This window comes from Echiichthys vipera, assembly GCF_963691815.1.
Source record: "Echiichthys vipera genome assembly, chromosome: 21".
In the NCBI taxonomy this organism is placed as follows: Eukaryota; Metazoa; Chordata; class Actinopteri; order Perciformes; family Trachinidae; genus Echiichthys; species Echiichthys vipera.
This window is the reverse complement of record NC_139846.1, coordinates 2,808,691-2,866,200: the sequence shown is the minus strand read 5'-3', so window position 1 is coordinate 2,866,200 and position 57,510 is coordinate 2,808,691. Positions and strand designations below refer to the sequence as shown.

General features: G+C 41.8%; 1 protein-coding gene across 1 annotated transcript; it reads right to left on the bottom strand.

The window, feature by feature from the left end:
* Positions 1-10,017: 10,017 nt before the first annotated feature.
* LOC310963119 (rho guanine nucleotide exchange factor 4-like) lies at positions 10,018-53,021 on the bottom strand. Its single transcript, XM_083935795.1, has 10 exons — positions 52,935-53,021; positions 34,872-35,051; positions 34,520-34,720; positions 26,683-26,862; positions 26,127-26,359; positions 24,870-24,999; positions 24,493-24,624; positions 22,538-22,781; positions 20,179-20,256; positions 10,018-10,252 (listed from the first exon to the last, which is right to left on the bottom strand). The coding sequence occupies exons 2-10, from the start codon at positions 34,995-34,997 to the stop codon at positions 10,095-10,097; spliced, it is 1,482 nt and encodes a 493-aa protein (XP_083791921.1). The 5' UTR covers positions 34,998-35,051; positions 52,935-53,021; the 3' UTR covers positions 10,018-10,094.
* Positions 53,022-57,510: the final 4,489 nt, after the last annotated feature.

The window sequence follows — 57,510 nt, the reverse complement described above, 5'->3', positions numbered from 1 at the left end:
TAAGTTACAGTAAAGTACAGTAAAGTGTAGCAGTCTTTCTTACTGAAGTAAGTTACAGTACAACTAAATAAAGTGATGTAGTGATGATATAAAGTGACAAAGTGACATTTGCTCAGGACACAGTGTCTCCACTGTTCCTTACCTGACCGGGAGGATGAATTATACAGATTGATGGCCACCGTAAGAAAAGACTTCCTGCGGCGTTCAGTGTTACACCGGGGGAGGATGAGTCTGTGGCTGAAGGTGCTTCTGCTGGAGGTCAGCAGCTGGTGGAGAGGGTGAGTGTTGTTGTCCAGGATGCTGTGCAGTTCAGACAGCATCCTCCTCTCAGACACCGCCACCAAAGAGTCCAGTCTGACCCCCATGACGGAGCCAGCCTTCCTTATGATCTTACTGATCCTCTTGGCGTCTGCAGCCCTCAGTCTGCTGCCCCAGCACAACACAGCAAAGAAGATGGCACTGGCTACCACCGACTGGTAGAACATCCTCAGGAAATAGAGACGACTCTGGCCCTTCTTGTAAACAGCCTCAGTGTTCTTGGACCAGTCCAGTTTGTTATCCAGGTATACTCCAAGGTATTTGTAATCCGGGACAACATCCACAGTCACGCCGTTGATGGAGATGGGTGTGGGGGCAGATTTACTTTACAAGTAATCCGTAATCCAGGAAACCAGGGGAGGGTCCACCTGCATCGCCATCAGCTTACTTCCCAGCAGAGCAGGCCGGATGGTATTGAACGCACTGGTCTGTCCAGGTGGGATCACGTGTGAAAACTCCCTCGGCAGATAGTATGGCCGCAGACTCACGGCAAGCAGCTCAATGTCCGGGCTGCACACACGCTCCTTTACAGTTACGTGACCAGGATGACACCACTTGATGTTAATAAGAATAGAAAGTCCCCCACCTTTCCTCTTGCCACTCTCACGGGTGTAAACAATGGAGCCGCCTGATTGTTGCCTCCAGACAGAGACGCGGTCGGCAAAAATAGTCCCAAGAATGAGACAAACGGACAAAAAACATGTAAGAAATTTCACAAACATAGTTGGCTAAGGTTAGCAAGAAGACTTACAGGAAAAAAGCACTAATAAAAAGACAGTAAATAAGATAAAATAGCTAAAAAGTGCGGAAAAGAGAGAGAGCAACTGTTGGCTGCCGCTCGACACAGCGCCGGAACCTGAAGAGATCATACAAGCCTGTGGTTCAGCAGCAACCAGTGACAGTAAGAACTGTGAAGAAAATGGTCTCCTGAGGCCATGAAGTAACTGCCGGGTGTCCTAAAAGCCAGTGACTGGGATGCACTTGACAAACCACACATTGATGGCATCAGTGATTGCGTCTCTGATTACATTGGGTTCTGCATAGACAACACCATCCCCAGCAAAGAGGTCCGCTATTACCCAAATAACAAACCCTGGGTTACCAGTGCAGGTCAGGGGACCGTGCAGAGCTGAAGCGTGTTCAGAGAGAACTTCACACAGCATCAGGGAGAGTAAGGAAAACTACAGGAGAAAACTGGAATCCAAACTGGAGAACAATAACACCAGGGATGTATGGAGGGGGATGAGTGAGATCAGAGAGGAAAGGAGGAGGAAGGAGGAGGAACAGCTGAGGGAAATGAACAACGTGCAAACAAGTTTAACCTGTTTTTCAACAGGTTTGACCTCAGCTCCCCCAGCAGCCCCCTTGCTGCTCCTCCGAGCAACTACCTCTGGTCACAACCCCCCCACAGCTCCACACCAACCCCACAACCCCACACCAACCAGGTTCCACCTGACGGGCTGGCCACAGTATGTGAGATTACAAACTGTGTGTCTGACCGTCTGATCAGCAACATCGGCGGATTGTAAAGACGTCTCTTCTTTCAGGTGTCTTCCCACAGGCGCTGAAAACTGCTGTTATCAAGCCTCTTTTAAAAAAGAAGAATTTAGACACTTCACTAATGAACAAATATAGACCAATATCAAACCTCCCATTCCTCAGCAAAATCATTCAAAAAGCTTTTTTTAAGTACAAACAGGAAGTTGCTGTAACTTAAGCATTCATTATCCAATCTTCACGAAATTTCTGGTTTATGAGGGTCAGGTCCTGAACAGAACCACATCTCAATATTGACTCGTAGTCAGAGCGCCCCTTATTGGTGACAGGAAATATGTGACTTTTTAATGGTGTCATACTCTTACAAAGTTCTTTGATCTGATAGGGGTGACACCCACGGGCATGGAAAAATGCCTCTATAGCGCATAATGAATATTTAAAATACCCCTCCCCATTGTGCTTTTTTTGGACTAGGAGCATGAAAATCACCTGTATAAGTCTACCAGATGAAGAAAAATGTCTCCGGCCCCAATGGTCGACTCCAAACAGGAAGTCGGCCATTTTTATTTTTATGTGTCATTATGTGCGTGTGATTACTACATGTTCTTAATGCCCCACGATATTTGTGGGTGGTCGCACTGGTTGATGTAAAATGGCGAAATAGCGCCCCCTAAAAGACTATCAAAATCCCTGTAAGTCAGGTCACTTTGTCCCACGTGTACCAAAATCGGTACATATTATACCTAAATATGCAAAAAAAAGCCTCCATCATGACCTCAACTCAACTGGAAGCCAACCATTTTGTTTTGAATTTATTCTGATCAAAACAAACTCCTCCCACAGATTTCGCCTGATCAACTTAAAATTTGCTACAGGTCATCTACAGACCGAGTTGAGCTAAAGTTGTGCACTGCACATCGGTAGGTCAATGGGCGTGGCTGCTAGGGATACACAAACTTTTCTTGCTCCCCATCTACATATGAGTGGCTCTCATACCCACATACTTGATCCAATCAAACATGCTAGACATGATGATGACTATGCTGAATTTGCCCGATGTATTAATATCCCACTTTACTCATAGTGCCCCCAAGTGGTAACAGGAAGTGAGCTAAAATTTCTTAAAAATACATACTTGACCCCATCAACTTCATTCCACTTCTATGACATGCAGAACAAGTTGTTGAAGCTACATATTTAATGCTGTAAAGCTACGAGTAATGGCGTGTGTGGTGACACAATTCCTCGCCAAGAAAATACGTTTGACTTTTTAATGTCTTTAATGAACTCATATAACCATGAAAATTAGGATTGAGGCTGAGGATAACTACCTCAACGCCTCTATATTTCACAAAGCAGGTTCAAAAAACTCTGAGTCTAACCCTGAACTCTGAGTTGATCTACTCTGAGATAGGAAACTCTGAGTTTTCAGTTCCAGAACAGCTGATTTGCGTTAAGTTGATCAACTCAGAGTAGTTTGACCTGGAGTTAAGCGCGTGCACCACAAGTAAAAAAAGACAGCATCAATGGAGCCCTGATTCGACGAGTCACCATGGCAACGGGGAAGCGAAGGGATACGCTACAACTGGAATTGGAAATATTAATGGGCTCATACGGTGAGTTTGAGCAGGTTTACACCGCTGCTGCAGCAAAAGAGAGGGAGACGGTGCGGGAGAACATTGCGGCTCGGGTCAGTGCACAAGTTTAAATGTAGTCCTGTTGCAATCACAGTAATATCACAGGGAGAGCTGCTTGAGTGGGAGCCTATTAGTTTATTTCATTTAAGTGCAACCCCGCGGGGGAGAAGCGCACTTGGCAGCAGTTTAAGATGAAACATAAAAACATACAGGTATTCAAACAGGTAAAACATCGGCACAATCTCATGGTGATGCCTCATTTTGAGCATGTTTTACATGGTAAAGTAAATATTACCGTAAGTGGCTGTTTTTTAAGCAACATATAAATGTTGTATAAAAAAACTCCCATTTGCAAAAAAACGCAGCGCTACACACAATATCTGCTGGGATATGAGAGCATGACTGGTTGTTAATGTTGGAATTGTAAGGAGGGGTGAGATGGACTGTGACATGAAACGGTGTTGTGCCGTATTCAGCCCCCTCGCATTATAGGTGATATTCTGGATCAGAAGGCTATATAGGAGTAGTTTATATACCGGTAACCCAACTAAAAGCACACACTTTTGAACCTATGAATTGCAAGAAAAGCTGGGATTATATTTAGGAAACGCTAAGTCGAGTACAGTCAACTTGCTCAAAAGATCCATTTCATTCATTTTGTAATTATGGCTGCAGTATATTAAGGACGTCTATGCGCGGTCTGATAATCATCTCCCGACGAATATTTAATTCTCTTTGCGGTAATGCGTCACCTTCATCCACGGGGTCGTTATCAAAAGGACATGCCTTGGTAGTGTAAATATTCACCACCTAATATAACTTCCAATGTAGGCCTACTGAATGATTTTTATACGTTGTATACAAAAACTCCCGTTTGCAAAACAACGCAGCGCAACACAGAATATCTGCTGTGATATGAAACGGTACCTATCTATAATCAATAGTGGAAATAGTCGCCACCTAATATAACTTCTAATGTCTGATTTTTGCAGTGATTTTCTGAAAAAACAGACGTAACTATACTACGCCAAAACTCGCGTGCTGACTGAATGAAGAAATCAAACACCGTGTGTGGCTGAAAGAGGGCGGAGACAGAGAGAAACTCAAGGTTTGCTGGTCCCGACCAGGTTAGTTTCAGAGAGCATGTTACCATGATAACTGACCGAGAGGTTAAGTTACCTCTCTTTGTGAAACAGGCTAGAGTTACCCCTCTGTCTCTGGTTTGAGTTACCTCCCTTTGTGAAACGGAAAACTCAGAGTTTCCCTCATTTCAGGGTTAACAGACTCAGAGTTTTCACTAAACCTGCTTTGTGAAACAGGCCCCAGAACACATGTGGTGACAGCCCCCTGGTGGATGAACCATCAACTTATCATATCTCCTTCATGCTTTGTCTGATTCGCTCCAAAATTCATGTGTGATGAGGGACCACCCCTGAACGCACCCATCCACAACTGCCATTTTGTTTTTTTTATTTAATTTAATTTAATTTAATTTTTGGAACCAAAGTGAATATCCGTCAAATATCCAACTTAAAACTGACTTCAGCATGGTACAAAACCAATGATAACCGGTACTGTGCGTCTACCTCACTGTTGCTGTTGCTGTAAGCCCTGTGTCCGGACAGCTTGATAAACTTGTCTGGTAGTAGAGAAGCGTACGTCTCAGATTTTTACCCGTATCGTATACTGCTGTCGTGTTAGAAATAAATAATTTAAAAATCGCAGGCTATTGGGACTAAAGCCCCGAACTCTGCAGTAGCATGATTAGGGTCCCTACACAACAACAAAAAACAAAGCACCAACAACATAGTTAGTTTACCTGGAGTTTATTAAAAAAGACTGATTTACAATTTTACAAGCCTTAGCAGCCGGCTAAATCCATACAGCAGTCCATACAAGCACCTCAGCCTACCGAATGCAATGGAGTTCAGTTCAAGGAGGAAAGTTTTGAGCTAAACTCCATTGCATATGCTTCTAAGGCCCTTATGACTATTTTTTAGTACATTTGTACGTTTTTTATTTTATGTCTGTAGGATGTGTGCATTTGTCAGTTGTATATTTGTCTGAGTCACGCTTATGTATTTTTTTATTTGTACCTTTATTGCTCCTGAGGTCCAGATCAATATTGTAATTAACAAACTGTTCTTAATGTTTCATCTGGAAAAATAAAGGCCAAATAAATAAATAACAGTGAAGATGAAAACCTTCCCTTGGATAGAACACTTCTCACATTTCTCCTTTGCTGAGATGAACCTTCCACCTGACAGGTTTGGCATATCAAGATGCTGATTAGACGGCATGATTATTGCACAGATGTGCATGGTCACAATAAAAGGCCACTCTAAAATGTGCAGTTTTATCACACAGCACTATGCCACAGATGTTTTGAGGGAGTATGCAATTGGCATTCTGACTGTAGGAATGTCCAGTAGCTGTTCCCTGTGAACTGGATGTTCATTTCTCTACCATAAGCTGTCTCTAAAGTCATTTCCAAGAATTTGGCTACATCCGACCAGCCTCGCAACCACAGACCACATGTAACCACGCCAGCCCAGGACCTCGATATCCAGCATCTTCACCTCGTCTTGACTTGACTGCAGTTCATCATCGCCACCATCTTGAGTGGGCAAATGCTCAACTTCGATTTGTGTGGAAAAATATTTCAAAAGTCCAAATGAAGCTTCAAGAAGTACTTTCTTTATTTTCTGAGTGCACTAGATGGAGCTCTGTGTTCAACAAAGGCTTGAAAACACACTGAAACACGGTTCATTGAGATTTCTCTTTTAACCAAGAGCTCCATTTAGTGGGCTCAACAAATACAACTAGTGCTTCATGAAGCTTCATTTGGACATCACTAGCATTTTCTTCACAGATGAATCCTGGTTTTCACTGTACAGGGCAGATGGCAGACTGTGTATGGTATCATGTGAGTGAGAAGTATGTTGATGTCTGTGTTGTGGATAGAGTGGCCCATGGTGGTGGTAGGGTTATGGTATGGGCAGGCACATGTTACGAATGCAGGTGGATTTTATTGATATCATTTTTAATGCACAGAGATAATGTGACAAGATCCTGAGGCCTATTGTTGTGCCATTCATCCACTACCATCACCTCATGAAAATGCACGGCCCCATGTTAAAGGATGTGTACAAAATTCCTGGAATCTGAAAACATCCCATCCCCATGGATGGGTGTATATGACAGTGTGTACCACTTCCTGCCAATATCCAGCAACTTCCACAGCCATTGAAGAGTGGACCAACTTTAAGGCTACAATCAACAACCTGATCAGCACTTTGTGAAGGAGATGTGTTGAACTTGTTTGGAATAGAAGTCAAGAGCACAATCAAAGTATATATGTGGTGATTTCAAAAACTAATTGCTACTTTGTTTTTATTGAAAAGGGCACACTAAACAAAACTGAGGCAGATGTTTAGGTAAACACTTTTTCCTCTTAATACATCATTGGGTCGAGGAACCGTTCTGCTGTATTAAGCACATGAAATTGATATTGATCATCTACTCAGGCAGAATTCCCAAAATGTCACAATGTTCCTCCGGTATTTTTGTAAGATGTTATAGTTTTGTGTTGGAATGCGGATATTTTATGTGCCTTCGCCAGGTTGAATGATTGACATGTGGCTCACATTTGTAATTTCAGCTGAGCCAAACTTACTAACCACAGGTCTTTGTAGTAACAGTGGTCATTGTTGTGAGACTGAGACTGAGACTGAAAGATGGACGGCTTGACAGCTCCCTGAAAATGAAGCTAAACCAGGATCTGGATCGCTCCCTGGTGGCTGACTGCAGAGCAGTTTTTTCAACGGGTATTGATTTTCATTACTTTTCATCCATCCATAATCTCTAACTGCTTATCCCAGTCAGGGTTGGGGGGGCTGGACTCATGTCACCCAGTTGATCAATTCTTATAATATTAGTTTAATCTTACGTCTGCAACAAAGTGGTCCAGCCAAAAAAACATGGAAGTCTGCCACTGAGCGAGTGTGTTTCAAACATGGTGTGAATCCTATATGTGTAGGGTGACACAGTTTGATGCATATGTTATTAGAGTAGCGTAGCTGCTTTAAGGATTAGCTCAGTACCAAGTTTGGGCAAAGCGACTGTGTGACAGTGGATTTATCAAAACAGACCGGTGTTGGTGTTAGGAGTAGAGACGATATTAGCAGCAGCAGCAGCACTACTAATGGCTATGCTGTGGAGTGTGCATGGTTTGTATGTGTGCACTAGAGACCGACAATTTTCCGGGAGTCCCCTGGGTCACAGGGCTTCCGCGGGACTCCTGTGATTGGGGACTGACTTTCATTATTGATCCTGTGATCGGGAGGGAACGGGAGTCAAAGTCAATGGGAATGGGTGGGAGCAGGAACACAATAATATAAATAAAGGCTGTTGTTGATTTACTTTTTTCCCATCGGGTCCTTCTTCCTGGTCGTTGCCATGGAGCTGTCCTTGTTATCGTATGCAGCCAATCACTGACCAGCGTAATGACGTATACTGACAACGCACTTTGCAGTAGGTCGATGCAAGACAATCAAATATACTGGAAGTTAACTGTATTGTACTGGTTTTACTGCATCATGAGGACATCTAAAAAAACAGTTGACCAGAACATCGAGAAAAAATAGCGGTTGGGAATGGGAATCAATGTTGAGATTTTTTTCGGGACTGGGAGGAAACGGGATCGAAAATCCAATCCTGTGTCAATACCTTTGATCAAGAAAAAGAAATATAAAAACATATATAACCTTTTTTTAGACACAAAATTAGCCAAACATATCCATTAGTTTTTAACGTTGTGTAACATTTTCAACTTTTCAAAAATTAAATCTAATTAAAAAAAATCAACAAAATTATCATTATCAAAATTTTTCAGTATTTGACCGTTTTTGATACTTTTCAGTCAAAAGGTATTGAACTTTAAAACCCTGATATATGAATGTTTTGTGCTTTGGGTCTAGAAAAGCAGTTCTAATAAAAATATATTATTATTAATAATATTCAGTGCCATTACAGGCAGTAGTGCATTCTTTCAGTCGCAGGGCAGAAAGTACAGTTGTCAAGGTGGCATATCTGAGTTTGCATCTCATCACAGACCTGAAATCAGTAACTGACTTTTTATCAACCACAAGCACAGCGTTCCCCCAGCCATATGCAAATATAATACAGTACAGAGTTTCAAGAGTCTGCTAATTGACCTTTATACTACACAGAAAATAGTAGAAGATATGGCTGCTGTAAAGGGAAAACACTAAAAATAATTCTACAATTGAACTGCATGCTAATTAAAATTGTCAGCATAATTTTAAATAATAAAGGTTTTGTAGTTTAGGAGCTGGCATGGTCTTTTGAACCTCACATATTTTACACAGCTGATTTAACTTGAAAGTTAAAGGTGCAGCTGAGATAATGACAGGGCAACATCACAATAGGCTGACACCAGCAGTGTAAGACTCAATAATAACCATCCCAACTGACGGTCAGATTAGTCATCTTGGGAATGTTTAATATTCCATATTGTCAGAAGCTAAAACATTTGAACATAAAGGTGAAGGAGCACATTTCACTGAATGCACTTACAGAGTGAGATCACTAGGCTGCATTGATCTGAAATGACATTATACTGGAGAGCAGACACACAGAGCAGGAACACTGGCTATCAGAAGGAACGGGAGATAAAAGAGCATCAGTGTGTGTGTGTGTGTGTGTGTGTGTGTGTGTGTGTGTGTGTGTGTGTGTGTGTGTGTGTGTGATGCTATCAGCCTCATAGCACAATGAAACCTCAGTTCCTGAATCTGGTTAAATATAGCAGGGTTCTTCAGAGATAAAAAAATATTCTTCACAGTATGTTTTCATCACATCCATGCATGTCATTGTAAGTCACTCATGACAGACTTCGAATGGCATTTTCAAAAAGAAAAAAAACAGGTTGTTTACTTTCATTGGTAGGTATAAGAGGAGCCAAGGATCAGACTCACGGAATGTGTGTTGTCGCTGTTTGTGGGTTGCTTTGAATAAAAAGCTCCAAATCTGTGATGAGTTAAATCTTTTTCTTTCATTTGATGACTTTGATCAAGTGTGGCCTCTCTATTTTCCCTTCTTTCATATACGGACACAGAATAGGAAAGACAAAAACACAAAAACAGATCGACTGGCACTGTGAACTCTTGGCATCTGTAAATCATAAAATAATTCAACAATGGAAATAAATGACTCAACTTCAAATTCTTTAGGCATCACAATCATAAGTCCCACGCTTACTCCCAGCAGTACAGTAGTAGTATTAGTACTAATCGGTGGCTGATTGAAGGTATAGTAGTAGTAGTAGTAGTAGTAGTAGTAGTAGTAGTAGTAGTAGTAAGAGTCCACTCTCCCTGTTTGACTCTGTCTCCAGGAGACCATTCCAAGTCTGATTGTTAACCAACCTATAAAGTGCTTTCAAAAAATTATCTCCTCATCATCTTCATCATCATCTATGCAATAAATCAGTGTCTCATTAGGGCAATGTTACAAGCAGGAAAGAAAAGAGATAATTAAAAAGGGTCTATTCAGGCACAAGCAGAGAGCTCTTCTCTTTCTATTTTGTTCCTTCTCTCCACAGCTTTTCCTTTCACACTTTCTTTTTTACTTCTTGAAGGGTGTCAATCTGCCGATGTTGTGCCAGAAGGTGGAGGTTTTACGCTTGGGCTCAGCCAGCATGAAGACCTGCTGCTTGGGCAAAGCAGTAGGGAGAGAGGGGTGTTTCTGTCGCATCAGGAAGTCATAGTAGGGTCTGGTCACTGCTGTGCAGAGATAAACAGAACATATGAATACATCTAGCATTCTTATGAGATATCAATCATAGCTGGGAAAAGCAACAGGAAGCATGCATGCATTGTATATTCCAGATCTGTATTCTTTTTTTAAACTTAAAACTTGTATTGATAGATAGATAGATAGATAGATAGATAGATAGATAGATAGATAGATAGATAGATAGATAGATAGATAGATAGATAGATAGATAGATAGATAGATAGATAGATGGATAGATAGATAGATAGATAGATAGATAATTACTTTATTCATTCAGGGAAATTATTTTGTTGCAGCAATCTGGTAAAACCGAATATGATACAATACAATATAATAAAAAATAAGATAAAATAAAAATATCTGGGTATAAGAAATAAGTAGAAACACAGAACGGAACATGGACACTTAGATATAAGCACAAGATAAAGCAAGATAAATTAATAAATGAATAGTAAGGTGCAGTGGCAGGATGATGGTAAAATAAAATACCAATGTACTGTATTTGTATGTACATGCAATATATGATATAATATATATGTATGGGATATGTAGTATGGGTATAATATACATACTGATAATAAAAAATACTATACTATGAATATGTGGAAAGAGAATGTGCAATAATGCAATGTGCAAGAATTGATGGATCTGATTTAGTCCAGGTGGGTGATTGAGGCTCTGACGGAGGTATATGAATTGAAAATTCTTGGGTGGGTAGGAAGGTGGGTAGGAACTGTCACGTTCCTTAGAGCAGCGGGGTTGGTTCAGTCTGTTGCTAAATCTGCTCTTCAGCTTGTCCAGTGTCTTGTAGAGGGGGTGAGAGGGATTGTCCATGATTGCTAGAAGTTTTGCCAGCATCCTGTCTTCCACCACCTCATCCAGGGTGACAAGCTTGGAGCCAACAGCAGACACTGCCTTCCTAATCAGTTTGTTCAGTCTGTCAGCATCCTTTGCCTTGATGCCGGCACCCCAGGACACCGCAGCAAAGAAGATGGTGCTTGCAACCACAGACTGATAGAACATCTTCAGCATCTTGTTGCAGACATTAAAGGACCTAAGCCTTCTCAGGAAGTAAAGCCGGCTCAGGCCCTTGTAGATGGCCTGTGTGTTGGTGGACCAGTCCAGTTTATTGACCAGTGTGACACCCAGGTACTTATAAGAGTCCACTAAGTCTACATCCTTCCCACTGATGCTGACTGGAGAGGGCAGGGGCTTGTTCCTCCTAAAGTCCACCATCATCTCCCTCGTCTTCTCCACGTTCAGCTGCAGGTGGTTCTCCCCACACCACTTCACAAAGCGGTCAGCCAGGGCCCTGTACTCTGCCCCCCCCTGCTTTTAACCAATCTTAAAGAGCAGTGGGGAACTGAAAAGCACCAGGGAGCAATTAGGGTTTAAGTGTCTTGCCTAAAGTGTAATTACGGCGCAAAAATCATCCCAGGGTCTTTTCCGGCAAATCCATTCATCAAATAAGCCATTGAGACAATTTATTTTCATGTAACAACTATTGGTGTCATGTAACAACTATTAAAGCTATGGTCTATTAATAACATCATTTATACAGCGATTATGGTCCTGTAGTCCTGTTTACACAATATGAATAAAAATCCATTCAGTCTAAAAGCCGTAGGCTTGCATTGAAATTGCTGTGACAAAGGACGACCTCTGGCGGTGGGTAAAGGGGCCGTCACAGACAGGAGCCGCATTACACACCGCACGCAGCCAGTGGAGGAATACAGCCGGAGTCGCAGTGTGAAAAAGTTTGGTGCCTGTGAGAGTGCCGTAGCCTGGGACAGTTGAGGAAGTTGTCCGTGTTTATGCTGTTCCTTTGTTTCTGTTTAGCAATTATGACTGTCTGCGTGCTAACAACGTGTAAGTAGACATGTTTGTATTCATCTTTTATGTCTACTTTAATGTACTGAACAAGTTGCCGCCCGTTCCTAAACAAGATGGCGACGCGGAGCGTCAATGAAAGAGCTTGTTATTGATATGTGTTATGATAGACGTGTTGCTTCACAAGCCTTAAGTGTAATAGTTGTTGGTTCACTGTTGAATGTGAGCAACTGTCTATGTTATGTGATTGACAATACGGTTGTTGCATGTCACTTATTTGTAGTATGGACAGATATGCCATGGCTTTCAGTTATAATGTTACTCTTAGGTTTTTGTATTCCATTTTTCAGTCATTGTAGCAATGTTTTTTATTTATTTGTTTCTCCTTTGTTTTGTTAGCTGATTTTTGTATATAGTCATACTAATCTCATCTCATCTCATCTTCAACCGCTTATGCAGGGTCAGGTCGTGGGGGCAGCAGCTTTAGCAGGGGACCCCAAACTTCCCTTTCCCGGGCCACATTTAACAGCTCTAACTTGGGGATCCAGAGGCGTTCCCAGGTCAGTGTGGAGATATAATTTCTCCACCTAGTCCTGGGTCTTCCCCGAGGCCTCCTCCCAGCTGGACGTGCCTGGAACACCTTTCTAGGGAGGCGCCCAGGGGGCATCCTTACTAGATGCCCGAACCACCTCAACTGGCTCCTTTCAATGCAAAGGAGCAGGGCCCTACTCCGAGTTCCTCACGGATTGCTAAAATTCTAACCCTATCTCTAAGGGAGACTCCAGTCACCCTCCACATGGTGCGGTAGTGTGATACCCCTGTAATTGGCACACACCCTCTGGTCGCCCTTTTTAAACAGAGGAACCACCACCCCGGTCTGCCACTCCCTTGTGTCAACCAAGACAGCCTCTCCAAACCCAGCATTTCAGCATTTCTGGACGAATCTCATCAATCCCTGGGGCTTTGCCACTGTGGAGTTGTTTGACTACCTCAGTGACTTCCGCCAGAGATATTGACAATGATTCCCCATCAGCCTCCAGCTCTGCCTCTAAAAAAGAGGGCGTGTTTGTCTGATTAAGGAGTCTCAAAGTGCTCCTTCGACCACCCGATTACCTCATCGGCTGAGGTCACCAGCGCCCCGTCCTTACTGTGAACAGCTTGGACGGTTCCCCGTTTCCCCCTCCTGAGATGTCGAATGGTCTTCCAGAAACACCTTGTGGCCGCCCGAAAGTCCTTCTCCATGACTTCTCTGAACTCCTCCCACACCCGCTGCTTTGCCTCTGACACAGCAGAGGCTGCAGCCCTTCTGGCCTGTCGGTACCTTGCAACTGCCTCCGGAGTCTTCTTTGATAACATATCCCGGAAGGCCTCCTTCTTCAGTCGTCAGCTTCCCTGACCACCGGTGTCCACCACGGTGTTCGAGGGTTACTGCCCCTTGAGGCACCTAAGACCTTGAGGCCATAGCTCACCGCTGCAGCTTCAGCAATGGAAGCTTTGAACATTGCCCACTCCGGTACAATGGCCCCAACCTCCACAGGGATGCCAGAAAAGCTCAGCCGGAGGTGTGAGTCCCCCCATCCTCTGACTCAACTCATCACCATCAGCTCTGCCCCTCTCTTCACTCGAGTATCCAAAATATACGGCCTCAGATCAGATGATACAATCACAAAATCGATCATCACCCTTTGGCCTAGGATGCTCTGGTACCACGTACACTTATGAACATCCTTATGTTTGAACATGGTGTTAGTTATAGACAATCCGTGACTAGCACAGAAGTCTAATAACTGACGACCACTCGGATTTAGATCAGGGAGGTCGTTCCTCCCAATTACGCCTCTCCCGGTGTCTCCATCATTGCCCACGTGGGCGTTGAAGTCTCCCAGTAGAACTATGGAGTATAGTCAATATATATATATATGTATATATAGTATATTAATATATTAATATATATACTATATATGACTATATAGTCATACCGATTATTTTGATGTTGTTTTGTTACAGAATCACCTACCTATCTACAATAAATAATTAAAAGGAATATCTTGTCTGCACAGTGCATTCTGACAGATGCCCCCTGGTGGCCACAACTTTGCATCACCAGTACAGCCCATATTAACCAACAGAACAGGAGCAACCTGGTCTGCGATGCTCCCTTTGGCTCGTACCCTCCATCCAATCCTTTCCTCTCCCCTCGTCTCCCCTCATCTCCCCTCATCTCACCTGCTCCTTGTCATCCCTCCTCGTCCCCTCCCACTCCCCCTCCCTCTCTGTAAACTCTGAGTGGCTAGTGATTAGCTTAGCAGCTCAGCTACCGGAGCTTCTGTTACTATGAAGAAGGAAAAGAGCAGCAAGCAGCCTCTGCTTGAAAAAGCAGAAATGTGACCTACATAGGAACCAAAGATGAATCATCATCGGGGATTCCTCTGACGGGGGAGAAGGCAACGCTAGGATTTGGGACTGAAAACAGATGCTGAGAGAGCAGACTTTTTGTTGGACAGGTAATTTTTGCATTTTATTGTGGTAGCTGTTACATAAGTAGCCCCCATTAGTCTGTACCAATACTTATGACTGTGAACATCACTGGTCTGATAAACAGCTATGTTAACACATGCTAGCATACGTTAGCCATGTGTTTTTAGCAAGCCGACTTCTGGCTCTGCGTGTCGTTAGGAGCAGGGTAGAGGATACGAGCTTGGGGTCAGGAATGGTGTAACACTGAAGGTAGGGGGGGGGTGCTTTTTTCAAATCTGTCTCAGAGGCTCAACTGATTTTCAAAATGTAGACCAGAGCTTCAACGGAGATATTCCGGGAGTCGCTAACAGTCGCTAACAGCTGTTAACAGCCGGCTGTGGCGAACACTGATTAAATCGGGACATTAAGGTGAAAGCATTAAAATTGGCTTTTTTAACCACTAATATACTGCTCAAAATAACACCAAACCTCTGCAGTAGCATGATAAGAGTCCGTACACATAAAACGAAGCACCAACAGGGTGACAATTTTCATGGATGACATCCTAATTTTCAGGACCTCAATTGAGCTACACGATGCCCAACTGAAGAAGGTGTTGCAGCATGTTGAGTTGGCAGGGTTGAAACTTAACAAGGAGAAATGCTCTCTTAGGCAGAGCCAGCTACGTTTCCGGGGTCATCTTATCAACAAGTCAGGACTATACCCTGACAATGTGGAGGCCATACACCATTTGCCACTGCCTGAAAATGTGCAGAAGCTAAAATGAGTCCTCGGCATGGTGAATTACCTGGGGAGGTTCGTCCCAGCCCTTGCATCGGTGGGAAAACTGTTGTATAAGCTGCTAAAGAGCAAGAACATCTGGACCTGGGGACACTCACAGCAGTCAGCTTTTGAGGACCTTAAACGAATGCTGACTAAAGCACCTGATGTCACAAGGCCTACAGCGCCAGACTAGGAGCTGTGCTGCTTCAGCTCCACGGAGAAGAGTGGAAGCCAGCAGCCTACTTCTCCTTCTGCTCCACAAGCTGAAACATTCTATGCCCAGATAGAGAAGGAGTGTCAGGCTGGTGTGTGGGCCTGTGAAAAGTTTGATAAGTATCTGTGTGGCCTAGCTGAATTCAGGCTTGAGACTGATCATAAGCCATTGGTGACACTCATCAACAGCCAGAACCTCGATAATGTTCCCTTGAGATGTCAGTGTCTCCTAGTGCAGCTTATGAGGTACAAACCAGTAGCTGTACATGTGCCAGGAAAAATTTGTGGAAGAAAACATGATTGAGAAGGTAAATAACAGGACGAGGTCACAGTGCTCTGGGGACATAGGCCTGATAAGCACACATTCTGTTTAGAAAACAATATAACTGTATTTGGGCATGATGACGTCTGGACACAATGTAGACTCTACTGATTGTAAATGTATGGGTGTGTATTGGAAAGACCTGATGGGGCGTGTAAATGTTGTCAGCACAAGAACATCTGTATAAGAGGGGAAGTTCTGTTAAGAGACACTTGGAATTTAGGAATTTGGATTTGGGGATCTTGGAACTCTGTGAGTGTGTAAAACTTGATTCAATAAATTCCCCTCGATGGCTGTGAGACGCAGTGATGATCCTGCCACAAAAACAACTATCTAGTAATATAAAATTATTACTCACGGTGCCTTGAGGCATCTATCATCCATTACAAGTGTTCAAGTTATTCAGAGACTCAGAGCAATCTTTGCAAGGTTTGGGATCCCGGATGAGGTGGTGAGTGACAATGGTCCTCAATTCTCCAGTGCAGAATTTCAGAAGCTGCCAAGACAGCTAGACTTTAAGCACATCACGTCTAGTCCTCACCATCCTCCAAGAAATGGTCATGCAGTACAGACTGCGAGAATTATTCCTCCTCATGTTCTACAGATCAACTCCCTGTGCCACCACAGGAGTCAGTCCAGCAGAACTATTAATGGAGAAAAAGATCAGATCAACACTCCCCTTCTTAGAGAAGAATCTTCGACCTAAATGGCCCAACAGAAAGACTGTTAAACAGAAAGATGCTGGTGAGAAGACAAAACAAGCTTTCTACTATAATCACAGACATGGAGCAAGACCTCTTCCACCACTATGACCTGGAGGCACAGTCCTCACCAAGTTGGATCAGGAAAAGGCCTGGGTGACACCAGCAGTTGTTTCAAAAGAGTGTGTGACTCCAAGGTCATCATCAACACACCACAAGGAGCAGTGTTGAAGTGGAACCACTGCCATCTCTGGGCAGATCTGTCTTCATAGCCTGCCCAAGACACCCTGCTCTCATCAGCTGAGATTACAGGATTGATTTCCCAGCCAGCAACAGTTATCACTCCAGAGACTGTTTCTTCTAGTCCAAAGGAAGTCACAACCCTCACACACACCCCTGCACAAACATCAGGACAGTATCAAACCAGAGCTGGATGACTGTGCAGACCAGTCAGCAGGCTCGTCCTGTAGACAGACACTGATGTGTCAACCATATGGCCTTTGGGGGGATTGGGGAACAGGAGAGGGAGAAAGAAAGAACGAAATATGTATGTTAACTGAAAATCATCTTGTGATTGTGAAAGTGCCTTGATAAAGTTTGATGTAATAATATTTGATTAGTAATTTAAAGTTGAGTTAAGTAAATAGCATTTCAAGTTTGATATGTATGATTATTATTATTATTATTATTATTATTATTATTATTATCATTATTATTATTACAATTTATGACATCTTGTGTGGATTACCTTAGATAGAAGGGAAATGTTTTCAGGGTAAATGTGTTTATTATAGAAATAGAATTTGTGACATGCTAAGGATACATGTTATGTTTGAATATGAAATATTTTCTGGCTATTACTGTTTTTGTTTTTTATAGATCAAATTGCACTATGTTATTGATAATAACTTAAAAGCGGGGAGGTGTCATACGTAGTTCATGTAATGGAACAAATGTTGCCACAGCAACTGTAACACACAGTCACAGTCAAACTGTGAAGTAAATCCTGTGTGCTTGCAGAGCCCTCTCTGTGCGCTTCTAATGGCAACTGATCCAACCCCGCTGCCCTAAGGAATGTTACAGGAATCGTTCCTACCCATGGCAATAAGACTTTTCAATTCATATACCTCTGTCAGAGCCTCAATCACCCACCTGGACTAAATCAGATCTGTAAATTCTTGCACATTGCATTCTTGCAGATTCTCTGTCCACATATTCATAGTTTAGTATTTTTGATATCAGTATGTATATTATACCCATACTACATATCCCATACATATCATATCATATATTATATTGTATATTGCATGTACATATACCGTACATATACATTCATTTATTCATTTATCTTGCTTTATCTCGTGCTTATGTCTAAGTGCCCATGTTCCGTTCTGTGTTTCTACTTATTTCTTATACCCAGATATTTTTATTTTTATTTCATCTTATTTTTATTCTATTGAATTGTATCATATTCAGTATCTATCTATCTATCTATCTATCTATCTATCTAGAGATACATTTTTCATTCCACTGCGCACAATGAAAAATGCTTCATTCATATTTGAACAGCACTGCCTAGTTTCATACTGGGATCGGACTTCGGAGCAGTCATTGATACTGGGTCAGAGATTTCTCGGCTCTGATATTTGGTTTTTCATTGGGAGCAGTGGAATCCAGCAGATGCCAGGAGCAGCACACAGAGAGAGCTAGAGCGATGGGAGTTTTTCACAGATCAACTGTCACATTGTGCTGTCAGGATATAGTGACAGTTTAAGCAAATATGAAAAACAAATATTATATTTTACAGAAAATTACTGACTTAAGCTAGGCCTACCAGAAAAGGGCAGGATCATTTCCCTTTAGCCTGATAATCAGATTGAATTGCCATCTCGTTGTCACTTCATTATTCAGGCTTATTCTGTTGAAAATCGCCATTTTCAATTTGTTCCAGACAAACAGATTTACGAGTTGTTGACTCACAACAACTTCTATAGCTCAGTCTCATCCTAGCCTAGGAAGATGATGTCTCCATACAATCAGTGGACACAAATTTTGTTTTCAATTGCTGTGTGTGTGTAATATGTAAACAACAGAAATACTATAAACATACTATATTAATTCTACCAGGGATTAATATAGTATGTCTTCTTCTGTCCTATTTCAGTGAGAAAAAGTGTGAAGCTTTATTCACGGTTACTCACTACCAATCAAAGAACAGAAAAGTAGAAGCAAATGGAATGTTGACATGTATTTGTATTGGAGATTCCTCTGTTAAGAGAGAATGTGTAGGAATCCTGTGAAGGAGGATGAGTATTGGTCACCCTTGTCAAACCTTTGCTGTGATTCCTGAAGTGATTGTGAGATGCTTGAAGAATACAGGTCATGTTGACATCCAATTTCAATCAAACAAAAGTGCTGCTGTATGCATTATAGATCTGTGCTTATGTATCATTCATAGTGAGGTGACCCAAGTCCAAGCCAAGGGAGAAAGGAAGACCTCTTCGGACTGATATTACACTGAGATTTAAGATGAACTGAGGGCTACTATATTCTCTGACAAAAGGAAAATAAACTATGGACAAGAAGATGTAAAGTCTACACTGATACAAACACTACTCTGAGACTACTACACTCCTGCTCCTACACTACTAAATTTAATGTGTGATTGTTAATAGGGTAGAGCGAGTCCAGCATTATCTGTATATGTTTCTGTTTACCATATGAATTATCCATATCCGTAGTGAGCAGGGCCTAACCCGGAAGGGGATGGGATTTTACCCGGAAGCGAGTCGGGTTGTCTTGAAATGAGCAGGGCTTTAACCAGTATGTTATTTTAAGCATGCAATTGATATGGGTTGATCAGAAATTGTTATAAATATTGTTGATTGAGTCCTTACCCCAAGTGAAGGAGTTCAAGTACCTCGGGATCATGTTCACGAGTGAGGGGACGATGGAGCGTGAGTTTGGCCGGAGAATCGGAGCAGCGGGGGCGGTGTTGCAGTCGCTCTACCGCACCGTTGTGACGAAAAGAGAGCTGAGCCGGAAGGCAAAGCTCTCGATCTACCAGTCAATCTTCTTTCCTACCCTCACCTATGGTCATGAAAGTTGGGTCATGACCGAAAGAACCAGGTCGCGGGTACAAGCGGCCGAAATGGGTTTTCTCAGGAGGGTGGCTGGAGTCTCCCTTAGAGATAGGGTGAGAAGTTCAGCCATCCGTGAGGAACTCGGAGTAGAGCCGCTGCTCCTTAGCGTTGAAAGGAGCCAGTTGAGGTGGTTCGGGCATCTAGTAAGGATGCCCCCTGGGCGCCTCCCTAGGGAGGTGTTCCAGGCACGTCCAGCTGGGAGGAGGCCTCGGGGAAGACCCAGGACTAGGTGGAGAGATTATATCTCCACACTGGCCTGGGAACGCCTCGGGATCCCCCCCAGTTAGAGCTGGTTAATGTGGCCCGGGAAAGGGAAGTTTGGGGTCCCCTGCTAAAGCTGCTGCCCCCGCGACCCGACCCCGGATAAGCGGATGAAGATGAGATTAGATGAGATGAGATTGTTGATTAGAAAACTATTTACAGGACAGCATTAGCATTTAGATCAATGGCTATAAACACGATACCTTTGGGTTTCCCAGGCGAATGGCTTTTGCAGGCATTGAGCATGGCCTGTTTCTTCTGGACCTCTGTGAGACAGAATCCTGAAAGGTAAAAAGGAAAAAGTATCACTATGAAGTCATGTCAATTCTATTTATACAGCCCAATATCACTCATCACACATTTGCTTCAAGGGGCTTGATAAGCTGTGCAGCATGTCACCTCTGTCCTCTGTCTGTACTGCAAAGCTTTTCTCAATAACTTGTTCACAAAAGGTGGGTCCAACAGCCTGTCCATATTCTACCTATAACAACAAGAATTTAATAGTTGGAAGTGTGCAGGACTCAACATCAGTCCAAAGCACTAATTCCTCTTAATTCCTAATATCAGCGTGAAGTAGCCAGATCATTTAAAAGTAGTGATGGTCAACCCAGATAATTTTAAGGACTCGGGTTAGTTTGAGTCACTCAATATGATCTGGATTGTGCGAGTCACTTGAGTCAAATTCACAAGATCGCTAATGAAACTTGTTCCTAGTCCACTGATTCCAACTACTGACATTAATAAAAATAAAAATTCTGTTGGTTCTATTGATTTATGTATATATTTGATTCCCCCTGGCTCTGCCTGGCTCTGCTTTTATGTTTTTATATACACTTATTATTTTTTTTCATATTGTTATTGTTTTGTATCGTAAATATTTAATAAAGATTTATTTTAAAAAGACAAATAAAAATGTAACGAGTGTCTGACCAAATCATCTCTCCGTGGAGCTGTAGGGGAATATTATCTTCAACCGTGCACAAGTTTGTGATTGAGTGAGTTTCACTGATCCACTCACAGTGACAGGGCCGTGCAGGAGCAGAGTCAGCTGTGCAATGAGTCTCTGTCTCCAGCGGGCGGCTCTCACCACTCGAGTAATAGGCTACAATAACGTTAATTTGATAAATTTAAGGAATGGATTTTAAACATTTTATTTGTAGTAGCCTTCTACCCAAAGCACAGTTAAATATTGCTATAAAACAGTTCCATTAGTGGTGGGCTAATAATTTGAGGAAGTGTGGCTCCTATCTCCGGGTGCAGCAGGCTCTTGGAGACTCAGACTCTGTCAATCAGCTGATTCACCGTCTCCTGTATGATTCGGGGATGTACCCGGCTGTATCCTGATCTGTGATTCAGACTGCCTGTGGCTCACTCAGCCCACCAGGTGACGTTTGATGATACAAATTAACATGTTGCTGCATGTTATATTGGAAGCATATATAGAGTTCTATGTTGTTGTTGGATTGTAAACATTTCAAGATGTTTGTGTTTGATGCAATTTCTCATTTAACAGCAGAAAATTTGGAGAAATTTGAATGGTCACTAAAGATCCATGATTCTTGAGTCATTTTAGGGGGCCAGGTGAAAGAGCCGGATGAGTTAACCAATCATTACTATTGAACAGCTCAGGACAAAACCCTGGCTGACATTCTGCTTGTCTATTTTTTGGATCAGCGTCATAGAAATCAATTTACTGCTGGAAGTGCAACAGTTCCTGATGACAATAGTTTTGTGAGGAAGTGAGGATATTTAAGTATTCCTGCTGATATAGTGGAGGGACAAGCAACAAGGATAAAGTGGATCACATGTTTATGGAAACAGCTCCGTGGTTTGCAGAGAAGGAGACTTGGCTGAGAGGTTCTGGACACATTGGAACTGTTTCACCAACCATTCTTAAGAACAGATTTCTTCCTAAAACCCACCTATGCAGTTGTCATGAAAATTCAGACATTCACCAATGTTTTCTTATTATGATTAGTTCTTAGGTAAGAACAAAATATACATACACTTTTATATACATTACAGACGGTTATTGCATTTTTATATTTTTTACCATTCATAATATGTATATATATATATATATATATATATATATATATATATATATATTTTTTTTTTTTAAAGATTATTTTTTGGGCATTTATTTATTTTGTTATATAGTACAGATAGGAAATGGGGTGAGAGAGAGGGGGGAGACATTCAGCAAAGGGCTGCAGGTTGGCTAAATGGCTACGGGCAACACATAGGGCTGGGTCTTGTTCATATGACTTATTTTCCACTACTGTCACTACCAAACGTGACAGCTCTTGCTGCTTTTCCTCTAGAAGTACCTCCAGTAGGATTAATCATTGTAACTGAGGTATGACCAATTGAGTGGCTTAAGAACACACCATGAATCTGTCTTTTCTAAGGACATTTGTTAAGAACAAATTTAAGGAAAAACTTAGCAAGACATTTGTGAATGACGCCCAATGTCAGAAGATCACAGCTTTGTGTATTATTTGAATAAAAAGGCAAACTTCAAGAGCAGTTCTTTTACCATGAACTGTGCACATATCTGACCTGTCTCATGGTCATGCTGGACCTGAATCCTCTCGTCACCAAAGGCTCGAAGCCAGCGCTCTTTCTGCTCTGGCTTCTTGGCACACAGGAGGTGGACTTTATCACCAGCTAGCGACCGCAGCTTTAGGGCGTTCTTCACGCTGATGTTGAAATCCTTCTCCTTCCCATCCTCCACGTCTACCACCTCCATGTTGTCCATGTCCATCCGACCCTTGTAGTACAGCATGTCCCGCCGCAAGAGGTCCTGCAATGTTAAGGATGGCAAACACAGCCAAGAATTAAGTAATCCAGCAAGAACTTTTGTGTTTCATGCCAGAGGTATGTACAGAGGACTAATGGTAAAGGCAATAAAGCCTAAACATTTGGTGAATAAAGCATAGTGTACTGGAGAAGAGTTCTTTTGATTTTGATGAAATTATAGGGTAATACAAAATATGTAGTTTTGACTCACAGTCATGGCTGGATTACTAAAATGACAAAGTGGCCAACTGGCCTTGGGCCCCAAGACCCTCTGGGGCCAGAAGGTCCAAGGTTAAAGGGTTAGGTCAAATATAGATTTAAGGTCTAATTTCATTTTATATTGTAGTGATAATAAGGACACAACTAATACATATAAATGTAATGTAATTATTGTTGAGGTGAGATCCTACTGACAGAGTCAGCTACTGGAACTGAGGGACAGAATCCTCAATTTATGACGGCCCTAGATAGGCTCACAACAACACTGAATGACTCCCTGACCGCCCTTTCACGGGAGAATCAAGTTTGTAACAATGTACATGGGGTCGGCCTAATTCATTCACATGCATGTGGCTCTGAGTCCAGTTCAGTAAACAGGCTATGGGTCCGTCTCTTCTCTCTCACGCAGCAGCATTGTTGTTGTTGTTGATGTGACATTGCGGGGTCAGAGGTCTGAGGTGGGGCGATGACAGCATCGTTTAACAAAGTATGAGGTTTCTCCATTCAGACGACAACGCCATGGGGGGGCGTTGTCAAATCTTCCCACTCTGGAAACTGGTTTCAAAAGATCCCGTTTTCAGGCTCCAATAACGCTGGATGGTCGACTAAACCAGACTAAAGTTATGCGGTTATAGGAAAACTCATCTTCTTAAGGGTTTTTTCTGTGACCTGCAGATTCATATATTCTGAATTCAAAAGATATTTTGAAGTGTACTACAAAGCAGATAGTTATTATTGTGGTTAGCTTATGTTTGTCCATCATTTTACCCATTTTAGCACTTACCAACACAGGTGTGCAAATGGGAAATTGTGTTAATTGTTAAAAGGAAGACTTTTTTACTGAGAAGTATTCAGAATTCAGCTGGGACTACATGCTGGGGACTACCAAGCCTGGGAGGGGTCACATGTGTCCAGGTGTGCAGATCTGATGTTAGGATTGGGGGATAAACTTTTTTTTGCCCATATGTAACTCATACCATGCCATCATAAATCACAACTTGGTAGAGTCTCACCATAACATTAAAAAAGTACTGCACATGGAATCAATTATGTTTATCTTTCTTGTTTATTTGTCCTAAACAGCCAACAGAGTATCACTGCTTACTTAACTGTTATATTAGTAAATCATCATTTTAAGGGTCTTTAAGAGTCATCTAATGTCTACTCACCCCCAGTTCTTCTCACCGTCTTCCTTTTCTCCCAGTGTATGGGACTACTTTATGCATGATTCACTGATATGGATGAATATCAAATATGAAGCCCTTTTTTTAAACCCTGCTGGTTATCAGCATATGTGTAAGAAACTCCCCGTTAATTGTGTTTTAGTGGAGGAGAGCAGAGATAAATGTGGAGTCAGAAATATATATTTGTCAAACATTATTTTTTTGATGTTATCTCACATTTCTGACATGTCCCACCTGTCCCCCCCAGGATCATTACTGCATACTGTCATCAGCATAAAATAGTATAAAATACAGTGTGAAATTCTGAGGCACCTTTTTGCAGTACACCATCTGATGATCAAAGAGGAAGAACATCCTCTGCTGACTCTTGGCCTGAGGCTGGGACAGCTTACTCAACTCCCCTGAAAATATGAGATCAGAGCTCCGGCTGAGGACGTCTTCTCCCTGCACGCACGCACGCAGGCACAGACACACAGACACACAGACAGACACATACACACACAGACACACACACACACACACACACACACACACACACACACACACACACACACACACACACACACACACACACACACACACACACACACACACACACACACACACACACAAACAAACACACACAGGTGTTAGTACAATGTGCCTTTTGTATTGGACAATGTGCAGTGAGAGACCATTTCAGAACACACCTCCCAGTCCTCTATGGAGCTCTGCCAATGGGCGATCTTGTCGATGTTCTCAAGACGTCGTTTCCTCTCGTTGATCAGCCTGGCCACATTCTTCATGGCGTTTAAGGCCGCCTCCACATCTGTGTAGTCCCTGAAATTAGGAGAGTGGCATGCAGTTAGTGTAAACGGATCAGTCTGGTGATCCAAGATTTTTCTTATAGTCAAAAAATTCCATGAAAAGATCAAAACCAACAATATATATAACTAACATGTATTCTGTGTGCGTATCTAAAGTCTAATATATCTTTTTTCTCCGTGCCATAGACTGGTTTATCCACAGTCAGGATAAACTAGTCAAAGAGGATTAACAGATTAACAGACGTTTGTGACTGAGAGTTTTGGAGTTTTCATGTAATTTGTTGACAGTAAGAATATATAAAATTTATATATAAATTATTATTATTTATCTTACAAATAAGTTAATGGAGAAGACAATCCTACCAACAAGGAGCCACTGTTATGTGAAGCATTAGTTGTATTTGTTGAGCTCACTAGATGGAGCTCTTGGTTTAAAGACAAAGGCTCAATGAATGGTGATTCAGTGTGGTTTCAACCCTTTGTTGAACAGAGAGCTCCATCTAGTGGACGCAGAAAATAAAGAAAATGCTTCAGGAAGCTTAATTTGGAAATCAATATTTACAAAAAATAAGAATTCTGTGGGCATATACATTTTTCATGTTTTGAATATTCATGGCCTTTATTTAACATATTGTTATTATTATATGCTAAACAATGGAAAAAGGGGGGAAATCCTAACTCAAAGTCCACCTACTAGCTTTTTTGCAGAGCTCTCAACTGCATCTAAACATCTTCCAGATAGACAATGACACTGTTACACATCTATCCAACTGTAAACATAACTTCTTCCATCTCAATGTAGCAAAAACAAAAGAAATGACATCACCCCAGCCCCCAACTCTCATCCACAAAGACTAAGTTTAATCAGTTGACAGCTTCACATACCTCGGACTCACACAGGACAATTAACTCACTATTGACCAGCACGAACATTCAGAAAAGCAGCCATTAAAGACTGCATGCCATCCGTAAACAAAGGACACTTACAGGAAAAAAAATATATATATATATATATATACCAAACATTCTGAATCAGGGGCGTGACAAGAGCCTAAGCTCATGACACGAGACGATATTTTAACACTTTTAAAATTTGAGTATTTTCTTTACGGGGGGTTGATTTTAGCAGAGAACTGTCACCTATGCTGTGGGTTGGTATATTTTAGCAGCTCAGCCAGCTGCAGCGGGTACTTGCAGATCTTCTGAACTGGAGTGAGCAGGAAGCCATCTAAGGAAATGTCGATCATCTTCTGGAGTAGTCGGCAGGCCTCAAAGAAGAACACATACTTGTTGACCTTCATGAGCTTAGAGAGCTGGACGCAGGCATTGGGGTGGTTGTTGCAATACTCTGAATAGATCTGGAAATCTGTTTGCTACACATAAAAGACAACAAGAGAAAGGATCAGAGTCAAGAAACCCATTATGGTAGACTGGTTTACCCGGAGTAGAAAGGTATACACACTACTGTATGAAAATTGTTCACAAAATAAACCAATATTAGTTTGAGGGTTTTAGGGGAAATGTGAGAGGTGTAATAAAGAGGCAATGTGAAGTGGACTAACTTTAGTGTGGCATTTTGTCCATACAGTAACACCTCTCTAATGGCATCATAGTGAAATACTACTGCTGAAATTCATAGGCTTTCTGCAAGTTTTCTGGTTTCAAGTTGTTTAAATGACTTTGTGACTCAGCTTACGTATTCGAGGAAGCAGCATCCGATCTCACTTAGGTGCGGCTGCTCATTGTTGAATTTCTTCTCCAGGCGTTTCAGGAAATTTCTCTGGAATCGGTAGATCTCTTCAATATTGCCAAAGATGGTACGAAGCTGCTCTTCAGTGAACATGTCTGTCCGCTTGCGGCACTGTTTGATGTAACCCTGAGAGAAACAGAAAAAGGATCAGAACATGCTGCACAGACTTTTTAACAATGGTTAACAAAACATGACATATACAACAAAACACATATGTTCAAACATCCATCACACACAATACATACATTAACACAAAAATAATATTGTTGGATAGAATATGAGCCTTGCTCCACTGATATTAAGGATTTTCCACTTCATAAAGATTTGTTTTACTGACAATTACAGCGATTCCTCTCCTGGAACCATCACCTTATCGTGGTGGAGAGGTTTGTGTGTCTCTGTGAACCCGAGGGCTGTGTTGTCTGGAGCCTAGTGCTCCTGGTAGGGTCTCCCATGGCAGAGTGGTCTCGGGCGAGGGGCCAGACTCAGAATGGTTAGCAAAGACTCAATGGAAAAACAAGGAAGAAGAAGAGAGACCCTGCCCGGAGGAAGCCCGGGGCCCCTGTCTGGAGCCAGGCCCAGACGGAGGGCTCGCAGGCGAGCGCCTGGTGGCCGGGTTTGCCACAGATCCCGGCTGTGCCCAGCCGGGATCTGTCCCCAGAGGCTGGCTCTGGGGACATGAAATGTCACCTCTCTGTGGGGGAAGGAGCCAGAGCTTGTGCGGGAGGTGGAGTTCTGGAACGGTACTACTGGATAGGGGTTGGACCATATTCTTCTCTGGAGTTGCCCAGGGTGTGAGGCGCCAGGCGGGTGTGGGGATATTCACAAACCCCGGTGGACGAGAGGGTAGCCTCCTTACGCCTGCGGGTGGTAGGGGGGAAAATTCTGACTGTTGTTTGTGCATATGCACCGAACAGCAGTTCAGAGTATTCGGCCTTCTTGGAGACCCTGAATGGAGTCCTGCATCGGGCTCCAGTAGGGGACTCCATAGTTCTGCTGGGAGACTTCAACGCCCATGTGGGCAATGATGGAGACACCTGGAGAGGCGTGATTGGGTGGAAAGGCCGCCCCGATCTAAATTCTGTGCTAGTCACGGATTGTCTATAACTAACAACATGTTCGAACATAAGTTTACGTGTTACCAGAGCACCCTAGGCCAAAGGTCGATGATCGATTTAGTGATTGTATCATCTGATCTGAGGCTGTATGTTTTGGACTCTAGAGTGAAGAGAGAGGCAGAGCTGTCAACTGATCACCATCTGGTGATGAGTTGGGTCAGAGGATGGGGAAGATTCTGGACACACCAGATAAGCCCAAATGAGTAGTGCGGGTAAACAGGAAACGTCTGGAGCAGGCCCCTGTCCGAAAGATCTTCAACTCACACCTCCGGCGGAGCTTTTCTGGCATCCCTGTGGAGGTTGGGGGCATCGAACCGGAGGGGGCAATGTTCAAAGCTTCCATTGCTGAAGCTGCAGCGGTGAGCTGTGGCCTCAAGGTCTTAGGTGCCTCAAGGGGCGGTAACCCTCGAACACTGTGGTGGACACCGGTTGTCAGGGAAGCTGTCCGACTGATGAAGGAGGCCTTCCGGGATATGTTATCCCAGAGGACTCCGGAGGCAGTTACAAGGTACCGGCAGGCCAGAAGGGCTGCAGCCTCTGCTGTGTCAGAGGCAAAGCAGCGGGTGTGGGAGGAGTTCAGAGAAGTCATGGAGAAGGACTTTCAGGCAGCACAGAGGTGCTTCTGGAAAACCATTCGACACCTCGGCAGGGGGAAACAGGGAACAGTCCAAATTGTTTACAGTAAGGGCGGGACTCTGGTGACCTCAACCGATGAGGTTTATCCTCCGGTGGAAGGAGCCCTTTCAGGAAGTCCTCAATCCGACTTACACGCCCTCTTTGTAGAGGCATAGCTGGAGGCTGATGGGGAATCATTGTCAATATCTCTGGCGGAAGTCACTGAGGTAGTCAAACAACTCCACAGTGGCAAAGCCCCAGGGATTGATAAGATTCGTCCAGAAATGCTGAAAGCTTTGTGTTTGGAGGGGCTGTCTTGGTTGACACGTCTCTTCAACATTACGTGGAAGTCTGGGACAGTGCCAAGGGAGTGGCAGACCGGGGTGGTGTTTCCCCTATTGAAAAAGGGGGACCAGAGGGTGTGTGCCAATTTCAGAGGTATCACACTACTGAGCCTCCCTGGTAAAGTCTACTCCAAGGTGCTGGAAAGGAGGGTTTGTCCTATAGTCGAACCTCAGATTGAAGAGGAACAATGCGGATTCCGTCCTGGTCGTGGAACAATGGACCAGCTCTTCACTTCCGCAAGGATCCTGGATGGGTCTGGGAGTATGCCCATCCAGCTTACATGTGCATTGTGGATCTGGAGAAGGCATATGACCGGGTCCCCCGGGAGATACTGTGGGAGGTGCTGCGGGAGTATGGGGTGAGGGGGTCACTTCTGTTGGCCATCCAATCTGTGTACACCCAAAGTGAGAGTAAGTAAGTCAGATTCGTTCTCGGTGGGGGTTGGCCTCTGCAAGGGGTGCGCTTTGTCGCCAATCCTGTTTGTGATTTTCATGGACAGGATATGATATCGAGGCTTAGTCGTGGTGGGGAGGGGTTGCAGTTCGGTGGGCTGAGGATCTCGTCTCTGCTTTTTGCAGATGATGTGGTCCTGATGGCATCACCGGTCAGTGACCTTCAGCACTCATTGGACCGGTTCACAGCCGAGTGAAACAGCTCGGATGAGGATCAGCACCTCTAAATCTGAGGCCATGGCTCTCAGCAGGAAACAGGTGGATTGCTTACTCCAGGTAGGGAATGAGTCCTTACCCCAAGTGAAGGAGTTAATTTACCTCGGGATCTTGTTCACGAGTGAGGGGACGATGGACGGTGAGAATCGGAGCAGCGGGGGCAGTCTTGCAGTCGCTCTACCGCACCGTGACGAAAAGAGAGCTGAGCTGGAAGGCAAAGCTCTCGATCTACCGGTCAATCTTCGTTCCTACCCTCACTTATGGTCATGAAATCTATATGTTTATGGATGGCAGTAAATCAGTTACATCAGACACTTTTCACATCAAGTGTGTTATCTGTATATGATGCCCATGTGTTTGCCCTTTTAAAATGTATGCTGCCATGAAAAAAATAACTGCCTTGTGTGAAAACGATTATCCCCTTGGCGACAACAAAGCCTAACCTAAGCTAAGACAAATCCCATACCAAGTGCACAAGTGAGCCAACCTCACCACAACCAGAACATTCATGCTGAGCTTTATGTTGACTTTTGAATTGAATAATTTCATACATAACAAATAAACCTACATTTATGTAAGTAATACTGTACTCAAGGTGTCCCAACAACATGGTATCACATCTGTGTGCATCATAAGAGCTTATATTATGACAGCTTGTTGCCTTCAAAACCCCATCCATTTACTGTGTTGATAGTCAATTCATAACAACTGTCAAAACCTAGGCTAAGCAATCTAAGCTTGACCAGGGGTCCGTTTCACAAAGCAGGTTTAGTGGAAACTCTGAGTCTGTTTACCCTGAAATGAGGGAAACTCTGAGTTTTCAGTTTCACATAGGGAGGTAACTCAAACCAGAGAGAAGGGTAACTCTAGCCTGTTTCACAAAGAGAGGTAACTTAACCTCTCAGTCAGTTACCATGGTAACATGCTCTCTGAAACTAACCTGGTCGAGACCAGGTTTTTCTCAGAAAACCTTGAGTTTCTCTCTGTCTCCGCCCTCTTTCAGCCACACACGGCATTTCCTCATTCATTAAGTCAGCAGGCGAGTTTTGGCGTAGTATAGTTCCTTCTGTTTTTTTAAAAAATCATTGCAAAAATCAGTCATTAGAAGTTATATTAGGTGGCGACTATTTCACTACCATGGCATGTCCTTTTGATAACGATCCCGTGGATGAAGTTGCAGCATTACTGCACAGAGAATTAAATATTTGTCGGGAGATGATTAATCAAACTATTGATTATAGATGTTCTTGCATTTCCAGGCAATTCTCTTTTTGAGTGGTACCATTTCATATCACAACAGATATTGCGTGTTGCGCTGCGTTTTTTTGCAAACGGGAGTTTTTTTATACAACGTATAAAAATCAGTCAGTAGGCCTACATTAGAAGATATATTAGGTGGTGACTAATTCACTACCATGGCATGTCCTTTTGATAACGATCCCGTGGATGAAGGTGCAGCATTACTGCACAGAGAATTAAATATTCGTCGGGAGATGATTTTCAGAGTCCTTAATATACTGCAGCCATAATTACAAAATTAATTAAATGGATCTTTTGAGCAACTTGAATGTATTTGACTTAGCGTTTCCTAAATATAATCCCAGCTTTTCTTGCAATTCATAGGTTCAAAAGTGTGTGCTTTTAATTGGGTTACCGGTATATAAACTACTCCTATACAGCCTTCTGATCCAGAATATCACCTATAATGCGAGGGGTGCATTTCATGGCAGGGGTGCTGAATACGGCACAACACTGTTTCATGTCACAGTCCATCATTTACATACACAACCTCATCGTCCTTACATTTCCAACATTAACAACCAAAGTCATGCTCTCACATCCCAGCAGATATTGTGTGTTGCGCTGCGTTTTTTGCAAATGGGAGTTTTTTATACAACATATAAAACAGCCACTTACGGTAATATTTACTTTACAATGTAAAACCTGCTCAAAATGAGGCGTCACCATGAGATTGTGCCGATGTTTTACCTGTTGGAACAATGTTTTTATGTTTCATCTTAAGCTGCTACCAAGTGCGCTTCTCCCCCGTGGGAATGCACCTAAATTAAATAAATTAATAGGCTACCACTCAAGCAGTTTCCCCTGTGATATTACTGTGATTGCAACAGGACTACATTTAAACTTACGCACTGACCCGAGCAGCAATGTTCTCCAACGCCGTCTCCCTCTCTTTGGCTGCTGCAGCGGTGTTACACTTTCGGCGAAAAACCTGCTCAAACTCTCCGTATGAGCGCATTAATATTTACAGTTGCAGTTGTAGTGTAGCCCTCTGCTTCCCCGTTGCTATGGTGACTCGTCGAATCAGGGCTCTGTCTTTTTTTTACTTGTGGCTTAACTCCAGGTCAAACTACTCTAAGTTGATCAACCTAATGCAAATCTGCTGTTCTGGAACCAAAAACTCAGAGTTTCCTATCTCAGAGTAGATCAACTCAGAGTTCAGGGTTAGACTCAGAGTTTGTTGAACCTGCTTTGTGAAACGGACCCCAGTATTGCCAAGCTTTTTCTGACAAAGCCTCTCTTCATTGTTTACAACTTTCAACTTTATTTTTGTCCCCCGGAGGACAATTGGTTTAACAGCAAGGTAGGCCATACATAAAATAAGATAGATATACAATACAGAATACAAGGGGGCTAGAAGTCATACAACAATAGTAATCTGGTAATGATGTCCAAATTAAGCTTCCTGAAGCATTTTCTTTATTTTCCACTAGATGGAGCTCTCTGTCCAACAAAGGGATGAAAACACACTGAATCACCATTCATTGAGCCTTTCTCTTTAAACCAAAGGCTCCATCTAGTGGGCTCAACAAATACAACTAATGCTTCATGAAGTTTCATTTGGACATCACTAGTAAATGGTGTCCAACTTTCTGTTTTCCACAGTTTACAGTGCAGGGTGGAAATGTGACACCAGTTACAACTGTCGTAATGTTCTTTGACAGATAGGGTGGTTATTATTTGATAGGAAAGATTAATTTAAAGAAACATTGAGTTTGTACAACTATGAAGAGTGTGTGTATTTCAAACTACGGAAGAATGAGGAAGAGTTGTGTTTGGTTAAGTTTAGCGGCACAGGGTGTTGGATGTGCGTATGTTCGTATACAGATATGTCGTGTATGTATGTTTATATGCATGTATACATTTGCATATGTACGTAATTTCGGTGCAGTAGGGTTGTTTTTATTCTATTTCTTTTAGATTCTAAATATACCATGTATCAGATCCATAGCCTAATAATTAGATTATTTTTTAATCATATATTCTTAAGGACATGTCATGCAATCATGCAAAAACTGAAATAATGAGGCAGCTTACTTAGGGATTACTTTAACTATCTTAATCTAAAGTGAAGTGAGATTTTGAAACAGTAGGAGAGACATTGCTGCATTTACGCATTTATATATTTATTTGGCAAAAAAGTAAACAATTGTTTGCCTTCTAGGTAAGAATATAAACACTTAAACAATCCTTATTAAATGAAAAAGCCTTTTGACCAGAGGTTTTCACTCAATTATTGGACTAAAGTAAAAGTTTGAGGCTCTTGTCCTTTAATTGAATATTTTATTCACATGCTGCTTTATACTTCTACTCCACTACAAATCAGTGGAAATATTCCTCTTTTTACTCTGCATTTATCTGATTACTTCAGTTACTAGTTACTTTACCTGCAGGCTTACAAGTACATATGAAACAAAAAATGAACGTAACATAATTGCGGAGTAGCATGATTTTTCTGAAAATGCCTTATCAACCTATCCTCTTTACACACCGATATGGCTGCAGAGTAAACACAGGCTTCACAGAGACAGAAACAAAAACTTCTCTGTCCATTCTCTGGTGAAATGGCGGTTTTCTGTGACAACCTTTTTTTTCAGAGTGGAAAGAGACATTGCGCTGGTGATTTAATCACAGATTTAACCAGACTGAAACGATTTAGAACAACAACAGAGGGGAGCTTAGAGAGCTGCTGCCAAGAGGTTTCAGAAACCCACTACGAAGAGCGTAGCGGGAGCGTGCGTAGGGTTGTGGCGGTGGCGGTGCAGGTGCTGGTATTTGATGCACTGAGACGGTAGTGCTGAAATGGATATGAGAAAGGACAGCTGCCATGAATTACTTTTTCCCTTAGGCTTCTACTCAAAGGGCCAGTAAATATTCCCTCGCGGGCCGTGTCCAGCCCGGGGGCCACCAATTGTATAGCCCTGGGCTACATGTATCTCTGACAAAAGGGCTACATGTATCCTCTAAAGTAGAAAGAGGGAAATGGCTCTTAAAGCTCTGCCTAAAAATATTTTAACTTTCCTATTTTTATGGTCACATTACAGGCAAAGGGCATCAACATGAAGTGAAGAATAAACTCAACCAGCACTAGACTTTCCTTTCTTTAAAATGAACACAAAATAAAATGTTTTCATTCCCTGATTGTCAGTTCTTAATAGAAACATTTGTTTTTCCACTTGGAAATAAAGTGCAGTATGTGGTATACAATCATATTAATATGGCGCAAGGTTTACGCTACATTGCACTTCATAAACTGAACGGTAAAAACGTGTCCGGAACCGTGACAAGCGTACCGAACGGGACCGATTTTTTTAATAAACCGTTCCACCCCTAGTATGTATATGCTTAAGAGAAAATGTATGAACTCATTTATGAGTAGCGGGGAAGGGGTAGGATTTAATAAGTGTTCCTCCTTCTTGTTTTTTACATGTAAGATATCACTTAAATAACTGTTACTTTTCACATCACTTGTATAGCCAGTGTCATAATGAGTATTAATCATATCTGCATTATTATCCTAGTTGTTACTGTTATTGTCTTTTTTTATTTTGTTATTTCAACATTTTTGCTTGAAATAAAGATTTGAATAAAAGAATGATTATGTTTGTTAGGCAGTAAGCCTGTGAAATGTGAATTGTTAGCCAGTATTCAGGGGAGACAGTCTGGCAGACTCAGGGAAAAGTCACCAGAACTAGACTTGACATGTTTTACATAACATCATCATGATCTAATCCAGACCTCACAGATGTCTTTCAGGTGCTTGATGTAGTCCCTCTCTGTGCTTATGATCTCGTTAATGACATTGGTCCTCATCTGTTCTTTGCAGGGTAAACCAGGTCCCAGTAACAAGCCCAGATCTGCCCGGTTCTCCTCTCCAGCCTGAGCCTCCTCCAGGTGGACCAGATAGTCCTCCATTGGCTCATCCTGGTTCACACGCAACTGAGGACACAAGGAGCTATTATAGCCCTAGGAAAAATTCTGATTTCATATTAACCAGCTATGAGTATTGCAGCGCTGCAGTCATTACACAAGCTGTGAAATTTAAAGCTGTTTGGACAGTCATTTCTGTCTCTTCCAGAGTTTTTCTCACCCGCACAAAGCTGGCAGGGAACCAGCCCTCGCTGTCCATGATGCGACCCCACCACCACTCCTTGTTGGTGGCATCTACTACCCTAATGACATCACCGGCCTTGAAGCCCAGCTCCTGGTCGTCCATGGTGACGTGGTCCCAGAGGGCCTCAGCATACACCACGCTGCCATCACTGATCAGCTGCAGAGGAAGTACCACAGAAGGATCACAGCTCAACATGTGCATTCATGTCATGGTTGCAACAGGGGCACCCTAACCCTTTATGACATAAAATAAACATCAACTAGCCACTAAAATAATAAGGATGGGGTCTACTGATGTAAAATTCTCAAAATGATGGAATCTTATTGTGATGAAATCATATATCATGAAACAAGTATGTAATTTACACAGGAGTAAATGCTTTACCATTTGGTTATTTCATATAGACTATCTATTTATGAATTTCACAAATTTACTATGTTGTTATTGAGATATAAAATGACCTGTATCTTGATAAAAGATTTTGGACATAACACCCAGCCCTAACGCAATACATTCTTTAAATGTTCAAGCAGTTATCTTTCATCTGCCATGGTTTCCCACAGGTTGAGAAATTCTTTGGGTTTGATTCCAACAAGTGAAGGTGTAAGGTCGTCTGGCATCTGACCCTGAGGAGTTGGCTTAATGACAGCATTACATAGGAATGACTTTTGATCAGGGAAAATAAGCTGAATACCAACATTAGGGGTGGAACGGTTCACAAAATCCACTGTTCGGTTCATATCCCGGTTTTCGGGTCACGGTTTTTCGGTTGTTTTTTCTATTTCTTTTGGATGCTAAAATAACCATGTATCAGATCTGTAGCCTAATAATTAAAAAAAAAAACATTTTAATCAGATATTCTTAAGGACATGTCATGCAATCATGCAAAAACTGAAATAATGAGGCAACTTGTTCAGGGATTACTGTAAAAAACTTAAATCAAAGTGAAGTGACATTTTGAAACAGTAGGAGACACATTGCTACATTTACGCATTTATATATTTAGTTGGCAAAAAGGTAAACAATTGTTTGCCTTCTAGGTAAGAAAATAAACACTTTTGAATTAGCTTAGCGAGCTGTTGCCAAGAGGATTCAGAAACCCATGATGAAGAGCGTAGCGGGAGCGTGCGTTGCGTTGTGGCTGTGTGCCTACAGGGAGCGCGTGGAGCAAGTCTCTGGGATTTGACGCGCAGAGATGTAGCGCTGAGACGGATACGAGAAAGGACGGTGGTCATGAAGGCTTACGCTACGTTGCACCTCATAAACCGTACGGTACACACTTGTACTGAACCGTGACATGCATAACGAACGGGACGGATTTTTAAAAAGAAAACGTTCAACCCCTAACCAACATCATCATTATTTTATTCAATTTATTATGTGAGGACGCTAGGACTGCTAGCACATGATAATTCGTACTAAAGACAAAGTACAGTTGAGGCTGATGGAAATGTTTTTTACAAACAAAAATCTTGATCTGATGAAAATTCAAAGGATCACCAAAGTTATTAAATGGCAAATGGACTGCATTTATATAACATTATTTTAGTCTACTCACCACTCACAGTGCTTTACAGCACATGCTAACATTAACACATTCACACACACACATGCATAGACGTATGGCAGAAGCTGCCATGCCAGGGGCCATCTGCTCATCAGGAACGGGAAAACATTAATGTTACTAAGATCAGTTCGCCCATTAACTGCCCAAAGAATGTACTTACAGCATTTTACAATACATCTTGAGTATAAACACATGTCATGCCAACCCATCCAATAGGTTTTGAGACATGTCACTAAAAGCTACAAATGTGAACCTCATAGTGGCTCTGGGTAGCTTTGTCTGGTCTGGGGAAATAACACTTGATGTCATAGTGAGGTTATCAGCCTGGGCTTGGAGACTACAAATGTATGGCAGAAATGTAGATATCATCATCAACCCCATTTTCTTTTGGTAATTTGATTTTTGAGTATGGTTTTGAAAAAGTGATAACAAATTTTGCTGGGCGATAAATTGTCCCAGATATGATTGCAAGAAGTGATAAATTTGCCGTTTTGAGACCATTTTTAACTGCGTAAGTACAATCTTTCAAAGATCAATAAACGCATATTTCTAAAGAATATTTAACACTAAAACCTGAAAAAAAAATAAAAAACAACAACCAAAAACAATAAATAAAATGGACTCTCTATTTTAACACATTGGCGCGTTTAGTTGCTACTGTTTTACAACAAATGTGACACACCAGCTCACTCAGGTGAAGTGGTTCACCGGCAGCTGTGGCGTTCGGCTTTGAAACCGATTCCATCTTTGTTTTTATCAGGGCTGGGACTTTAACGTGTTAATTACAATTAATTAATTACAGAAAAAATATTGCAACAAAAAACAATGAAAATAATTGCACATGTTCTTGCCCGGCCCGTAATACTAACACGGAGGAGAGAAATGAAACCGATGAGAAGCAGATGAGTTGTGGCTGGGTTGCTGGACGGACATTTGAGTTCTAAAAAACGACCAAGTGGTAACATGGACAAGAGCACAGCTGTGTGCAAATTGGGCAAGAAAGCCTCCCTCCCACCGGAGCTCTTCAGCCTCCACTCCACCCCAACGCTGAACATGCTGCAGCTAACGTTAGCACAGACAACGCTCCTAGGAGGGATTGCCATTAGTTGATGGATCCTTTTTGTTTCTGTGTTTTTGAAGACATGGGAGAAAAAGCACTCTATGTTAAACTGTTTATTTTATGCCAAGGATATTATTCTAAATACTTTTGCAATGTTAGGGTTCCAGTAATCTTGAATATACCGTACTAAGCACTGTTTTATTTTTTTATAAACCAAAACAAATGTGTTAAAGACGAAAAAGTTTACAAAAAGTTAGTGCTCACTGATAAAAAATAAACACATTTTGTTGTTTAAACTAATTTTTGTGTCTATTTATTGATTAAGTTATATACCAAAATCCATTTAAATTGAAATATGTAGCTAATTGTGTCAAACATTGATATGCGATTAATCACGATTAATTAATTACAAAGCTTCTAATCAATTAGATACATTTTTATAATCGTGTCTCACCACTAGTTTTTATAGCTCCAAATCTCAACTACCGTGCCCTCTAACTTGCTCTTCACAGGGTTCTCCTGCTGCACTCTGGGTAACGCCAGGGGTCCACTTCCCCACACAGAGACCGTGAAACGACACGTGTGGATAGTTAACTCCTCATTACACTGAGGAAGAGAGAAGGGTCAGTGGAAACAGATGCACCGGAGTGGAAACTCTTGTCCTCCAGTCTCTTTGATAGAGGGACACCAGGAAAACGGAAAAATGGAAATTATCAATGCTGGAAAAGTTATCATGCCATTAATTGAATAATTGATTAATTGATTTATTGATGTATTGATTTATTGGTTAATTGATGTACTGATGTATTGATTTATTGATTTATTGATTTATTGATTATTGCGACCGGCCTAGTTTTGAAGAACACTGTGCAATGCATAACAAAAAATAACAACAACTCATTTAACAGCTTGGAAAATTAAAGAAACACTGGGTTGACATCAAAATATCTGCAGTGGTGTTACTAAGTCTTAGTATGCCACTACACATTTTGGTTAGCCCATTAACTGCCAATAAATGCACCTCCAACATAATGTGTAGTTGACACAGTGAAGGTATGTTCTGTGAAGTCTGTTTTGATGTGATGAGGACGAAGGCTGGCCCACAATTAGCACACTCATTCCAACTTCATCATCGAGCTTTGATGCTAACAAACAGGACCGAGCTGAGCAGCGATTGATTGCTGTGAAGTCTGAGTGTCGAATGAGAAATCAATGAGAAGCTAACGTGAACGTAGACTACAATAGAGATACACCAGTGGGAAGAAGAAGTGTGAGAGGCAGAGGAAGAGGAGGCAAAAACAGAGTGGGAGCAGAAGGAGATGATGCCAGTGTTATTGATGAATACACTGCAGTGGTCATATTTCTCACCAACTCGTTAACACTGCCAGGTTCACTGCGTCAACAAGGCCCCATACTCTACAGAGGCCATCCATTATGCTGCTCTGCCTCTCATTCCTGCAGAGACAACACAAATGGTGCTGGAGCACATCAGCCCACCATCCCTCCTCTCAGCAGACCCATCTCTTTAAGGGATAGAAGAGAAAGCCCTGATGTCTTTCGCACTACCTTGATAATGTTGTTTAAGACATAGTCGTGTTATTTTTCTGTCTGCGATCTGGCTCTTAGCTCAACTGATCCATCATGGCGATGAGGAAAACTGACAATATGGCTGTTGCTAGGCAACACACCCACACCATCTTGCCTCTCTGCTGCCCTTCTATCCAGAATCCTCTTCGACTACATGACACCACCCAATCCTCCTATTAAATGTTATGATAGTAAACGGCTGCATACAGCTTGTTGTAAACAGGTCAAGCGTCATGGCAGTGCTCATAAAGCATTACTAAGGGTCACTATGGTAACAGCAATGGCTAATACACACACACACACACACACACACACACACACACACACACAAGCACAAGCAGCTGTGCCCCCTGATCCTAATGTGAGCAGCTGAGCGGGGCAAAAAGAGGTCCTGTATGGTCATTGGTCAAACATGAGCCTACATGTAGGAACTGAATTATATCTGTGAAAATAAACATACTCTTTATTTAATGTTTACATCTAGAATTGTTCTTGTACTTAGTTTGCTTTTGCTGACTCTTTGGGATAATTTCACCATGTCAGAACACTTGTTTAATTAAAGTGAAAATAATATTCTGGTAGAACTGCTCACAGTGCACATATAAGATGAGGGGTCCCAAGTGGGTATCGCTTTATTTTCAGGGGTCAGACCAAAGAGGTTGGGAACAGTAGTTTTATTTCATATCTTAGTCATGTCAATTCAAGTGATGCATTCAAGTTATTCGCTCAAAAAGCTCTCTATAATAAAATGAATATGTGACAATGTATGACAGGGTGTCCCACTGTGACACAATAATACACAGGGTAGGGGTGAAAAGCACCACAACACACAGCACAGTGGTGTCACCCCTGCAGCCAACAACCAAAGAAAAGCTGCAGTAATTCATTTAACACTTTGAGATTCCAAAATAAAGTCACAGAAACAGAGCAGTGAGATGCAATTGGCTTATCTGCTGAATGCTACCAGTTTTCTACAGAAACAGAGTTACATGAACACCTAATATGTCAGGCCATCTAATTAATGTTAAGTCAATATTCACTTTCCTCTACCAGCTTTGTTGCCATTTTTGGCCAAAGGCCCCAATTTTTCCCCAATATTTTGAAAATAATTATTTAATGCTGTACTAAGCATAGAGAGCATACACACTGCTGTCTTACTGCACAGCTTTCTCAACATAAATGCTGGGAATGACAGCGCTTGCATTTCCTATTCCTAAAAAAAATGATGACCTGGAACACAGATGTGGACAATTTATACTGTTTTTGGATTTTAATGTGACTGCTTCCTGTCTCCCCTGCAAGCAACAAGCTGCTGTTTTCCAGGAATACATTAGACTTTGACAGGTATGAGAGAGAGGCGAGGGGAAGACGAGTCACGTTCATAGTGCATATAGTTTAAATGTATCTTTTATCTACCTACAATCTATCTAAAGCAGGTGAGAACAACTGATCAGTGGAACCCAAAAACATAAAACCCGGCACTGTCAGAACTGTTGCTACAATACAGTGTACAGTGTAATCTTGGCAAATGCATTAAGAACAAACAATACCTGTGTCAGAGTTGTGTAATTTTAGTGTATTTAACACGAAGAACATTGGACAGTCAATCAAGATGAAGAATCCTCAGTGCCTAGTGTATAGTAGTGTGACAGCAAGTATAACAAGTAAATACATTTTTCAGGTTACCATGACAAAGGCTTAACCCACAATTTAGATATTGTAAAATCTCTACTCACTAATGGATCAGTACAACAGACAAGTTGTACTCAATAACACGCTGATATTTTTAATTATATTATATATATACGTTTACATTAATATCATATTAAAAAACATGGCACTAAATCAGTGATAAAACTGGCGGGTCAGACGAGCTCACAAATTAATCCTGTTAATTCACTTTAGTTTAAAGTGCCAAGTTGTATGTTGAGAACACAGTGATCTGTGGTTACCTAAGAACTGAGGATCTGTAACAGGGCTGCCACAGAGTGTGTTACATCACCTTCTGTTATATACTACTGTTGCTTTCAAAGGGTTGGATCATCCGAACCAGAAAATTATTTTCTCAAAGTACTTTACACCACAGAAATACTCCATATGAAAGTAGGGTTGGTCGATATTGAAATTCCCCTACTGACAATATTGCTTTAAGAAAAAACACAAGGAAAACATTATTGTCCAACAAAAAGAAAAGCAGAGGAGAGACACATAGAGAATCACATTTCCATGGACTGGAGATGCATATGTAGCAATAACCATGCCACAATGTGTAGGCAGTAAACACGATTTTACATGTAGCCGTGCTGAGATCAATAAATCCGATCTATCAACAACTACTGCTCCACCAGTGTTGCATGAAAGCACGTTGAAAAACAAGCTGCATAACTAGCTACATAACTAACTGGCTTGTTAGCTAGCTCACTAATTCAGCCATGCTTCAATGTGATGTTCTGAGACAGTGATGTGAAACAGTGTGTGGATGAGACATTAAGTTGTCAAATTTGACTAATTTCATGCTGGGTGGAATGAAATCTCATACAGTTCCGGTTTCCCAAGTGGTCGCAGCCTCATTTGAAAATGTAGTTAACATCATATGAAGGGATACAAAAGTTATATGTGCATAACTTATTTACATTTTATTTTTGCCAGGGTTCCTACGCAGTATAGAAAAGTATGGAAAAGTGGTGAATTTAATTTGAGTCACTTCCAGGTCTGGATAAGTTTGGAAAAAGGGAAAAGAGTTTGGAAAAATGTTTGTGTTGTTTCCAGACTATTATCTCACTTTGTAAAATAAAATATGTTAATATATACAAATCAAAATAAGTTTACTAACGTAACATAGCTGACCTAGATGATATGGTAGATGATATGAAACTATTCAAGCTGGCTGTAGAACGGTGTTGAGTTACCATGGTTACCATACGACGTTCGACTGTGATTTTCTTTTATTGAATTTTTTCCATACGTGTCGTCTATATTTTATTTAGGATTTATTCTTATTTATCATTATTTTATTTATTTACAATATGTTTACTCCATCCAAAGCCAATGAAGCACAGACTTCTGTTTTCTTTTGTAGTTCCTGGTTAATTGTCCATCCCTGCTGTTACTGTTTGTAGGGCTTGCAGGTTTGTAGTTAATTTCACTCTTTAAGCATTTAGCTTGAATAAAATGCTGTGCGTTGAACAGAGTTGATTCACTTACAGTATATGAGCTACAACACGTATGTAAAAAGGTCTTGTAATTACTTGGCAACATAATGGCATACATATAATTTAACATGTGTAAAAGAAGTCTTGAAATTTTAGTCTTTCCATTTTGAAATGAAAAATGTGTCGGAACCCTATTTTGCTGACATATTTACACAACTAACAGCCATAGTTAGCATTATAAAAAAATGTTTTTTGAGGCATTCACAAATGAAATCCTGATATGTCCAATCTGAAAAATACCATTTTAGTGTCAGAATATATACAGATATGTGGCTCATGGAAAATGGGTCCAATAATTTTCTTTAGTGGATCGGTCATACTTCTCTTCTCCCATTGGAATCAATACACTCAGGGCCTGCTGATAGTCTCTAAAGAGGAGAAACACAGTTTCTATGAGTTGCACCGTTTTGCTTCTAAAACATCTCTGATAAAACACACCTGGCACCGACGTTGCATTAACATACATCACTTCTAGCTAATTTCCCGATGAACAATGTGGGCAAAGCAGCAGCTCCAATCTGTGTTAATGGAATATTCTCAGGTTTAACACACCTAAAAACGCTCAAACCATCAGGATGTCAGCATCATAACTGAGCCAGTTTGTAACCGGTAGGCTACACGAAATGTTATGTTCACTTGTCCTGTTTAACTGATTTTAGCAGTTCATATAACAGACCCTCAACTGTCCTGTTCCTATTACAGATATACATACAGATTGAATACAGGGGATACTGGAAAGTGACACTGACTACAGTGCAAAATTCAGAACAGGTGTTGAATAATTCAATATCTTTCTGTTATCGTGGACATGTGAGGATCCACATCGTGGTCAACCAATATTTTATTGAAAGATAATCTTCATCACCCAAGCCTATTCTCAGGATTATCCACATTAACATAGGACACTGTTTCCGGAGGAGAAATGGCTGTTTTACTTTGAAGAGTAAAGTTGGCAATATTCTATATTTCTGTCAACCTTTGCAGGACCAACCCAACCATGAATGTATGCTACTAACAAGTACTATGTGTATCCAAAGCCTGATATATATTATTCCTCTGTGCCACAACAAAGGTGTTGTCACATATACCATATTCCTCTTGTTTACGCGTGCCTGATGACACAAATGTACACAATTCATCCATTCTCACACAAAATAATCTTCCCTCTCCTCCTGGTTGTACCTGTGTTCTGCTTCTGCCATGCTGGACACCCATCAATCCCAGCAGCCCCGCTCATCAACAAGGGAGTCCTCCTCTGCTCCTTGGTCCCTCTGTCAGTTTATTTGGTCCATGTAGAATGGATGTGTGTGTGTGTGTGTGTGTGTGTGTGTGTGTGTGTGTGTGTGTGTGTGTGTGTGTGTGTGTGTGTGTGTGTGTGTGCGTGCGTGTGCGTGCGAGCGAGAGAGAAAGAGAGAGAAAGAGAGAAAGAGAGAGAGAGAGAGAGAGAGAGAGAGAGAGAGTGTTGGTCTGTGTGTGTGTTCTATTGGAAGGCCAGCAGGAACATGAGTACCACATTGATGATGATGAGCAGCATCATAATGAGAAACACCACCACCTTCTGGGTCTCTGGAGGGAGGTTGCAGCGCAGCATGGTGCTGAAGAATCCCAACCTCTGCCTGTTCCACCTCCCTGAACCGCTGCCACGAGCCATCAGTCCCCTGGCTTCCTCCTCTTCCTCCTCCTCAGCACCGCTGCCCCTCCCCCGTCGTCTTTCCCTCAGCGCTGAGCCTCCACACCACACCGCGTCACCTCGTCCTCCTCTCCGACTGTCTCCGTTGCTGTCCTCTGGTGCTGCTCTCCTCCGCTCAGCTCTGGCGGTCGCCTCCTCTGCTTCTCCTGCCACTTTGCCAATGCCCAGCGTCGCCCCGGCCTGCCAGTGGAGGCTGGGTGCCTATCTGTGTGTGTGAATCTGCGTGCCGTGGATCTACTTGTGTGTTACGTGCCGAGCACCCCGACTCCCCCTCCCCAAACCTCCCTCCCCCCCTCCCCCCCACGTCCTCCTTAACTCCCGTTCTCCTCTTTGAGGAACAGGCACCTCCCCTCTCTTTCTGCTTTCGATCTTCCAGTTTAGTCTTTCCTTTTGTTTCCTCTTCTCTCTTTTTCAGTCAGGATGTCAGCATAGAAGATGGAAGACGGGATGCTGCATCTCTCCTGTTCATGCTCATGCCTCCTTGTACTTGCCTTCCTCTTCTTTTTATCTCTCTGTCCCCTTGTTTTATGGCCCGTTCTTCTCTCACTCTAGCCTACATATGCTTAGTCCATAATACCTCTCAAACTAACCAGCCATTTGTTCTTCCTCTGGTTTGTTTTTTCCTTTTCTATCCCTCCGTCTCAGCCCACGTTTTCACTCCGTAAACAGCTCCTGCTAAAATGGTGCACAGTGCTCTGCTCTGCCCGGAGCTGTGCTGCCTCAGCTATCCATCTAACTACCAGGATCACCCTCTTTTCTTTTTTCCCCTTCCTTCCCTTCCTTTTTTGTGTGCCCACCCTTGTATAGCTGGCAGCCAATCAGGATGCAGAGTGCGCCACCGTATCCTGGATACTAGAGTAGTTGAGGCAGGTCCATAGCAACCCCTGGGTGGGTGGGGTGATGTTATGAGAGGGACAGAGGGAGGGGTATGGTGGAGGCCATGCAGAATAATGGATGGATCTCAAGGGAAATTGTGTGTGTGTGTGTGTGTGTGTGTGTGTGTGTGTGTGTGTGTGTGTGTGTGTGTGTGTGTGTGTGTGTGTGTGTGTGTGTGTGTGTGTGTGTGTGTACATTTCTATTGATTTGGAAAATAACAGATAGTAGTCTGTAAAAAAATAATTATAAAGTCTACATTATAGATAAGATGCTTGATTGCCAATCATCTGCGTGCAGCACAGTACATACAAATAACGGTGTTACTCCTGTTCCCCAGTGCAATACAAAAAAAATGAATGATGCAACATTCAGTGGGAGTGAAGCAAACATTCAGAGTACACATCAAAGGGGGGTTCTGTGGGTCTCAGCTTGTCATGTTGAGCTTAGGAGCAGGAGGGTGTTTAGGAGCCTGCCGAACTAGGGGAGGAAGCTGCAGAAGGGTGAGGACTCCATGGCAGGGATCTTTTATGATCTAAGGGCGCACTCACACTGTCCTTTCGTACCGTGCCCAAGCACGCTTCACGGCTAAACTCTCGGGGCCCGGTTAAGAGAGGTGGGCTTTTGTAAAGCACGGACGCAGATGTATTAGCTCGAGCATGCGCATGTGTACGAGCACGAGCGCAAGCATCGACGACGGTCCGGATGTCTATTTATATATGACTGTTTCCCGCACAGACATTAAAGATGCAGCTGAACCAGTACGATGGTCTGGTGTGGATGTGGAGTGTTTACTGCAGATTTGGTCTGATGAAATGTTCAAAAACAGTCAGACTAAATTAAATCTCAGAGGGTTGATGGCGTATAAGCAAGAAGCATTCAGGCCGATGCCCAGATCATTTCAACTAAGGGCGCACTCACACTGTCCCAAGCACGTTGGTGTGATGCGGAAGAGGAGTGGTCAGATTTGGTCAGATGAAAATATTCAAAAATCGGTGGACAAGACGCAGAAAAAGGTCTATGGAAAGATTTGTAAACAAAGTGACGCATCGCGATGACGTCAATCAATGCGTGTGACGTGTGACGGTGTGTGACGTGTTACGGTGTGTGATGTGTTACGCCGTGATGACGTATAGGCAGGCAAGAAGCATTCCGCCGAGGCCCAGGTATTGTGAGTACAAACGGGCCTGGGGCTCGGGGGGAGAGGGAGGGGGGGACAAGTACCCTAAAGCACGGGGCACGGTACGGATGGACAGTGTAAGTGCGTTGTAATGTGAGCACAAATGGGCCTGGGCCAGGGGAAGAGGGAGGGGGGACAATCACACTAAAGCATGGATACATACTGCGTCTTTTACTGCTTGGAAAACGAGAAGCGCATCAGCCCTGAAGAATAGGTGCCTGCGTGCCATGACCATACGTTTGAGTGTACCTTCGTCACGTTTACATTAACAACAATTGATTTTAGGGTACAAGAAATGTGCCATGTGTGCAGGCCTTTGTAGGTGAAATCACATTTTTACATTCTGTTATTATACATTACACCCATATAGGCCTGAAATATGCATACATGACATAAAGCTGCACACAGTGTAGTTGTGGAAGACACTTGGAATTTGGAATTTAGGAATTTAGGATTTGGAATCTTGGAATTTGTGTTAGCCTTGATTCAATAAATTCCCCTTGATTGCTGTGAGACCTCTCTTCTGACTCCTTCTTGTAGACCTTTCTATTTTATAATACATTGTTCTACCATAGAGTAAACTGTCATTGCTAGTTCCAGACCGGCACATCACATGCCCCGTGTTCACGTTCTAAGTAGCTTGCGTTGATCTGGTCTTGTTGGTCTTAGACCAGGAAAAGAAAATGCAACTGTATTTTACGCACAAGAACAGCAGCGTCACTTTAATGATTACTTGAGAAGCTAAACGTTTAGTTGTGTTTCCTCCATCAGGCCTTTAGTTTTGCTCCTGAAATGTCCCACTATGTTGGCTGCAGTGACTTTACTGCGCACATGGAAATGTTTACGATTACTGAAAGCAGCCTTGGATTGTTAAAGTAAAACACACTACGTCACTACATCTTTTAAAGAGCAAAATAGTCAACACACACACACACACATACTGTACATACGTACATAAATATTAGGGGTGGAACTGTTCACAAAAGCCACTGTTCGGTTCATATCACGGTTTTTGGTTCGGTTCCGTTTTTTTTATATATTTCTTTTAGATTCTAAAAGTACCATGTATCAGATCTACTGCCTAATAATTAGATTATTTTTTAATCAGATCTTCTTAAGGACATGTCATGCAATCATGCAAAAACTGAAATAATGAGGCAGCTTGTTTAGGGATTACTGTAACAGTCTTAAATGAAAGTGAAGCGAGATTTTGAAACAGTAGGAGAGACATTGCTGCATTTAGGCGTTTATGTATTTAGTTGGCAAAAAGGTAAATAATTGTTTGCCTTCTAGGTAAGAATTTAAACACTTTTACATTATCAAATCTTAGAAAAAATGAAGAGAATAGGTTTTCTTTCACTATAATACACACACACACCGGTCGACGAAAATGATCCAAAATGAGGAGCCGGAAAAATATGAGCATCACATTAATGGATATTGTAAAACAATGCAGCGACATAGGAGTGCATATATTGTCTTTATTTTATCAATGTAAATAGTAGTCATGACCTTAAAGTGCAACAAGCTTGTCAAAAAAAATCCTTATTAAATGAACAAACCTGTTAACCAGAGGTTTTCACTCAATTATTGGACTAAAGTACAAGTTTAAGGCTCTGGTCCTTTACTTGAGTATTTTATTTACATGCTACTTTATACTTCTACTCCACTATAAATAAGTGGAAATATTCTACTTTTTACTCCACTACATTTATCTGATATCTTCAGTCTACCAGGCTGACAAGCACATATGAAACATTAGTTTATTCACCAAAAACTGGATTGACAAAAATTAACGTAACATAAATGCAGAGTAGCGGGATTTTTCTGAAAATGCCTGATTAACTTATCCTCTTTACACTCAGATATGAGTAAACACAGGCTTCACAGTGACAGAAACAAAAACTTCTCTGTCCATTCTCTGGTGAACTGACGGTTTTCTGTGACAACCTTTCTTTTTTTCAGAGTAGAAAGAGACATTGATGTGGTGATTTAACCACAGATTTAACCAAACTGAAACGAACAAAAAGAGCAGATAAAATTTCATTGTCATGCTGAAGATACCCAATAATATTTATCGATCAAACCAGAAGAAACCGATCATTCAATCTTCAAATGTGCATTAAGGAAATAAAAAGCTGGATGACCTGCAATTTTCTGATGTTAAACTCAGATAAAACTGAAGTTATCGTACTTGGCCCTGAAGGCCTCCGAAACTCAATAACTAAAGATATTGTTACTCTGGATGGTGTTGTGTTGTCCTCCATTACCGCAGTAAGGAAACTGGGTGTTAGTTTTGATCAGGATATGTCCTTCGATTCCCACATAAAACTAACAACTAGGACTGCATTTTTTCACCTGCGTAATATTGTGAAAATTGGGAACTTTGTGTCTCAGAAAGATGCAGAAAAAACTAGTCCATGCATTTGTTATTTCTAGGCTGGACTACTGCAACTCCTTATTATCAGGCTGCTCCAATAAGTCTGCTAAGAGTCTCCAATTGGTCGAAAATTGGTGCATTACCACTATGGTCAAATACCCGGATTGAGGCGGGCCTATATCGCCGAAACGCAGACGTCGCTCAAACAGGCGCTCAAACAGCCGCTCAAACAGGCGCTCAAACAGCCGCTCAAACAGGCGCTCAAACAGGCGCTCAAACAGCCGCTCAAACAGCCGCTCAAACGGCCACTCAAACCCTGACAGTAGCCGGTTGCTGATTGGTAGTGCGGTAGGAGAGACACCACAACAACACAGCGAAGTAGAGAGCAGACCGGAGCAATGCAGAAAATAATCTTTGTGTGCTGTAGCGGCCTGGTTGGCTTCTGATCTGCAGCCTTTTGCTGCCTGCTACCTCTCTCTCTTCCATTTACACACACACACCCATACACTGTCAACAAACTTTTACAGCGCCCAGAATTTTTAAGGTGGAGTGTTTTCTTCTATGTTACTTGTACATAACTTGAAATTGTAAATCATACGGGCTACCTTAAATCAAAGTATCCTGTCATCTCACTTCTCACTTTGAGGAAGAGTGGTGTGTCACTGTATCACCGATCAGCTAATCACTGGCAAACAAAACCCATTTAAAGTGATACATCACCTCTGGAGTCTTTTTTTGTAATGGAAACACAGGGAGTGAGCGGCCCCATTTTACCCTAATCTACCTGATGCTGCAGCTTGTGTACTAACTAAAACCACTTGAAGAGAACATATTTCTCCAGTATTAATTCAATTAAATGCAATTAAATGCAATTCAAGTCAATTCAATTCAATTTTATATATAGTGCCAAATCATGACAAAAGTTATCTCAGGACACTTTACAAACTAGGTAAAGACCACACTCTATGACTTGTTTATGATTTACATAGACCCAACAATTCCCCCGTAGAGTATGGTGGCAACGAAAACCTTCCCTATTCCAGGCAGGAACGTCAGACAGACCCAGCTCTGTGGAGGATGGCCATCTGTCTTAGCCTCGTTGCATTGGCTACCTGTAAAATCTAGAATAGAATTTTAAATCCTTTTCCTTACCTACAAAGCTCTTATTGGTCAGGCTCTGTTGTATCTTAAAGAGCTCAAAGTACCGTATTACCCGACTAGATCTGAGAATTCAGGGCTACTTGTCGTTCCTAGAGTCACCAAAAGTGGAATTGGAAGCAGAGCCTTCAGCTACAAAGCTCCTCTCCAGTGGAACCAACTCCCAAGTGTTGTTCATGGGGCAGACACTGTCCCCATATTTAAGAGTAAACTTAAAACTTTCCTTTTTGATAAAGTTTATAGCTATGGCTTATGAGCCCTTAATTATGCTGCTATGGGCTGATTCTGCTGCTATGGGCCGATTCTGCCGTGGGATAATACTGTTCCTGATACTCTATCCTCTCTGTCCGTATCATTCATGTCTCATCAATGCATGTGACTAATTCAACATCTTCCTCAGAGATGTTTGTGCTTTGTCATCTCACAGGTCTCTGCTGATTGTGTTGGTGCTGTCACAACGCGGTGAGAGGTGTCCTGTCTTGGGTTTTTTGTCTTGTGAAATTCATGTTTTATTTTGAAAAGTAATCCTCCTCTCGTTTCAGGTCACTTGCCGTTCCTCCTGTGTCACCGATCTGCTGTGTGCCCTATTATCTGATTGTCTCCACCTGTGTATATAGTCCTTGTCTACCCCTGTCTTGTGCCAGAGTATACCCTCTCATCCTCGTCATGTACCTCCAGCCATTACCACAGTCTAGTCTTGTCTCTAAGTATTGCATCGCTGATATTTCTGTTTCTTTGTGCTCCTCTGAAGAAAAGTGATTTTTGTTTCTTAGAGTTTTTTAGGTCAGCTTTAGTAGCTAGTTTATTTTCATCGTGCCCTTGTTTTTTCCTCCTCTTGGAGTGTATTTGATTTGAAGTTTGGTTTTTGTTTGTAGCCTTTTCCTTTCTCCTCATTGTGAGTGGATTTATTATGTGTAACTTTTCATAGATAGTATTTTAGTGTAGTTATCGCCTGCTGTCTTTTTCAGTTTATTTGTGTGTCATTTGTTTTCCGTGTTTATTCCGTCGTCCGAACTGGCGAGTTTAGAGTTTTGTAGCCTGTTTATTTATCGCTCTGTCTAAAGAGGAAACCCATTGTGTCAAAAAATAAAGCCTGCATTTATTTTTCCTTGACCGCATTTGAGTCCTTCTTGTCAAGAGTTGGTTCTGTCAGTGCCCTCCTCTCTCCCTTTTGTATGAGTTTGTCTCCCTCTGTTTTTTTCCCCTGCATGTGTCTCCCCCTTGTGTTATGTTGTCCAGGTCCGGTAGTCGTGTCCCCCCCAGCTGCAGCCTGTTACGTGAATCACCTGTACAACTATGAAGCCCCTGAGCTGACAGGCATGCAGCGCCGGACCGTTGTTATCCTTCCCCTGGTAAACTCTTTGTCGGATTGGCTCCTGTTACTCGTTCGTTGGTTTTGCGCTTCTCATTGTTAGTTATATTAATTGTTTTTTTCTTTGTTTCTTTCCGTAGTATCCCGCGTTCCTGTTCCTCGTCCTGTTCCCTGATCGTCCGTCGTCTCCCCGTTCCTGTTTTCCTTTGACCGTCTAATCTTAGTATTTCTGTTACCCTGCAGTTGTTTCAGGTTTTGTTTGTCGTTTATATTAAACGTTTTTGTTTGTACTTTTACCCTGTGTCCGTGTCTGCATTTGGGTCCAGTCTCCCAGTGTTATTTCCCTGCACCGTTCATGACACTTCTTTTGCCTGGGCCTAACAGGTGCCTGCTGCCCTGCTCCTGCATGATGCTCCCTGCTGCTATTGTCACTATTACTCATATATACTATAATTAGTTTTATAAATTCGAAAATTTGTAGCCATAAAACATAAATAATATCTTATTGTATCACAGCTGTTATTACCACTACTCATATCATTGATCATATATACCACCATAATTATTATCATTACCATATTCTATCACCTTAGCTGTACTTGTTTCTTATATTCTACTATATTAACTGCCATAACATATAAGTAATTTTCACATTACTATAGATATTATTATAGTTACTATTACTTTTGTAGTTGCTTGCGTCTTTTGGACTGTCTGTCGGCCATTTTGTGCTGCCCGCCATAAACAGGAACCATCTCTAACTGCAGCATACATTGTTCAAACTGCACCACATTTGCCAGAGAGGATAAAAGTCCACAATGCCGCATACTGGCAAGAGCAAAAATGACAAACATAGACCAATTAACATGAAATTTATATTGTGGGTTCTACACTTGATGTAGGAAATCAAAATTAATGTTTTGTGCATATTAGGTAATGGCATGACAGCCATTTTATGCCACCCGCCATGAACAGGAAGTCATTCTGACTAACACCATATATTGTTTAAACTGCCCCAAATTCCCATGCATGATAACAACTACATGCCAATACAGACTATTGGCCACAGCGCCACCTACTAGCAACAGGAAATCAGCCTTTTATGACAAACTTAATCCCATTTCCATGAAATTTTCAACGTCTAAAGCACACTGCTGTAACTGCTGTTGTCCAGCTAGCACCCCGACATGCTATGGGTGCGAGGCCCCGTTCACTGCTGCTTGCAGCTTTAATTTAAAAAATGAAAATGTTTTAATATGGTGCATTATGTAACAACCTAACAAAAATGTATCTTAATTATTTATTTTAACATAATTTAACAACAAAATAAAAAGCCCCACACCTTCAAAATAAAACACCCCCAGCAGAAGAAAAGTTTTTAGTTGGGCACTTTGCAATCATGCATTTTTTAAAGCAAATGTGCCCTCTCATTTAGAGTCTACTGTGGTGTAGCTTCTTAACTAATATTAAGTTTAAAGATTTAAAAAAATATATAAAACTGCATTTTCTAAAACAAAATATGGAAAAAAGTATAACATACTGTGTTCAGGTTGTATAATGCAAAATGCTTGTGTTATTACATAATAAAGTTCTGAAGAATTTTTTTTATTACAAAATGCATTGCTACAAGGTACATGCAAATTCTAAAGCCATAAAAATCATTTGAAAGATGATATATTCATTAATAAACTGGTCTGGGTCGAGTAGGTCAAGACCACACTTTATGATTTCTTTATAATTTACAGAGACCAAACAATTCTTACATGAGCCGCAACAAGTCACAATCTATATATATATATATATATATATATATATATATATATATATATATATATCCAGCAATCTTGAGCACAATTGCAACGACAACCTTCCTTTTAAGGCAGGAATGTGAATTATCATGATTTAGGGACAACAGCATGGCTGTATAGCTAGCTTGTCTTGTTAAACATACTGTCAAATTATCTTTACCCTGGTGAAATCCATCATTTGGTTGTAGGGACTATTTCTCCATATTGCCTACCTCATTGATAGCTAGCTGCTCTCCTCCGCCTCCTCCTGGGTGTCCAAATCGATGACCAGAGCTGCGAAACTCTTCATACAGTAGATCCTCTTCGCTGCCCAGCTCGTCCCTGAGCCCCGCCTTCTCTGACACCCCATCAGGAACAACCACAGCTGAGACAGGGAGGGATGGACAGAGGAGGGAGAGAAACATTAGATGTGAGATAAGCTGACATAAAAATGTGATACGTTTTTGATCCAGCCTGAAACTGTAGGGACTTAACCAGTTGATATTCTTCACAAGAGAAACATGTATAGATAAGCAGGTAGGGGTTTACTGCCACACTTATATACAGAATATACACATTTAATACAAGAATTTAACACCAACTGTATTGTTGAAAACGAAAAGCCTGTCTCAGTTTAGGTAAAAATTTAGGTTGAAAATGTTACACAGTGAAACAACAGAACCAATAATGAAAATATTATTATTGTTGTTATATTTTTGTTGGCATTTTATACACCAATTTTTTAGGTATCTTTTATATTGTATTTCTACAGTATATTACTGTTTTGATGTGTCTGAGTGTAATGCTGCTGTTACACTGCAATTTCCCAGCTTGGGATCAATAAAGTATTTCTATTTAATAATTGTGGCTTCCATGGTTTTTGTTATGTTTTGTCTCTGTGAACTATAAAGACTTTAAATATTTATTTTTTTTCCCTCTGGTTTGACTGAAAAAACAAATAAACAGGCAATATCTCAATATGATACTCTTAAACGTTATCCATACAGAACCAACCACCTCAGCCAAACTGTCCACACTTCCATAATATATGTGGTGGACGAGTGTTACTAGTTCAGAATCCGACCAAAAGTCTCCCCTTCTGTTCATGAGTTATGAAACATTATGATGTCATAGTGAAGTTGACTTTTGACCTCATGTATAGAAAATGTCATCAGTTCATACTTTTATCCTGTTAGATATTTGTGTGAAATTTTGTCATAATTAGTAAAGAAATTCTTGAGTTATGGACAAAAAGATGTTTTGTGAAGTGACCAAACGCAGTGCCTTAGGCTAGTGCAGCTGGACAGGGCTTTTCCCTAGATACAAATATTCCTATATAGTTTAAGAAGTACAATTATTTTTCTGAGATATGCTCTTTCTATTGAACAGACATCAATCACAAAAAACTCCTTGGTGCATCACAATACCTGCGACCATACCCAGGAAACTGCCAAAGAGCGAGCAGACTGGGATGGTAGCCGTTGTTTTGGACGGCTTTTGATAATGTAGTAAACTGTATTTCAAGAAATCAGCCCAACCTCAACTCAATATGAATAGGTAGGATAGAGATGACAGATTGTGTAGATGGTTTGTCCAGCTCCCAAGGTGTGTGCTGAGAAAGATTCTGGCCCATGGACAAATGTAGCTGATGACCCCTGATGTAGGCTGACTGAGTTGGCTCAGGCAATGGATGATAACTGACCAACAAATGTCATTTTAAGGTTCTTACAACTAGGCTACAATAGTTTTTTTTATTTCAATTATTAGAACAAATTACAATAACAAGGTTATTGCTCATAGCTAACAGATGCATGAAGACTTTTTACATTAACGTAACATTATCTCGAGCTTTGTGGAAATTCACTATCAGCAACCTCGTTCCATAGTAATGAGGTTTTTGTTACTTCCATCACAGAAACATCCTCTGAAGTGTCTGAACTCACACTTTGTGGCTACCTGGCTGATGAGCTAAAAATACACTTGCTGTCACACCTCATCATAAGCATCACCCTTGGCTGCCTTGCCAACAGCTGTTGCTATGGAGGACGTATCTCTAGTGACAAATTACCGTGGAGACAGAGAGAAATGAAAAATAGAGAACATCAACCTATTAAAGAACGCACAATAAGATGCAGTTGGGGGCAGTGTAGGTAAGTTACTGAATCCTGTGAATGCGGCAGCATCTACCACATCATATAACACTATGTAATGTAAAATTGCAATCACTGACATCATTGGGAGCATGGAAGTTGCAGGTTCTGCCCTCACAGGGGCAGTGTAGGACACCCTGACCAGTGGTGTGTGATGCTGTGGAGAGATGGAGGAGCTGCAGGTATTGACTGGTCTTTATTCATTTGCAGAGATCCCCTGCAGTCTGGCTTATCTGGGATCAGCTCCAGCCCCCCAGCGACCCCGATAGGGACAGGCAGTTGAAAATGGATGGATGGATGGTCGGTTCAGAATCATCATCATTATTATTATTTTTTAAATTATTATTATTAATTTCCATGTGACTTTAAGGGGTCAAACACTGTAAGTTAAGGGAGGAGACCCTGGAGGCTCAGTTTAGCTGTAAGTTGCGAGCTGGAGAGCTCAGATGGTGTTTTTTTCTATGGGAGTAGCCCTAAGATTGGTCACAATGTTATTGTCTTGCTCTTTTTTATGTTGTTTTGTTATGTTTTATGTCTGTATGGGTTTCTTTTTTATTTATTTTTTGTTCTGTTTTACCCTTCCTCCCCACTCTCTTCCTCCACTACTACATAATACTTTGGGTCATGCAGTACCATTCTAACTTATTAGTACTGTTCCCATGGCTAATGCTGTAAAGACAGGTACTGGAGTGCATCGGATTTCCTGGAATACTAAGGGAATGAACAACATGATCAAAATCGGTAAGGTCCTGACACAGTTACAGCATATTAAGGGGGATGTGATGTTTCTGCAGGAAACACATCTCAAATCAGCTCACACCCCACGTATAAAGAGGGTGTGGATGAGCCACTTATTCCATTCCAAATTTACAGATAGTGTTAGAGAGGCAGCTATCATCATTCATAAAAGGGTCCTTTTTGAGCCAACAAATGTTATTCTAGATACTGATGGCCGCTATGTTATAGTTTCGGGCACACTCCAGAACACACCAGTGGTCTTGGTTGCGGTTTATGCGCCCACCTGGGATGATGAACATTTTTTTTCAAGGCTATTTGCCAAAATCCCAAACACTGATAGTCACCGCGTTATCATAGGTGGGGACTTCAACCTGGTACAGGATGTGACTCTCTACAGATCTTTTCCTACACAGGTTACACTATACAAATCAGCGCACACAGTAAAAACATATGAATCAGAGTTGGGAGTTTCTGATCCTTGGAGGTTTAGAAATTCCCATGGTAAAGCCTTCTCCTTTTTTCCCATTTACACCACACATTCTCTCGAACTGATTTCAATCTACTTGATAATAATCTCTTCAACTGTGTGATTGCATGTGAATATCACCCAATAGTGACTTATAACCACGCTCCTAGCACAGTTGACATTAATTTTCCATGGGATACAATTCCACGTTCACCATGGAGGTTCAGTTCACACTTACTGTCGGATAGTAAGAATAAAGATTTTGTTCCGACTTAAATCTGCTCTTACATAGAGTTTAATGAGACCCCTGACTTCAGCAGTGGCACTCAATGGGAAGCGCTTAAAGCCACTATTCAGGGACCTAGGCTGGTGGAAATTGTGGAGGAACCGGTAAAACTCGATGGAACTCCATCTCTCCACCCCTCTCCTCCACGGCTACTACTACATTCGGAACACGGCCTCTTAATGACACGCGTAGAGGAGAGACAGCCGCAACAATCCAAACAAAGTTTAAGGCAGGGAGTCTCCTGGCACAGCATGTCCGCGCAGCTACTGCTTCCAGACTGATCTCTAAAATTCAACTACTGGACCGTAGCCACACTTCTGATCCTGTGACAGCTACAGACCGGTCTCACTCTTGAATGTAGATTGTAAGATCGTTGCTAAGGTCCTCACCCTCCGCCTCCAAAGTGTGATGTCATCGATAATTTCACTAGATCAGACAGGCTTCACATTGGGGAGACACCCAATCTTCAACACCAGAAGGCTGCTCAACATCATATTCTCACCTGTATCGGACACTCCCGAGGTAGTAGTGGCACTAGACGCAGAGAAAGCCTTCATCTGGGTAGAGTGGGGTTTTCTATTTTTCATTTGAGAAATTTGGCTTTGATTCTAATTGAATTTCTTGGGTTAAGCTTCAGTATGTAACCCCCTCTGCATCTGTAAACACTAAAGGTGTCCGCTCAGCATATCTCCCTCTCAAACATAGGACCCGGCAGGGCTGTCTGCTCTCACCCTTGTTGTTCGACATAGCCATCGAGCCATTAGCCATCTGGCTTAGAAACCAGAATAAGTTTGAAGGCATTACTCTGTTCGGTCTAGTCCACAAACTCTCCTTATATGCGGACGACCTCCTCTTATTTATTTCAAATCCCACATCCTCCCTCCGCCCAGTTTTATTAATTCTGGATCAGTTTGGGCACCTATCGGGGTATAAGTTGAATATTCAGAAAAGTGAGTTATTTTTGTCAACAGCTTGGCGAGATCACTCACACAATCCATTTTTCCCTTTAAAACAGCTGACAAAGGGTTTAAATATGGGGGGGGGGGTTATCCCCAGCCTTCAAAAGAACTTCCAGCCACTATTAGATAAATGCAAGTTAGACTCGTCTAGAAGGGCGGGCCTCCCCCTGTCCCTTGCAGGCCGGGTTAATCTTATTAAGATGGTCATTT

Coding starts and splice junctions, on each gene's coding strand:
- LOC310963119 (XM_083935795.1), bottom strand. CDS start 34,997: ATGGACGACCAGGAGCTGGGCTTCAAGGCCGGTGATGTCATTAGGGTA. Junction 26,360..26,682: donor GATGCTGCTTCCTCGAATAC/GTAAGCTGAGTC, acceptor TTTTATGTGTAG/CAAACAGATTTCCAGATCTA. Junction 20,257..22,537: donor CCAGCATGACCATGAGACAG/GTCAGATATGTG, acceptor TTTACCTTTCAG/GATTCTGTCTCACAGAGGTC.